Raw genomic sequence first — 72,089 nt, 5'->3', positions numbered from 1 at the left:
CCATAGTACTGGGCAGCAAAGCAATTGATCATTACTATCTTCATAATGAATGCTTCCTTCTTTTATTTGGGGAAAGAAGCACCCTTTTCCACCAGAATTCCTTTACATTCCTATTCACCTACCTAAACCCTACGAATCCTACAGGCCACAGTGATGTGATCTGCATATAACTCCGTTCAAACAAGATTGGGACCTCTCACAGCACGCTAACCTGCCCTGTGCTCCTGACCTTACTATAGGCTCTATTGTCCCCACGGAGCCTGGACAGCCCCTGGGCTCAGTGCCTTCGTCCTCTAGTCTCTGCATTGTGCTGCAGAAACTGTGCAGTAACCCCAAAACAGAGATCAGGACTGAAATGAGACATGATCAAGGCATGCAGTGTCCTACAGTAACCGCTGTCCATTTTCTGAGGTTTTCTATTAGAAAGTTAATTTATTAGGTTTTTAAAAATCAAATATTGAGTAGCAAAGAAATAAATTTTCATGATCAAGATAATCAAGGATAACTTTAACAAAGAATAATCACAGGAGAGAGCCTTTAAATCTATTCTTTTAGAAAAAGAACCTTTGTGAATAAAATTCGGGTACAAACACAAAAGCACACACTCACACATTTATCGAAGTACCACTCCAGGTAAAGAGAACTGTGTAGGAACTAGGGTGAGCGGTAATGCTTCATGAAGAAACTGAGAAACTTGTTAGTAGTATGGAAGTTCTCCCCCAACTCTGACTCTGGTCCCTCTCTCACTCTATACACACATCCACTATACACACACAAACATACACAATCTACACATAAATATACACAACACATACATACATTTTTTTAGTCTGGCAAAATACAGGAAGTCTTTAGTACATGTATATCATCATTTAATGGGAAAACATCAAATTTTCAGTACTTTAAGAATCTGTGGAGAAAATTTGAGTCACATGAATTTTTGTGTGTGTGTGTGGTATGCAGGCATCTCACCGCTGTGGCCTCTCCCGTTGTGGAGCACAGCCTCCGGACACATAGGCCCAGCGACCACAGCCCATGGGACCAGCCGCTCCATGGCATGTGGGACCCTCCTGGACCGGGACACGAACCGCGTCCCCCACATCAGCAGGCGGACTCTCAACCACTGCGCCACCAGGGAAGCCTCTTTCCCTTTTTTTTTTTTTTTTTTAGTATAGTTTTTAGCACTTGTTATCATTGGTGGATTTGTTTTTTGGTTTGGTTGCTCCCTTCTTTCACTCTTTTTCATTTTATTACTTTTCAATTTTTAATAATTTTCTATTTTAATAACTTTTCTCTTTCTTTCTTTCTCCCTCCCTCCCTTCCTTCCTTCCTTCCTTTCTTTCTTGTTTGCTTGTTTGCTTTTTTCTCCCTTTTCTTCTGACCTGTGTCCCTGGCAGGGGCTTGGTGCTCCAGCTGAGTGTCAGGCCTGCGCCTTGGAGGTGGGAGAGCAGAGTTCAGGACATTGGTCCACCAGAGACCTCCCAGCTCCACGTAATATCAAACGGCGAAAGCTCTCCCAGAGATCTCCATCTCAACACTAAGACACAGCTCCACTCAACAAACAGCAAGCAACAGTGCTGCATACCCTATGCCAAACAACGAGCAAGACAGGAACACAACCCCACCCATTAGCAGAGAGGCTGCCTAAAATCATAATAAGGTCACAGACATCCCAAAACACACCACCAGACATGGACCTGCCCACCAGAAAGACAAGATCCAGCCTCATCCACCAGAACACAGGCACCAGTCCCCTCCACTGGGAAGCCTACACAACCCACTGAACCAACCTTAGCCACTGGGGACAGACACCAAAAACAACAGGAACTACGAACCTGCAGCCTGCGCAAAGGAGACCCCAAACACAGTAAGTTAAGCAAAATGAGAAGACAGAGAAACACACAGCAGATGAAGGAGCAAGGCAAAAACCCACCAGACCTAACAAATGAAGAGGAAATAGGCAGTCTACTTGAAAAAGAATTCAGAGTAATGATAGTAAAGATGATCCAAAATCTTGGAAACAGAATAGAGAAAATACAAGAAAAATTTAACAAGGACCTAGAAGAACTAAAGAGCAAGCAAACAATGATGAACAACACAATAAATGAAATTAAAAATTCTCTAGAAGGAATCAATAGCAGAATAACTGAGGCAGAAGAACAGATAAGTGACCTGGAAGATAAAATAGTGGAAATAACTACCGCAGAGCAGAATAAAGAACAAAGAATGAAAAGAATTGAGGACAGTCTCAGAGACTTCTGGGACAATATTGAATGCACAACATTCAAATTATAGGAGTCCCGAAGAAGAAGAGGAAAAGAAAGGGACTGAGAAAATATTTGAAGAGATTATAGTTGAAAATTTCCCTAATATGGGAAAGAAAATAGTCAGTCAAGTCCTGGAACCACAGAGTCCCATACAGGATAAATCCAAGGAGAAACAGACCAAGGCACATATTAATTAAACAACCAAAAATTAAACACAAAGAAAAATTACTAAAAGCAGCAAGGGAAAGACAACAAATAATACACAAGGGAATCCCCATAAGGTTAACAGCTGATCTTTCAGCAGAAACTCTGCAAGCCAGAAAGGTGTGGCAGGACATATTTACAGTGATGAAAGGGAAAAACCTACAACCAAGATTACTCTATCCAGCAAGGATCTCATTCAGATTCAATGGAGAAATGAAAACCTTTACAGACAAGCAACAGCTAAGAGAAATCCGCACCACCAAACCAGCTTTACAACAAATGTTAAAGGAACTTCTCTAGGCAGGAAAAACAAGAGAAGGAAAAGACCTACAGTAACAAACCCAAAACAATTAAGAAAATGGGAATAGGAACATACATACAGATAACTACCTTAAATGTAAATGGATTAAATGTTCCAACCAAAAGACACAGACTGGCTGAATGGATACAAAAACAAGACCCATATATATGCTGTCTACAAGAGACCCACATCAGACCTAGGGACACATACAGACTGAAAGGGATGGGATGGAAAAAGATATTCCGTGCAAAAGGAAATCAAAAAACAGCTGGAGTAGCAATTCTCATATTAGACAAAATAGACTTTAAAATAAAGACTATTACAAGAGACAAAGAAGGCCACTACATAATGATCAAGGGGTCCATCCAGGAAGAAGATATAACAATTGTAAATATATATGCACCCAACATAGGAGCACCTCAATACATAAGGCAAATGCTAACAGCCATAAAAGGGGAAATTGACAGTAACACAAACATAGTAGGGAACTTTAACACCCCACTTTCACCGATGGACAGATCATCCAAAATGAAAATAAATAAGGAAACACAAGCTTTAAATGATACATTAGACAAGATGGACTTAATTGATACTTATAGGACATTCCATCCAAAAACAACAGAATACACTTTCTTCTCAAGTGTTCATGGAACATTCTCCAGGATAGATCATATTTTGGGTAACAAATCAACCCTCAGTAAATTTACGAAAATTGAAATCGTATCAAGTATCTTTTCCAACCACAACGCTATGAGACTAGATATCAATTACAGGAAAAAATCTGTAAAAAATACAAACACATGTAGGCTAAACAATATGCTAGCAAATAACCAAGAGATCCTGAAGAGATCAAAGATCAAAAATACCTAGAAACAAATTACAATGAAATCACCATGACCCAAAACCTATGGGATGCAGCAAAAGCAGTTCTAAGAGGGAAGTTTATAGTAATACAATCCTACCTCAAGAAACAAGAGATATCTCAAATAAACAACCTAACCTTACACCTAAAGCAATTAGAGAAAGAAGAACAAAATAATCCCAAAGAAGGCAGATGGAGAGAAATCATAAAGATCAGATCAGAAATAAAAAGAAATGAAGGAAACAATAGTAAAGATCAATAAAGCTAATAGCTAGTTCTTTGAGAAGATAAACAAAATTGGTAAACCATTAGCCAGACTCATCAAGAAAAAAAGGGAGAAGACTGAAATCAACAGAATTAGAAATGAAAAAGGAAGAGTAACAACTGACACTGCAGAAATACAAAGGATCATGAGAGATCACTACAAGCAACTATATGCCAATAAAATGGACAACCTGGAAGAAATGGACAAATTCTTAGAAAAGCACAACCATCCAAGATTGAACCAGGAAGAAACAGAAAATATGAACAGACCAATCACAGGCACTGACATTGAGACTGTGATTAAAAACCTTCCAACAAACAACAGCCCAGGACCAGATGGCCTCACAGGCGAATTATATCAAACATTTAGAGAAGAGCTAACACCTATCCTTCTCAAAGTCTTCCAAAATATAGCAGAGGGAGGAACACTCCCAAACTCATTCTAGGAGGCCATCATCCCCCTGATACCAAAACCAGACAAAGATGTCACAAAGAAAGAAAACTACAGGCCAATATGACTGATGAACAGAGGTGCAAAAGTCCTCAATAAAATACTAGCAAACAGAATCCAACAGCACATTAAAAGTATGCACCATGATCAAGTGGGGTTTATCCCAGGAATGCAAGGATTATTCAATATACAGAAATCAATCATTGTGGTAAACCATACTAACAAATTGAAGGAGAAAAACCATATGATCATCTCAATAGATGAAAAAAAGCTTTTGACAAAATTCAACACCTACTTATGATAAAAGCTCTCCAGAAAGTAGGCATAGAGGGAACTTACCTCGACATAATAAAGGCCATATATGAAAATCCACAGCCAATATCATTCTCAATGGTGAAAAACTGAAACCATTTCCTCTAAGATGAGGAACAAGACAAGGTTGTCCACTATCACCACTATTATTCAACATAGTTTTGGAAGTTTTAGCCATAGCAATCAGAGAAGATAAAGAAATAAAGGAATCCAAATTGGAAAAGAAGAAGTAAAACTGTCACTCTTTTGCAGATGACACGATACTATATATTGAGAATCCCAAAGATGCTACTAGAAAACTACTAGAGCTAATCAATAAATGTGGTAATGTAGCAGGATACAAAATTAATGCACAGAAATCTCTTGCATTCCTATACACTAATGATGAAAAATCTGAAAGAGAAATTAAGGAAACACTCCCATTTACCACTGCAACTAAAAGAATAAAATACCTAGGAATAAACCTACCTAAGGAGACAAAAGACCTGCATGCAAAGAACTATAAGACACTGATGAGGGCTTCCCTGGTGGCGCAGTGTTTGAGAGTCCAACTGCCGATGCAGGGGACACGGGTTCATGCCCCGGTCCGGGAAGATCTCACATGCCGTGGAGCGGCTGGCCCTGTCAGCCATGGCCGCTGAGCCTGTGCGTCCAAAGCCTGTGCTTCACAACAGGAGAAGCCACTACAGTGAAAGGCCCGCGTACTGCAAAAAAAAAAAAAAAAAAAAGACACTGATGAAAGAAATTAAAGATGATATAAACAAATGGAGAGGTATACCATGTTCTTGGATTGGAAGAATCAACACTGTGAAAATGATTATACTACCCAAAGCAATCTACAGATTCAATGCAATCCCTATCAAACTACCAATGGCAATTTTCACAGAACTAGAACAAAAAATTTCACAATTTGTATGGAAACACAAACGACCCTGAAGAGCCAAAGCAATCTTGAGAAAGAAAAATGGAGCTGGAGGAATCAGGCTCCCAGGCTTAGGACTATACTACAAAGCTACAGTAATCAAGACAGTTGGTACTGGCACAAAAACAGAAATATAGATCGATGGAACAGGATAGAAAACCCAGAGATAAACCCACGGACATATGGTCACCTATCTTTGATAAAGGAAGCAAGGATATACAATAGAGAAAAGACAGCCTCTTCAATAAGTGGTGCCAGAAAAACTGGACAGCTACATGTAAAAGAATGAAATTAGAACACTGCCTAACACCATACACAAAAATAAACTCAAAATGGATTAAAGACCTAAATGTAAGGCCAGACACTATGAAACTCTTAGAGAAAAACATGGGCAGGACACTCTATGACATAAATCACCACAAGATCCTTCTTGACCCACCTCCTAGAGAAATGGAACTAAAAACAAAAATAAACAAATGGGACCTTTTGAAACTTAAAAGCTTTTGCACAGCAAAGGAAACCATAAACAAGACCAAAAGACAACCCTCAGAATGGGAGAAAATATTTGCAAATGAAGCAACTGACAAAACATTAATCTCAAAATTTACAAGCAGCTCATGCAGCTCAATATCAAGAAAACAAACAATCCAATCCAAAAATGGGCAGACGACCTAAATAGACATTTCTCCAAAGAAGATATACAGACGGCCAACAAACACATGAAAGGATGCTCTACATCAGTTATCATTAAAGAAATGCCAATCAAAACTACAATGAGGTATCACTTTACACTGGTCAGAATGGCCATCATCAAAAAATCTACAAACAATAAATGCTGCAGAGGGTGTGGAGAAAAGGGAACCCTCTTGCACTGTTGGTGGGAATGTAAATTGATACAGCCACTATGGGGAACAGTATGGAGGTTCCTTAAAAAACTAAAAATAGAACTACCACACAACCCAGCAATCCCACTACTGGGCATATACCCTGAGAAAACCATAATTCAAAAAGAGTCATGTACCACAATGTTCATTGCAGCTCTATTTACAATAGTCAGGACATGGAAGCAATCTAAGTGTCCATTGACGGATGGATAAAGAAGATGTGGCACATATATAGAATGGAATATTACTCAGCCATAAAAAGAAACGAAATTGAGTTATTTGTAGTGAGGTGGATGGACCTAGAGTCTGTCATACAGAGTGAAGTAAGTCAGAAAGAGAAAAACGAACACCATATGCTAACACACATATATGGAATCTAAAAAAAACAAAAACAAAAAATGGTTCTGAAGAACCTAGGGGCAGGACAGGAATAAAGGCACAGGCATCGAGGATGTACTTGAGGACAAGGTGGGGGGGGGGGTTAAGCTGGGACGAAGTGAGATAGTGACATGGACTTACATCCACTACTAAATGTAAAATAGCTAGTGGGAAGCAGTTGCATAACACAGGGACATCAGCTTGGTGCTTTGTGACCACCTAGCAGGGTGAGATAGGGAGGGTGAGAGGGAGACACAAGACAGAGGGGATATGAGGATATATGTATATGTATAGCTGATTCACTTTGTTATAAAGCAGAAACTAACACACCATTGTAAAGTGGTTATACTCCAATAAAGATGTTTAAAAGGAAAAATAGACATATCCTGTTAGCTTTGTCTTCTACCAGTTTTGGGAGGGTGGCAAATCAGCCTTATATAAAACAAAGAAAGACAAATTCCTCCTTCAGATATTCACCCATAAGTCCCTCTAATTTCATGTCAACATGCACACATTTTTCTGAGCAAAGAATTTGGCCAAAACCAACCAAATGCTAATTTAACGTTCCTGTCAGATTTAACAAATTATGTGTAACTCGGTGCATATGCTCATCAAGTTTTTAGAGATGAAGAGCATATTTACCCTAGTCAATATTCATTTCTTTGCAAAAAGCTCTTTTTTCTTTTTTTTCTTATGTATTGGTGCTTTGACACAAGCTCAAGCGAATCTGCCTATTTATTCTAAGAGGACCGTCTTCTTCAGGCCATCGGAAACTAGCAAAGATTCACCATCTCCTTAGGATGTTTCCTTAATCATACCTGAACTTAGAGCAGCAATCCTGATTGGTTAGCTCTGCATTACAATCTATAACAACCAGAAGATACATACGGGTTGCATGAATTTGAAATCTCATCTGACACCTGAGTAATGTTAATCTTGTTTATATGACAACCTCATTATGGTACATAATTGCTAAGCAATCTCCTAGCAAATACTGGGTTAAAAACGCCTGGAAGATGCTTGCTCTTCTCATTATTAATTAGCATGTGTCCACTTCGCCAGATCCAGTGCCCAAACTTCATTTGTCATGTTCAGCCAAATGCATGAATAGCTTTGGAGTAATTATTTTCCAACATCATCTAATACCTCTCTGCACATCAATTAAAAATCCTCTTAACAAGGAACTGCATTTTGTTTGAGATCAAATGCCTGGTCCAAAGCTATATCAATCATGTAGAGCTAATTAGTGGCTCTGCTTTATATCATTTGTTTTACTTTATTATTTCATTGTACACTTCCTAATGAAACCAATTGAACAATTTAAAAATCTTTGTTCAATTAATGGAAGGCTTAAAGGCCAGCTACCTAGTCAGACTTTCTTCCCTTTGAAAAGAAATACATGTAAGAGTGGGGGGGGGGACCCCAAGATGTGTTATAATACCTATTTACTTTCTGAAGTGCCTGCTCTATAGATACAAGTTTTAAAAGGTTTATCACCATTTTTATACTGCTTGCAAATAATTCATTGCTCGCCATATCTTTACAGCTTTTCTCTACGAGGCCAACCATTTCTGAAGGATGAATTGAAACAAGAGATGTAGGGCATTTCATCTTGAAGACTGTGCATAGAGGCTCTCTAAAGTACTGTGTATTTCTGTCAGCATTTTATAAACTGGTTGACCAGCTTTCTTCCTCAGTGCAAAAAAAAAAAAAAATGCTGAGCTGTGAAGACCGTTGAGTAGCAACTCCTTTGGGGTCTGGATAGAACAGTGGACTCCAATACAAATATGAATGGATTAAATGCATACTAACTACCCAAAATGGGAAACTATAATGAGAGGAAGGACAAATTCCAGCTCTTTAGAATTTCTGCTTGTTCATCAGAACCAGGACTCAGCGCCGGCCCGGCAGGCAACAGGGCTGCCTCGTTTGCCCCAAGCGTACAGCATCCCAGACTGCGCCCTCTGTCACACCCACCCTCCCTTTTAGAATTCATTTTGATTTATGAAAACATCCCCAATTCACCAAATCCGTGAAGTGGTTTCCCCAGTCGCAAAGCGTATCACTATTAATGCAAATTCAGGGGAGTTAATGTTGGTAAAAGTATAACTAATTTTCTCCAGTGCTAGCTCCTCTGAAGGGCCCCTTCCTCACAAACGTAAATCCATTTTAACTAAACAAAACTGACAAATCAGCAGATGTCAGGGCCTTCAACAAATGGGCTGTGGTTCTCTCTTTGGTCTGTGCCAGATGGGGAAAAATTAAGACCAAATTTTCAGAACAGTTAGGCTGGATTAAAAAATGCTACAGAATTGCACCAGTCTATAAACTTACAGCATGTATTTACACATTTATTACTTTTAAAATAAACTGATGGGAGGAATTCTATCCCAGGATAATAAGGATGAGAGTCTTTTTAAAGCTTTTACAAGGTTTGAGAATCTTCTGGAATCACTGGGGGGTGGCGATTAAAAGACTTGGGAATCCCCTAATTTACTTGTTCCTCTGTTCTTTATAACGGTTAAGTTACTAACTTTTATTTGTCAGTAATAATTGAATTTTACACCGAAGTGAATTATCGTAATGCATGAACTGCTCGGCCGCAGTTTTAAATAGCCTTCTTTGCAAATTATCTCTCATGATTTATATTCATCCTTTTGGGAAGGCAGAGAAAAATTGTATGAGGATGGATGATTTGGACTTACTGTGAATGGATAAAAGTATGTGATAGCTTCTCGCGGTTCTGCCAATGAATTGAACGCTTCCTCCTGTCTCCAGTATTCATTTCAAAATCTGGGTAAGCAAGTTAGAGAGAAAGCGAGAGAGAGAGAGAGAGAGAGAGAGAGAGAGAGAGAGAGAGAGAGAGTACTTAAGGTCACATTACTTTCATTACCCAGAAAACCTTGGACTTTGAGGGTTAAGCACCTCTATAAAATACAATTTTGCAACTTACCCAGGGACTCATTTAGTTGTATGTTTCCCTTTTCCTGCCGATATGTTTCCTCCAAGAAGCCTTCCTGAACACTTGTCCTGTGAACTTTCTGCCTAATTTCTGCCCATCTCTTAATGCTTTTCTCATGTTCTGGCAACTCCCAATATCTCCCCTGATCATTCTAGCTCAGAGTTTCCCAAACTTCTGTGATAACAGAAATCAACTAGGAAAGAACGTTTCCCCAGGCCTCTTCTCTAGATTCTGAGTTAATCAATCTGGAATGGGGCCCAGGAATCTGTATGTTTAACAAGCAACCTAGGCAATTTATAACACCAAGGAAGTTCTAAACGCATACTGGGAGAGGGCATGGGCCATGTTCTCTGAATGCCTAAGCAATTATAGCATTTACCACACATTTCTGTCTACAATTTTTACTGCTGTATAATATTCTATAATTATTTCATTTGTCCTCTCTGGGGAGTTATAAATATCTTGAATGTGGAGAATACTTTATTTTGAATACTTCTACTCCATCTGATCCTCCTAGAAAACCAAGAATACCTTGTAGTTTCTTAATAAGAAGTAATTGGATATACTGTAATTTAAATGAAAGTGTTGTCAACACTTCGAAATACTGCAAGAGACACAGCAGGGAAGACAAGTGGCCAGGAAGAGCTAGAGGAAAAGGAAGTGTTTTCTGCCTTTTGAAGGTAAGAAATTTTGTCATACTGTCCTCAAAAGACCAGTGACATTCCCCCACTTTTTCTGATGAAGTAATATTTGCGGAAATATTAGAAAACATGGAAAACACAAAACTTCTTTTTTTTAAAAAGGGGGAGGTGGGAGAAATGGGTGAAGGTGGTCAAAATGTATAAACTTCCAGCTATAAAATAAACAAGTCCTGGGATGAAATGTTTAAAAAACAAGTTACCATGGCAACCACCAGGAAATGATTATTGTTAATATTTTGGTATTTATTTTTCTAATTGCAAATTGTCATTTGCTTCATAGGAAAGTCCCACGTGGAGTTGGTGAATTTGACCTTTGCCTGTGATGGGGACAGTCAGGGGAGCTTATCTCATTTGTGTCTTTGGAGCTTATGATGTTGGGTCCCATAAGCCTGGTACTAAAGACAAGCCCTGGAAAACAAACAAACAAACAAAAACCCCAGCAAAGTAGATCGTCACTAAAACCAGAATGAATAAGAGAATATTCAAACCCAAAACGATTAGAGTCCTGCCACTTTAAAAGACAGAAATGGCCAACCAATAAAATGGTACGAAAGGCAGAAACATGGGAAACGTAGCATTAGTCATACATTAATTTGAGGATGCAAAAGAGGATTTAAAACCTAAAGGGAAAAAAATTCAGAATGCAAATTTCAAAAGTACCTGAAATTAGAAGGCCTTGAAGAGTGTCTACAGTCATTAGTATCTTACTATAAACAGATGAAAGTAAAAATTCTAGTCATAGAGCTACGGATGATAAATTGAACTTTGAGTCATTTATTTAGATGTTTGATATTGGGTAAATCCAGCCACATATTAAAGGAGCTCTTATTCTTCGTCCTGCCTTCTTAATATTACAGTTACACAGATTTTCCAAGAGGAACATTATTTCATCAATATTATACTTACTTTCTATGCAGAGCTCACAATGTCTTCATGATTAATATGTACAGAGACAATGTCAACGTATTTGATTTGTGTCTGTGTTTATTTTTAAAATACATTTAGGCCTAGTTCAAATATGAGAAGTCTCTTCCAACTGGAGGGTCATGGAAAAAAAGCATAGATTCATCTACTTAATAAAGTCTTCCTGAATGTTAGAGGATATTTTGAAACCTAAATCTGCTTATAAATAAAAGTTCCATCTTTGAGAAAGAATTGGAGATAAACAAAAAGAAAAATGTAGCTAAATATTCTGTCTAGTATTTGTATTGTTGAAAGATAATTGTCTTATTTTCTTCACCCTTCAAAATTCATTGAAAAATTAAAATCTTTAAGGGAGTGTTTCCCAGAGTTCTTCTTTTCAGAAGTTCAATGGCTATTTTTGCTCTGTGTCTTTCAAATAAACTTTATAACCAACATGTTTTGCCGAAGGAAAAAAAGTATGGTATTTTTACTGATATTAGATTAAATTTATCTCTGCCGTATTGAATTTTTCTATTCATGAAAAAGGTGGGTCTAAAATGAAGTCTTCCTTTATATCTTCTTCTGGAATATTTGTATAATCTATTCTTTTAAAGGTTTGTTTTATAACATGTTTATAACATTTTTGCAGTTTTCCCATTGACTCTAGTTTCTCCAGATTTATAATCATATCATTCACAAAAAGAGAGAGTATTTACTTCTTGTACACCAGTTCTCTAGCCTTTAGAGCTTTTTTGTATTATTATATGTCAACTAATATTCTAATTAATTATTAGATAATAATGATTATAGTCGGCATCCTTTACTTGTTCCAAGATTTAGCAGACAAGACTTTGGTGTTTCTCTAATTATTAAGAAGCTAGCTTTACCTACCATCATTCTTTAACCAAGTAGCCACCCATTCCTACATTACTGAGTATGTTTTACTGTGAATGGGTATTAAATTTTTCAAATATTTTTCATTTTTCTGTGGAGAGATTATATGAATTTTATTTCTAGCACTATAAATATGATGAATTATAATAATCAATTTTAAAAAAATATTGAACCTTTTTGCAAACAATCTCATTTAGTCATGGTATATTATTATTTTAATGTGCTCTGGATTCTGATTACTAATATTCCCTATATGTTTTCCATTGGTACTCATAAAAGAGATTGTTGTATCGTTTACATTTTGGGTTGTAATATTCCTGGGTATTCCTCCTTGAATCTCCTAAAGTTGTTGATGTATAAAAACTGTTAATGAGTCATTGGGTACATATTAATAACTGTTCTATCTTCACTGCAACTTTAGCTTTTATGTTAAAACTTATTTGTCACTTCTACTGTATTTTGATCTGATTTCAACCTTGTCAGGAAATAAGATTGCAACTCCTGCTTTGACATAGTTTTGTCTATCTTTTTTTTTTTAATCTTTCTGAGTCTCTTGACTTTAGGTATATTTTTGTAGGTAGCATAGGGTTAATTTTTTTTTTTTTTTTTTGGTCAGTGTCTTTCAACTTATTTTATCTAAAGCATGTTTACAAATAAATTCTTTAAGAAATGTTCACGGAAAGAATATTCCTTGGATTCTTTCTTGCATATTCATAACAGTTTGTCCATAGCCTTTATGTTTGGAAGTTCTTTCAGCTGGGTATAAAATCGCTGACTCCTTTTTTCCCTTTAGTCTCTAAATGAAAGTAACTTACTTCATTATCATCTACCATAAGCCATCACAATCAAAAAGTCTAATGAAAATGTGATTTTTTTCCTTTATAAGTAACTTTTTAATTTATATTTGTTTTGTTCTGGTTGTTGGGATGGTGGTTCCTAGATGTCCAAATGATTTTTTTTTCCTTTTTATTCAAGGTCCACTAACTAATTTTACTAGCATACATCTTGGTGTTGGCTGTTCTAAGTTGATGTTCTCAGAACTATGTCCCCTGAGGTGTCCCCTTTCAATATACAGTTTTGAGACTTCTTTCATTTCAGGAATATTTTCTCAAATTATAGTTTTTAGGATCTCTTCTGTCCCGTTGCTTTTTCTGCTATCCTCTCTCTCTCTTTTTTTTTTAAAATAATAACTTTGTATGAGAATCATGGTTGTATTTAATTTTAAAATAAATGTTAAAACCTGGTTTTTGAACACAGTGGTGGTGGTGATATGGGGTGAGGGAATCATGGGGTGAGAGGTTTACGCGGTGAAAGGAGAGGAAGGAAACATAATACTCATTCTGGTGCAAAGAAATAACACTACATTCAAAGCTGGCAAAAGGGTTCGAGTTCTGGCTCTGCCTTATCTTCTCTGAACCTTGATACCTCATGAGTAAAGTGAAAATATAGTTCTACTTATCTCGTGGGGTGGTTGTGAGAATCAAGTAAGATATTGAATTTGAAAGAGCTTTAAGAGTATTAAAAAATGCAGAGGACCACACAACTCTAAGTACAAATAAGAAAATGAAAAGCGGCCCCCACCACAGGAGTTGGCCTGAGGAGAAAATCATTTCCTGAGGGGAGCAGAGGGAAACACACAATTGACTTCTGCTTCTGCTTTTCCTTTCAGCCTTTCTGCTTCTGCTTTTCCTTTCCTTTGCTCGAAACCCTACCCTCTGCTTCTCCCACCTCAGAGAGCTCATGAAGAAAACCACAGGCTCGAATCTTTCGTAGCCTCAACAGACTGAGGACATCTGTTCAAAAAGGGTGATTATAAATGCAACCTTTGCCTCCAGTTTACTTACTAACTCTTTATCTCAGAAACTGAGTGTGAGAAGGTGCCCTGGAAAGTCATCAAATATCCATCTTTTTTCCTTTGGGCAGAATTATGAAAAGATCTTTCTTCAATGGGTACTGAGCAAAATAAGTAGTGAACAAAACTATTCTATGATCCCATTTAGGCTTTATACAAACATGTATTCATACGGTGAGTACTAAATGAAATGATTTTGAAACAAATATTTTGCTCTCAACAAATTGTGACTCTTTATATCATGGTATGTAAAGGAGAAACCATTGCATTTTTCTAAAAACCATATGAGAAAGTAATTCCACACCCTTCTTTATGAGTTTTACGTGTTATTTAGCCTTTCACTTTAGAGTGTTCTGGTATTCTTCTATCATTGGAACATTAGTATTCAGGGTTACTTCTTGTCAGTTTCCCTTAGAGATATCATCAGTGAAAAGTGGAGACTAGTTGATGGATGCTATTTTAGCATCTAAGCCCCAAGCATCTGATATCCGGTCCCTGCCAAATGCAACATTAAGAACTTGATGTTTCTATTCTATATCCTACAACATCCCTGATGCAATATGGGGACTGGGTCTCAATGAAGACTATAATTTTTATCATTATCAACAATAATTGTTATTATAAAGAAGGTATTTTAGGGGATAAAAAAGGGCAAGAACATTTCACTTAAGGCAACTAGAGAGGTTCATAGGAAAGATGACGATTGAAAGCAGATTTTAAAGCAAAGTGATTTAAATGCAAAGTATATCCTGATTGAGAGTACACTATTTACACCAAAATGAATTTGCAAAACATTTTCAAACTATTAAAAAATTTATCTGTAAATATACTAAGAACCACTGAATCGTACACTTCAAAAGGACGAATTTTGTGGTATTATATTGTGGTTGATTATATTTTGATAAAGCTGTCACTTAACCGTAAAAAAAATTTAAGGTTAATTCTGTATGAAAATAAGAGAATAAACATTTGAGTAAGTAAAGAAACTTAGAAATCACCTTGGACAGCTATTTTTTAAATTTAATTTAATTTATTTTCATCTGGGTCTTAGTTTCAGAAGGTTCAGTTCATTATACTTCTCAGTTCATAGCATACAATCATTGTACAAGGCATTTTTCTTGTTTTATTTATTTATTTACTTCCTTTTATCCCCTTTTTGTATTCCCATTCTCCAAACTCTCCTGTGATGGTCACCAGACATCCTCCCTGTCTTGGCATGACAAAGAATGTTTCAAGGAGCATCCTCATACATGGGCCCTTATATGAGAATTTCTCTGGGATTAAGAGCCAGGAGTGGAGTTGGTATCTGTATTTATAATTTGACTAAATACTACTAATTTGCTGTCCAAAATGGTTGGATCAGTCTACAGTCCATTAGAACTGCTTAAAGGTTCCCTGTATCCCATGAACCCTTGGCATCATCCATCTCTCTATTTTTTGTCCACTTTATGTTTTTGGGTTAGTTGTATTTTCCAGACTACCCATTATTCTACTTGGGTTGCTGCCTTATTCTTGTTGCTTTTCAGCAGCTCTCCATATAGTCTAAATATCTATTTCTTGTCTGATTTAGATATTGCAAATATATTCTCCGAGCCTGTCATCAGTCTGTTGACTTTTCATAGTGTTGAAGAGATATCCTTAATATTGATGTAAACACCTTTATTTACAGGGTTTTTTGGGTTTATGCTTTGTTAAAAAAAACCTTTCCTCATTCATCCATTCATTCGACAGATTTTATTGAGTGCTCACTATTTGCCAGGTACTGTTTTAGTAGCTGGTGGCACATCAGTGGATAAACGAACAAAAAGCACTGCCTTTCTGCAACTTACATTCTAACTGGGAAAGACATGTCATAATCAATAGACATAATAAAGAGGTGAATTACATAGTATGTTAGGAGGAGTAGACCTAGGGAGAAAAACATGAAGCAGGGTAATGGAGATCAGGACTGTCAGGGTGCAGAACTGAATTTTTAAATGGGATAGTCTGGGCAAGTGTTATTGATTTAAATATACAAATTTTCCTCTAAATGTTGTTTTAAACTTAGACTTCCTTACCAGCTGCACTGGTGGGCGAGATTCCTCTTGCGTCCCTTGGAGTAAGGTCCTAAGATCCAAAAGGCACACTAAAGCGCTTTTGTTCATGCTTGGATGTCTAATTTGTTGACTAAAAAGGGGGATTAAAAGAAGGAACATCTTACGCCACCATGTTGCTGACGTCACTGAGCCTAAATCATGGTCTGTTTTTGTAAATGTTCCATGTGTACTCAGAAAAAAATGTGTTCTCTCAATTTCTTGAAGATATATACATATACATACACACATGCATATACGTGTCCCTAGATACCCACAGGTACCAAAATCCATGGATGCTCTCAAGTCCCTCACATAAAATGGTGTAGTATATGGATATAACCTCGGCATATCTTCACATATATTTTAAATCATCTTTAAATGAGTATTGTAAATACAATGTAAATGCTATGTAAATAGTTGTCACAGTGAGGCAAAGTCAGGTTTTACTTTTAGAACTTTCTGGAATTCTTTTCGTCCGTATATTTTTGATCTGTGGTTGGTTGAATCCATGGATGTGGCACCTGCGGATATGGAGTGCTGACTGTACATATCTATAGCCTAATCAAAACTTTATTCATTTCATAGTTTATTTCCCTATACCAATTTTCCTTTCTTGATCTTAGTTTCTGAGAGACATTTGATAGAGCCTCCAACTACAATATTTGATTTATCTATTTTCCCTTTCATTTTATAAATTAAAAGCCCAGGTAGGATTCACTGAGTTAAAACATTGATTCACTCTCATCTTCAAGCACTAGCTCAAATTGCAGAAAAATTTTTTTATTACATAAGTTCGTAGAAATGGACTAGCTATTGTGTTAATGAAAAGCAAAGTGATTTTAAAACATCATTCTGGTATTGAATAGGCCCTCAGCGAATGACCTCAGCAGATTTTGAAACTACAATTATATTTGTAGTCATTGGACTATATGGTCCTAAATTACCTCATACAGATTAAAGTGGATATGAGATGCAATACATTTTGTGGCATATATCTATTGTATAAATAGGATGAAATAGAAGAGTCTCAAAATCTGCCACTGTTAATTCAAATTGTAACAGGAAAAATTACTACATTTAAATGATAATGGACTAAAGACCTCTGGATGGGTATATCACTAAAGAATACACTTATTGAAGTTATTGTTTCCATGCAATGAGTTTCAAAACTTATACCACTTGGGTACCAGATTTTCTCTTCCTCCTTGGAACCCTTCCTGACTGATCAGTCCTTTTGCTCTTTCACTTTTCTGAGCTGCTGTTGCCCTTACTTAGAATCAACACCACCTAAAATGACGCTTAGCTCTTTCCTCTTTGACTCCATTTAACAGCATTTTTTTAAAGATCGGTAACAGATTTTTATTAAAATGGAACATTATATTATGTAATATGGATGAAAATAATGAACGTGGTCCTCAACACACTTAAATCATCATTGTTTGTTAGGAAATACTTTCTTGTTTGTAACCTTGAGGCACCTTGGTCCAACTACTGAAATTTACAAATGAAAAAAAAATGGAAAGCCATGCTCATTGGTTATTTGCATGTATTTCTAACAACACTATCTCTCATTACTTTAACAGAATTATTTTGAACTGTCACTCTGTGCAAAACACAGTGCTAGACATTAATGAGTGTGTGGATAGGAGAGGGTCAGGGAAGGCTGGTGCAAAGACAGCTGAGCTCAGAACCTGGCGATGGTGCAGAAGGATATGTCACCCAAACAGTACAGGATGTAAAGAGCAAGGGAGAGGAGGCAGCCTGGTGCTGAGTGTGACCTGAGACTCAAAGCAGTTACCTAAAGAGTAGTGAGAGAAAGGTAGCTTTTCAGTCTCATTCCAGCTGCTCAGGCAACAATAGACAGACCTACCTGGATCTGGGCATTCCCAAGTGGCATGAACATCAAAGAACACAAGAACAGACCAAGTGTGTGGTCTTTCTGGAGAGGAGGGAGCATGCCTAAGGCTGCCTATACTACCTATGCTAAGTACCTAGTAGATTCATAGAAAATTGAAAACCCATGAACTGGTCTGTAAGTCTGTGATGAAGCCCAGGCATCTGCTGGTTTAAAAGCTCCCCAGGAAATTTTGATATAACCTGGTTGCAGGTTATGTGTTTCAGAAGTGCAGGAGCTTTGGAGTTAGACATGTGTGAGTTGAGTTGGGATCTGCCACTTATTAGTTTTGTGGCCTTTGGCAAGTTGCTTAACTTTTCTAAGCTTTGGTTTTCTCATCTACACAATGGGACTAGTTATACCCTCTTCAAACATTTGTTATGAGGATTAAATGAGATATTACATATAAAACACTTAACAGAGTGCCTGGCATGTAGTAAGAGTACAGTAAATAATTTCTATTGACAATATTTCCCATAGGATGGACCTGCCTGTTGCCACAGTTATGAAATTGAATGAGGTAAAGTGTCTCCAAGACATCCTTCTCCATTTCTGTTGCCCTCTGGCAAGGAGCTAGGCCCGCTGCTAAGGATATGGCAAGGAAGGGACCTGACTCATGGTCTAGCCTGGCTAGCACAGTTAGATCTGTTGGAAAATAAGATAAAAAGAATAATGGAAGAAGTAGCTTTTAGACCAGAGTGGTTCAATAGAACTTTCTGCAATGATGGAAGTGGTCTGTATCCCTGTGTCCATTACGGTAGCCAGCAGCCACATGTGGCATGTGGCTAATGCAACCACAGAATTGAATCTTAATATTGTTTAAATTTAATTAATTTAGATTCAAAATTAAATAGCCATATGTGTCCAGTGGCTACCATATTGGACACTGTGTTCTAGAGGAAGCTGTGTACATTGATGAGCTCCTCTGAGGGCTCGGTTCTAGAGAAGGCGACTGAATGAAGAGTCATAACTGGGATGTTTCAATGGGACTACACATCACAAATAAAGGATGTAAGTTTACACTCTGTTGATTACCAAAGGAAATAACCCAGAATACCAAAATTGACATGGGTTCTTGAACTTGAGGCATAGTTACTCTACCTGTATGGATCAATGCCTAGATCAAAACCATCTTCTCTCTGGAACCTTAAACAATTCTCCCAGGCAGAGTTGGCTTCTCCCCCATCTGTGTCTCCACCACTACAGCTCTCCTATTGCACACCACCAGAGTAAACAATGTCCTAACCTACCGTCATGGGAGCTCCTTGAGGACAGGACCTATGTCCTATTTGTTCTTGTGTCCCCAGAGACACAAATGATATAGATGATTAATCAATGTTTGTGAAAGGAAAAGGAGAAGATAAAGGAAAAAAGTAGTTATTAATGGAAAGAGGAAGGAAGGAGGGAAGGAAAGTGTCCGAAGGGACATGGGTATTACTGTGGTATTAAAGACAGAACCTCCAGGTTCCCGGCTATGTTCATTCCTCTGCACCACATTGGAACTTCCTGTTAAAGGTTCTAAAAGGAAACACTCTTCAGACATGGCCACAGTGTTCCTGTTTCACGTTATGAAGCACTATTTGACCACAACATTTTCTTTTCCTTCAGTAGCTCAGAAATTCATTTCTAAGAGCAGAGGAAACGTGTGGTTGGATGATCAGGAAGCTGTGCCTTACAGGGTAAATGTACCTGAAGACCAAAGAGATAAGGGAGGCGATCAGCCAGTGAACAATTGAAATGACATGTCATTGAGATCGAAGCTAGATACATAAGTGAAAATTAAACGGTCCAAAGTCTGGAGGACTCTGTGAGGCTAGTGAACACATCTAATGGTGGTAAAAGACTGAGTTGGGAGGACAGAGAGATATAATTAGAGGTTCCAAAGGTGGAACCATTCTGAGTATGGCCAGAAAAGTACGCTACTGCAACAGATATGGTGTAAAGGTCTTGGGATCTGACAATTTCAAGGGAAAGAATGAGGGGGCCTTAGATGGATTACTTGAACATACACTGACGATGCTTATTATGATGGCTGGCAGAAATTTGAATCACAAGTCAGAAAGCAAAATCATGGTTTGGGGCATAGAGTGGCATGGACTCCACAGATGAGAGAGAAAATAAGCTATACACTAGAGGGTAGTCTGGAGGGGTGCTGCCATAAGTATCCAAATAGATGAAGACTTTCTGCAAGGGTGGAAGAACAATGAGGGCAGAGTGGCCATGGGGGTCAAGGAACATGCCCTAGTCCTCCCTTCCCCTCTCTTGCCCTGGGTCACGTGGAGCATAGAGAATGAACAACCTTTGCTCTTCTGAGCCCCAGGAGACTCTGTGGCCCCAGAGAAAGCCAATTACTGTTAAGGCAAGAAGTCTAGTGAGGATTCCTGGGAGACATCCACTTAGAGGAGGAGGAAATAGAAGAAAGCCCAAGTCAAGGCTGGAATTAAGAATGGGAGAGGTGGGTTCAGGGAACTGGGAGGAGAGAGTTTGGTGAAGTGGAGCTCCCGGGAGCAGGAGATGTGTTTGGACTGATGGGTTGATGATGGTCCCTGCGCAGCCTTGAATCCAAGTTGAGTTTGGACTTCTATTGTCAGCAACGGGCTGTCTTCCACTCAGTGGAGGCCTCTGAGTGGGTGAGCAGTGTGACAAAAGCTGATGTGTCCTTGAATATAGCCATCTATACATTTTGAAAAATGTTTTAATTCTACCCACATATGAGTTTCTGCATAATCTCTGAAGGCTAGTCCACAGAAGCAAAGCATTGTGGCTTTACACTTTTCATAAAATGATCGATCTTTGAAATAAATACCTACAAAATATCTATATATGTGAGCCCAGATAAAAATGAGTGAAGAATTATTGGCAAGGTACTTCTACTTTCATCTGTACAAATAACTGTGCTTTGACTACATGTATTAAAAAGACACTACTAACAATTTACACACACACAAAAAAGCTGATGTTTCCAAGAAATCAATTTGGGGTGTTATTCAAGATGAATGAAATAAAAAAGAAATTGGAACTCTCCCTCCTGGGGGCTGTAGAAACACCATTAGACTTCACACACCAGATTTTTAAAATAAGACCCTATGGAGCTATGACCTATAACATCTTCCATCTTGGTCTTATAAAGATGCCTACATCATTTTAAATACACTGGGTGTGGCTTCAATGGGCATTGATTCAGCTCTACTGAGTAGAATCAGTTGGTTTCAGGCATCTGAGTGGTTCAGAGCAGAGCAGTGGATCATTCAGTGGTGTGGTCTGTCCAACGCAGACAGCTCAGCATCTGAGTTATGATGGGGATAGCCTGACAGGTCTCCACAGTCATTGCCCAGAACACACCCTTCTCATGGACAAGTCAATGCACCACATGGCCAAGGCATCTGCCTTAAAAACCTAGAATAGAGAAAAGGAACACTGGCACAGGTCACTGTCAGGGTGAAACTTCTTTACCTTCAGCCTGTCACATTATTTTTCATTTCCATATGGGCCACTGACAGCTGTCAGTCAAGCAAGACTTAACCCTGCCACTGGCAAGTCTCAAGGCATAAAAAAAAGAGACTAATGCAAGCCTGTCTTAGTTAGGTGATAATTAAACATTCTAGGCAGAAATTTCCAATCAATCTGACAGAACACACCCATTCAAAACAAGGTTTTACAGCAATATTCCAACTGACTGATAAGGTTTTTCTTGTCTGGGAATAACAAAAAAAACTAAAACTTTAAAGTCCGAATCAAGTCTCTGGCAGATTTGAGGTGAGGATGAAGCAGGAAGATACCCAAAGGGAATCGGGAAACTGGGGCATCCCTGGGGAGTTGTGTTCCTCTTCCCCTGCAAGGGAAATTGGGTTACAATGAGCATCGTCAGCAGACTTAAAGGTGGAAAAGGGAAGCACAGCTCAGAGAGAGTGAATTACCATAGAACCTTTGCTCCCCCTTTGCCTCCCTAAAGATGAGGAGAGGTACACAGGCTAATTACCCGTGTACCTGTGAGCCTCATTTCCTTCACAACCACTCACTGGCGGTTACCATTCTCATCCCCACAGAGCATCGCCTGGGTCCAGACCCTGGGCAGCTCAGCTCAGCTCCCACCAAGACATCTAGAGAGATCGCTCCTGTTTCTTAGAACACAAATCAAGGTATAGGTGGTGCTTCTATTAAGAAGGTTTTAAATATTATTAAACTCAGAATTTCCTATCTAGCAAGTTCATGGCATGCAGAGTTAAATATAGAAAGAGTGTTTAAACAAAGCCTGTATTAGTTGAGTTCCCTGCTTAACTGATATAATTCAATATTGAATTGACCCAGAGTGCTAAATATTACTTTCTGGTGGGACCAGTGCCACCAAATATCTAAAAGTCTTTTGTTGTTTCCCTGCTGCAATGGATCGAATTAAGCTGCAGCTCCCCAGGCCTCATTTGACCTAAAATTATTCTGAGGCCGAAATGCTTTTCCAGGTTGTATGTGATCTAAGACTCAATTGGACGATCGCTTGAAGTTCACAGGGCAGCCTGGATGGGGCTGGATGGTTACCGTGTGACACTTCTGAAAGAAATTCCCAAGTTCTAGGTCTATTTTGTAGCTCTCACTAACCTACACACACACACACACACACACACACACACACACACAGAGCAGAGTGGGGCATTATCAGAAGTGTTGGTATTATTCCTTAGAAATCTTACCACATAGGAAACAGACATTTTCTCTTTTCCACTAATCTCTAGAATTAATAAGAGGCAAAATTATAAAGAGGAAAACTAAAGTCTTTGATGGACTAGGGGTTGAGGACATCCAGAAAGGAGACCCATTGGACTAAAAGTTGCCCACATGATTCAGATAGGGCTGTTTCTGAAGAAAGATTTATAAAGATTTAACAATTTCCACTAATATTATGAAAGGTGGCCTAATTCCATTCCTCTCTCTGAATATTCCGTTTTTCACTTTCTTCTCCTTTGTTTCCTCTGAGATAAGAGCCTAATGTCCAATTCTTTCATTTTTTTCATTCACGGACAAAAACAACCACAACACTTTCAGCCAACTTCAAAAGCTTTTATGTTGCTGTGTTGAGTCGGTGTGTTTTTCACAGTTCATGTGATTGAAATCACGTTGTGAAAGCTGAGAAAACTTGATCTGAATTTTTTAAGAGGTTCAGAGTGTCCCACCAGAAAACTCATCCATGGAGAACAGGAAGACGTTCTTACAGCTTCTGTCTTCTAAGAAAAGAGTTTATTGCTGGCTGAAGGAAAGGCTCTGATTGCCAGGGTGCTTTCATTCTCTGAAGACACTGAGAGGTTTCCACTTCTGAATCTAGCATCTTGTGTCCCAAATAAAATGTTTCTACGCTGAGGACCATTTCCTTTAGGGGGTTGTCGTGCTGTCCCCTCCTCCCACCCCAATTAATTTGTGGTTCTGAAGTTCTGTTCTCAGTGTTCTTGCATTTCCACAACCTCACCCAAGAACAATTGATATGACTTTGTGAAGAGATTTGGGGATTAAAGGACACACACCATAAGTATTTGCCAAAAAGTCTTCCAATGACCTCCAATCCCTGTCCCAAATAATTACTCATCTATAGGGGAAGTGGTGTACCTCACTGTAGCCTTGATATATAGACATGTATTTCAGGTTTTATATTTAACCTGGTCATTTGTCTGTAGCTCTTAGGTCCATCTTCCATCCTTCCCCTCTTTGGCTCTCTGGAGAGCTGGTCTCTGTAAGTTACATTTCCCAGGCTCCCTTGCTCATTGACTTCCATTAAGGTTATGTCAATGGCAGCACTGGTGGAAACTAGAGGGTGGAAGGAGGGAAGAAGTCCACTTCATGACACCTCAGGAGGTCCTCCAGCAGCTCCCGTGTCATTCCAGCTCCTGGCATGGTCCCAGCTCCCATAAGACATTCTCCATGGTTCCAGCTCCCACATGTTGGCTATCTGGACCTCCACCTCTTCCCCTTACCCTATCACCCTAAGAGTAGCAGCAACTCACTATTTTTAGCTCTTCCAACTACTCTATAGTGAATCCCCTTTATTAAATTCCCTCCATTTCTATACCTGTCTTGGTCTCTCTTTGGATTCTCACTGATAGAATTTTATTTATTCCAAAATTTAAAAGTGTTTGAATATTGATAATTTAGAAAATAAGTAATGATGATAATATAATAATAAAATAGAAACAGTTCCCCACAAACACATATAGAGAAATATATATCTTTGCAGCAAGTATAAGCCAGTTATGCTGTGAAGGAACGTAGCAACAAGAGTGAGCTCACTACCTTTACTTAGAAGTGAGGAACTTGAGGTCAGGAATGGGCAGGCACATATGGCCTTAGGAGTGGCACCATTGTGAGAACTCAGATCTCCTCTAGTTCTCGTTGATGGGACCTTGTTTATTAAAAGCATGAGCACATAGCACAATGGAGAATTCAGGTAAGTTTCTTGATAGCATGAGCCTTAGAGCCTTTGTTTGTCATTGTTCCACTGACTAAAGGTTACTAAAAAGCTATGGGTTGGCCAAAAAGTGCCTTCGGTTTTTAAGTAAAAATAAGACACATTTTTCATTTTCACGAAGAACTTTATTGAACAACGTATTCACCCTTCTGTTCCACTACCTTCTGCCATTTTCCAGGCAACTTTATAATTCCATCTTCTGAAAACATTTTATCTTTTTGAGCAAAGAACTGTCCCAGGTGACTTTTACAGTCTTCCAGGGAACTGAAATTTTTTCTATTAAGAGAATTTTGTAAAGACCTAAATAAATGGAAATCTGAAGGTGCAATATCTGTTGAATACGGTGGGTGAATCAGAACTTCCCAGCCAAGCTGTAACAGTTTTTGCCTCGTCATCAAAGAGACATGCGGTCTTGCGTTATCCTGATGGAAGGTTATGTGTTTTCTGTTGACTGATTCTGGTCGCTTTTCGTTGAGTGCTGCTTTCAGTTGGTCTAACTGGGAGCAGTACTTGATGGAAGTAATCGTTTCGTTTTCTGGAAGAAGCTCATAATAGAGGACTCCCTTCCAATCCCACCATATACACAATATCACCTTCTTTAGATGAAGACTGGCCTTTGGTGTTGGTTCATTTCACTTGCCCCATGATCTCTTCCAGTCTACATTGTTGTACAGTATCCACTTTTCATCTCCCATCACAATTTCTTTTATAAACGGAATGTTTTCATTACATTTAAGTAGAGAATCACATTCAGAAATACGGTCAAGAAGGTTTTTTTTTGGGGGACTTCCCTGGTGGTCCAGTGGCTAAGACTCCGGGCTCCCAATGCAGGGGGCCCGGGTTCAATCCCTGGTCAGGGAACTAGATCCCACATGCTGCAACTAAAGATCTTGCATGCCCCAACTAAGACCCGGTGCAGCCAAATAAATAAATAAATAAATATTAAAAAAAAAAAAAGAAGGTTTTTTTTGCTTAACTTATGTGGAACCCAAGCATCAAAGCGATTAACATAACCAAGTTGGTGCAAATGATTTTCGACGTTTGATTTGGATATTTTGGGTATGTCTGCTGTCTCCCGTGTGGTATAATGTTGATTGTTCTCAATTAATGTCTCAGTTTGATTGCCATCAACTTCAACTGGCCTACCCGACCGTGGATCACCATGCAGTGAGAAATCTCCAGCACGAAACTTTGCAAACAACTTTTGACACATTCTATCAGTCACAGCACCTTCTCCATACACTGCACAAATCTTTTTTTGCGTTTCAGTTGTGTTTTTACCTTTCTAGAAATAATAAAGCACAATATGCCGAAAATGTTGCTTTTTTTCTTCCATCTTCAATATTAAAATAGCTACACAAAAATTCACCAATTTTGATGTCATTTTTTAAATGCATGCTGATATGACAGCTGTCACATACAATCAAACAAAATTGTTTCAGATGAAGTTAAAGACAACTGAGTGCTACGAGAGCCAACTTACGGAAAAAAATAAACGAAACTTTTGGCCAACCCAATACAATGTTTACAGGCTAGAGTTATCCAGATTCAGCAGTGAACTGCAAGTGTGACTAGTATGTATCCAGAGAGGCTCTTTTCCTAGGAATAGAAAGATTTCTTTTCCTCTCCCTGCTAAAATTAATTTCATATCTGAAACATAAGAAGAAATAAAACTCATCCCCTTAATGTTTTCTTAAGACTTTATTTGTTTAGAGCAGTGCTAAGATCACAGCAAAATTGAGAGGGAAGTACAGAGAGTTCCCATATATCCCATGACCCCAATATACACAGCCTCCCTATTATCAGCATCACTCACTAGAGGGTATATTTGGTACAACTGATGAACCTATGTTGTCAAATCGTAATCACCCAAAGTCCATAGTTTACCTTAGGGTTCACTGTTGGTGTTGTATTTTCTATGGGTTTAGCTAAGTGTATAATGACATATATCCATCATTATAGTATTTTTAAATTTTTATTTATTTTTTATTTATTTATTTTTGGCTGCATTGGGTCTTCGTTGCTGCACGCGGGCTTTCTCTAGTTGCAGCGAGCAGGGGCTACTCTTCTTGCACTGCGGTGGCTTCTCTTGTTGTGGAGCATGGGCCCTAGGCGTGCAGGCTTCAGTATTTGTGGCTTGCGGGCTCTAGAGCACAGGCTCACTAGTTGTGGCTCACAGGTTTAGTTGCTCCGCAGCATGTGGGATCTTCCTGGACCAGGACTAGAACCCGTGTCCCCTGCACTGGCAGGTGGGTTCTTAACCACTGCGCCACCAGGGAAGTCCCATCATTGTAGTATTGTAAGAGTATTTTCATTGCCGTAAAAATCCTCGGAGCTCCCCCTATTCACTTGTCCCCACACCAATCCTTGACAACCACTGATCATTTTACTCGCTCCATAGTTTTGCCTTTTCCAGAATGTCATATAGTAGGAATCACACCTACTAGAAGCCTTTTCAGATTGGCTTCTTTCACTTAGTAATATGCATTTAAGTTTCCTCTATACACTTTCATGGCTTGATAGCTCATTTCTTTTTAGCACTGAATAATATTCCATTGTCTGAATGTACTACAGTTTATTTATCCACTCACCTACTGAAGTACATCTTGGTTGCTTCCAAGTTTAGGCAATTATGAATAAAACTGCTATAAACATCCATGTGCAAATCTTTGTGTGGACATAAGTTTTCAACTCCTTTGGGTAAATACTAAGGAGGGAGATTGCTGGATCGTATGGTAAGAGTATGTTTAATTTTGTAAGAAACCACCAAACTGTGTTCCAAAGTGGCTGTACAAATTTGCATTCCCATTAGCAGTGAATGAGAGTTCCTGTTGCTCCGCATCTTTGCCAGTGTTTGGTGTTGTCGGTGTTCCAGATTTGGTCCACTCTAACAGGAGTGTTGTAGTATCTCACTACTATTTTAATATGCATTTCCCTGATGACATATAATGTGGAGCATCTTTTCATATGCTTATTTGCCATCTGTATTTATTGTCTTAATTTTAAAATTTTTAATTGGGTAAGATACACATAAAATTTATCATTAACCATTTTTAAGTGTACAATTCAATAGTGTTAAGTACATTCACATTGTTGTACAACACATGTCGAGAAGTCTTTTCATCTTACAAAACCGAAACTCTGTACCCATTGAAAAACTACACATTTCCTTCTACCCATGATGCTGGCAATCACCATTCTACTTTCTGTTTCTGAATTTGACTATTCTAAATACCTCATATAAGTGGAAACATACAGTATTTTGTAACTAGCTTATTTCACTTAGCATAAGAGACTCAAGTTTCATCCATGTTGTAGCATGTGTCAGAATTTCTTTCCTTTTTTTTTGTGGTACGTGGGCCTCTCACTGTTGTGGCCTCTCCTGTTGTGGAGCACAGGCTCCGGACGCGCAGGCTCAGCGGCCATGGCTCACGGGCCCAGCCGCTCCGCGGCATGTGGGATCTTCCCAGACCAGGGCACGAACCCGTGTCCCCTGCAATGGCAGGCAGACCCTCAACCACTGCGCCACCAGGGAAGCCCAGAATCTCCTTCCTTTTGAAGGCTGAATAATATTCCATTGTGTGTAGAGACCACATTGTGTTTATCCATTTACTTGTCAATGGACATTTGTGCTGCCCCCAACTCTTGGCTATTGTGAATAATGCTGCTATGAACATAGGTATACAAATATCTCTTCGAGACCATGCTTTTAATTCTTTGGGGGTATATACCCAGAAGTGGAACTGTTCTATCATATAGTAGTTCCATTTTAAATTTTTCCGAGGAAACTCCATATGTTTCCAACAGCAGCTACACCATTTTTCATTCCCACAAACAGTGGAGAAGGGATACAATTTATCCACATTCTTGTCTACACTATTTTCTGTTTTTCATTCTTGAATGGTATCCATCCTAACGGGTGTCATCCTAATGTCATCCTAATGATTTGCATTTCCCTAATGATTAGTGGTGTTAAGCATCTTTTCATGTACTTATTGGCCATTTGTACATCTTTGTTGGAGAAGTGTCTATTCAAATCTTTTGCCCATTTTTTAATGGGTTGCTGTTGTTGTTATGTGTGTGTATGTGTTTTTGTTGTTATTTGTATGAGTTCTTTACGTACTCTGGATATTAACACCTAATCAGACATATGATTTGCAAATGTTTTCTCCCACTTTGTAAGCTGTCCTTTCACTCTGTTGATAGCTTCCTTTGATGTATAGAAGTTTAAAAATTGTTATACAGTCCAATTGATTATTTCCCTTGTTGCCTGTGCTTTTGGTGTCATATCTAAGGAATCATTGCCGAATCCAATGTCATAACACTTTTCTCATATTTTTTCTTCTAAGTTTTATAGTTTTAGCTCTTAACATTTAGGTCTTTGACCCATTTTACATCTATTTTTGTATATGATGCAAGGTAAGGGACTGATTTCATTCTTTTGCATGTGGATATTTACTTTACGTTTGTTGAAAAGACAGTTCTTTCCCCACTGAATCATTGTGGTATCCTTGTCAAAAATCGTTTGAGCACATACGTGAGAGTACATTTGTGGGTTCTCAGTTTTATTCCATTGATATCTATGTCTGTCTTTATGCCGCTACCATACTGTTTTGATTACTCTAGCTTTGAATTAAGTTTTGAAATGAGGAAATGTGAGAAATACAGCTTTGTCCTTCTTTTTAGACTGTTTTGACTATTCAGGGTCCCTTCAGATTCCATATGAAATTTAAGATGGATTTTTTTCTATTTCTCCAAAAAAAAAAAAAAAAAATTGGCTCTTCCTTAGTTTTAGCAATTTTTAAGCACTGAGTAAAGTCCAGCCTTAATCCACCACTTTCAGAAGCCTTCTATGACCTTCCAACCTCCTGAAAATGATATTTTATTAGGATATTTCACTCTAGCTGTCACACAAGCAAATCAATGGCTTAATATAAAGGTTTGTCTCTGGTTCACATCATAGGATGTGGTGGATTGAGTGACTTCACAGGGCACCAGTCCTCCAAGTGGTGACTCAGGGATCCAGGCTGCTTGCATATCATAGCTATGCCATGGTCTCTAAGTTTGCCCCAGCAGAGGAAGAGCAAGATGGAAGGGTCATACTGGCCTCCACCCTGAAGAGCCACACAAAACTGCATTCACATTCCATGGAATGGAGCTAGCACTACTGGCTTGGTCCTGTTAACTATGAGGGGGGATGAAAAATGTGTAGGAGTGTTTCATTTGTTAAACACTGTCTCTGATACAAGCACAGACTGTGGTACCTTTAATTGGATACTTTGTGTGCTTTTGAAAGACATCTCTTGTATTATTGGCTTCTCCTCCTATTTCATTTTGTGTCTGTCATGGCTCCCAGTTCTACTGTAAGTACTTTGAGGATAGAAACAATATGTCACACATCTTTGTGTCTCCCTATCTCCAGCAAAATGTCTTTCCTATAATTGGTTCATTCAACATTCAGTCAATAAATAATTATTGAGCTCCCATTATGGGCACCGTTTTAAACACCAGAATACACAAAATTCTCCATACTGAATTTATACAATAAAACTGACACTATTCACACAAATAAACATAAAGTTGCAAGCATGCTGAATATTAGGTAGTAAAAATACATTGTGTTTAAAAAAATATTCTTGTAACTAAATTTCAAAACAATGATGTTGAGTAAACTGAAAAAAATCATCACGTGGATTGTGGGAACTTTTGCCCCATGGAGATCCCAGGAGGAAGAGGGTGAAGGCAAACGCAGTGGTGTGGGGCGATTAGCAGGTGCTCCTGAACTCCCTGGAGGAATGAAGTTTTCAGATAACATTGCCCAGTCTCCTGTACTCTGCCTGGTGTGATAGGCAACATGTCAGGAGTGATAAAGAAAAAAGGCAGTGTAACTACAAACAGAAGAAACACACCTTTGTTACATTTCCATCCTGTCAGCAGTTTTCTGTCATACTCTAATGGGATCATATGAATAATTTTGTTTTCTCTAATAGGAACCACAAAAATATATAATCTCATCAGGTTGTTTTTATACCATTCTATGAAAAGATGAATACTAACATGATGAAAAGAAAAGATAAGCAATAGAAATACAAATAAAATAGAATATTTGTGGACATGATTATTTTAGACACTCATGTGGCATCTGTGATATGAATGTTGTTTCTGCCCGCTCCTCTGCACTTGATGAACTATGGGTAGTTATCCGGGCATAGCAGGCATCTTTGTCTTCCTATGTTTTTATATGGGGAAAGGAATGTGTCTCCTTGACTTACATATGTTGCTTTATTTATTTATTTAGCTCAATAGTGCTTATAAGCTTTCAGTCTGCTCCCCTGGCAGAGGTTTGTCATTGTTGGCTTTTGAGATGAGAACACGAAGGCACCCTGCAGCCCTAAAAGCTATCAGTTCAAATCCTAGAGATCTTCATTTAAAATTATTTCAGCAAAGCCTCCTCCTTTTCTTCCAGAATTGTCTGGGGAATTTTATTTGGCTTTTGCCTGAGTTATTAGACAAGTTACTAATGGGCTGGGTTGAAATCCAAAACTGGATCAACCATAATTCACATACTACAGTGAATGCATATAATAAGCATTTAATAAACACTGGTTGAAATTAAGTCAGTTGAATTGAACTGAACTGAACTGAAAAATGAAAGACTTGTGTGGTTCAGCAAATGAGAACATTCTGTTAAAAATGGACAATCCAATTGCTTGCCCTACGGCGACATGGTCTGCCTCTACACAGAGTGTAGCTGTATAATCACCACATGCTTAGCTAGTCATGTATTCAAGCACTAAAGGCAGGTTATTTCTGTTGCATAATGTCATTGTGAGTTTCCTGTCTTTGTAACTCAAAAAATATGGGCCTTCACAAGCCAAGGAGGAAGGAATGAATTATTCAACAATGGTGTTGGGAAAATTGGCTCATTATCTGGAAGAACAAAAAAATGTTCAAATAAGGTTTTCACCTCAGACCACACAACAAAATAAATTCCAGCTGATGTTAATTAATGAAACGTAAAAAGTAAAATCATCAAAAATTGGGGGAGCATCCGTGGATCAGGACTGATAGAAAGGAGGGGGTGGGAAACAAAAGCACCTCTGTTTTTATATTATATTTCTCCATTGTCTCTTTAAAAACAGTAAGCAACAAGTTCATCCATAATTTTCAAAATGAGGAGAAAATGTAGGTGAATATTTTATTGATCTTGGAGTGATGACTTTCAAAACTTAAAAGCAATGGAAGAAACACCAAAAGAAAACTCAATAAATTTGGCACAAATTCTGTATGTGAATAAAAGCATCAAAATGTAAAAGATACATGACAAATCGGGGAAACATTTGCAACAAATATTAACCAAATGTTGATATCATAAACGTATAAAGAACAATTACAACATAATAAGAAAAACATACACCCTAAATCAGAAAAAGATAAAATTGATGTTGCACAGAATATATTTTTTTAAAAGTTCAATAAAATAATAAATAAATGTACAACAATTGTTGTACTAGGATGTTCATCATAGCTTTTATTATGGTATAAAAAAATAAGGACTGATCTCAATGTGTAATAAAAGAACATTAAGTGGACTCTTGTTTAAAGAATATGTAAAATGGTATGGGGATATTCTAATATTCTAATTATATTCAAAAAAGACTTCAAAACGAAATACAGAATATTTACTTCTGTGAAACATATATGTGTGTGTTTTTATGTGCACATGCATGCAAGAAAATGCTTAGAAGGAAATATATCAAAATATTAGCAGTTCTTATTTCTTGGTAGTGAGATTATTGTCATTTTAATTTTTTTTATATTGTAATTACTGTTTTTTATAAAACGCATGCATTATTTCATAATTAGAAAAAACAAAAGAAACATTTAACTTAAGCTCAGTCTTTTTTCCTTTCAAAAAATTCCACATATTAAGTTTAACATCTTTAACCAGAAAAAATACTGTGGAAACTTTGAATGAAAGACATTGAACATTATTTCTGTGCATCTAACTTTCATGGATTTCTGGTTTAACATAGAACATAAAGACAGTGAATTAATTTAATTTTAACCTGACCCATTTACTATCTATGCCCACACTCACTCTTTTTTCACTGTCATCTCCTTTCCTACTGGTCTGCTTATTTTTTGCCAAAGTGCTAGCTAATATGGGACGCCTTGGGAGCGTAAATTGCACTTTTTGAAATAGATCATGTCTTTTTTTACATACCTTGGAAGTATTTAAATGAAATAAGTGGTACAAATAGCTGAAAGGTAAGCCCTCAGGGATAAGTTCTGTTAAATTTCTCCTCATCAGGAAAGTGGAGTTAGGCCCACATTATAACTGTTTTTTCATCATCTGGACAAGTCCTATTAATGGGATGCTTTCTGCTCCAGGTGTAAAGCATCCAGATCGTCCCTAAATAAACACAAGTCACCCTCATGCTTTAGCCACTTAATATCTTTCTTCAATAGTTTCACTTCTTGTCTTCCTGGACCCCCTGTACAATTATTGGCTTCCAGTGTGTTTTGTTTTTTGGGGGGGATTTGGGGGGGTTGCTTTTGTTGTTAAGTAGAACAGAAATATGGCTGTGAAGGGTGGATAAAAAGTAGACTTGAAAACAAAATTGGCAGAAGACACTTTCCAGTCCTATGTGCCATATTGGTTTTTAAAAATGGCAGTCGGGCTTCCCTGGTGGTGCAGTGGTTGAGAGGCCGCCTGCCGATGCGGGGGACACGGGTTCGTGCCCCGGTCTGGGAAGATCCCACATGCCGCGGAGCGGCTGGGCCCGTGGGCCATGGCCGCTGAGCCTGCGCGTCTGGAGCCTGTGCTCCGCGACGGGAGAGGCCACGGCAGTGAGAGGCCCGCGTACCGCAAAAAAATAAAAAATTAAAAAATAAAAAAGACAGTCATCCATCTAACATGAGTGGAGTCCATCCCTGAATAAATTTATTTCCTTGGTAATACCCAGAATTTGATTATTACTGAATGATCGTTTGCAATAAGCATTGCCCTTTCCAGGTAGCCTCCTTAAAAATATAAATACTCCTAAAAATGGACTAAAAGTTGGACTAAGTACTCCTGGAGTTGGACTAAAATTTCGACTAAGTATGCCTGAAAATGGACTAAATACTCCTGAAAACGGATGACAATTTGGGCCAAATGCACCTGAAAATGCACTAAATACTCCTGAAAATGAACTATAACTTTCAAAATAAATTCCCCTCCTACTCACACAGGAGATGGGTTTTCTTTAAGATTTCATTTGTTATTAGCAAAACTTTGTGGGCCCAGAGTGAAAGGTTCCACAAAAGGAGAATGGGAGAAACAAAAACAAAACAAACCTTGTAAACTTTATAATACATACTGGGTAAGCCCCATACTCGTCCTGGCAATGTGCTCAGTACACTCACTCCCACCTAAGTGAGTGCCGTCAGTAGGTGGTAAGCGGAGAGCCAATTCAGGGGGACAGCTGCAAGAGGCCAGGGGTAACCCTTGCTGCCCACTGCTTCTGTACCATTAATGTCCAGGGATATAGCAGTGGGAGATGGGCATCAATAGAGTAGTCAGGTATAAGCCTCTGGATCATCAGCCTCTTTATCAGAACAGGAAGGGTAGGACAATGAGACCACTAATGAAAAACTCACATTTTGTCAACCCTGGCCCTGCCTCAGCTAAAACAATAAAATGTAAATTGCAGAACATGCTCAACAACAGGAAACAACACCAGTAATGAGGGTGTTTCTGGTCAACAGTGGCAGTTTTCCCCACGGAGGTCTTGATGAATGCCCTCAGCAAATCAAGAGAAAGGGATGAGGCTTCCATATCGGGAGTGCTGACCACACACTCACGTAATGATGTTCATCCATCTCTGACATCCTTGCCCAAGCCATGCGCTTGAGGCAGAGCCATACACCTTGTCCTAGGACAGGCGATGAAACCTGATGACAGTCTTTTCCTGCTCCCCTTCCAGCTGCATCACAGTGGCTGCTAATAAAGATGCATAGCTTGTATGCTGTCCGTCTGTGTCCCAACAGCAAATATGGAATTGTGTTTTCCTCTTTGGGCGGCTCCCAGCCTAGAAAAATGTCCTAGGAAAGACAAGCCAACCTTCAGCTGACCTCTAACTGCTTTCAGTAGGCTAGACTTCAATACTTCTAACAGTGCTTCCAGATCTTTTGCTTCCATGAAACATATTTGTTTATTTTAAAAGTACAAAAGAACTGTAGTCATCTTGCTAGCAATCCAATAGAATCAAGCCTTGCTCACAGAAAGCACTTGGAGTCCAGTGTGTGGGATTTTACTCTGGGTTATTTTCTGTTTGATCCAAGAGATTCCAGAGGGTGGGTCAAAGCTTTTAAAGCAGGGTTTGAAAAGGACTTGGAGAAGTTTTGCTTTGGAAGCCCAGGAAAAAATTTGAGATTATGATCTACTTTACAATATTATTATTTGAGCATCTATGAGGATTTATTGGTGTCTGAATGTAATCATTCTCTAAGGCTTTTATGTCCTGACAATTTGGCATTAATGTTTTGGGGGACTTTTAAGCTAAACAACAATACTAACACCTAATATTGCCAAAGCAAATAGCACAGATATATTGGCCTTCTCTTCCTTCTGCTCGGAAGCAGATGAATCAAACCTACTGAATTTCTACCAAGAACCTTGAACAGCAGAACGTAGAAGATACAGTTAACTCGGAAATCTCTCCCCTTTCCCCAGTCATGGAAATGGCATTTATGGGAATAATCTTTATGGGAATAATTTATAAGGCAAAAGAATCCACTCACATGTGGCACTGGAAGGGGATCCAGACCCAGGGCTTGCTGGGCTGTGACAACAAGGCCACTGGGCAGACAATGACAGTAAATAAGTACCTAAATATGGGGAGATGGGGGCAGGCAGCTCCAGGACCTGCAAGTAGTCAAGGAGCAGGGGTAGCAAAGGATGCTACTTGGAACACAGTCCACACACAAATTAAAAAGATGTCTCCATATATATAAATACATTGGCAGGTGTCCCATGTAGAAACAGAGGGTAGCCAAAAGTGTAACTTTTTCGGCTTTTCCCATAGTGGGAAAACTATTTCGAGCTCTCCAAAGCCACCAAAGTCATAAAATCTGCTTCAGACAAATAGGGTAAACACATCCTCTGCAGGCAAAGATGGTATATATGCTGTTCTCACTTTTCCTCATAGTTATACATTCACAAAAATGTCAGAGTTAAAGAGACCATAGATACAGCCTGGCTGGCTTAATGGTGGCACAAACCAAGATCTGATGGTTTCTCAAGGCCCGTTAAATGATTCTCATTAGATTTAAACACAAGCCCTTATAATTCTTCATTTGATTCATTAGAGCAAGCCTCCTTTATTTAAGAAATGTTTTATAATCTTTAAAGACTTTCCTATTTTGGGCAAGACTTTTTGGCCCATTCATAATACTGATACATACTTGTAAGTGTATGGTGTTAAAGAACATATACATGTGTGTGTGTGTATGTATCACACATACACACTCATATAAGTTTATGAGCCTCTATCCTCTACAGAAAGAGTTCATAAGAAGAGTTTGTAAACTTCGGCCATGTCTCCTGCCCTGCCCTTTTCACTCCTGCTTCTTCAAACCCACATCTCTCTAGGTACTAGAAAAGAATAATAAAGTTGCTTATGATGAGACACCTATGAGATTTATGCTGAGTTTTTTGTTGTTGAATTACATATTGGTAAGACAGAGGCATTGTCAATGCTACACGATACAGTTAGTTAACCCCCTGTGCCTCAGTTTTCTTGTCTATAAAGGAAGGATAATAATGGTACCTAACCTACCTCATGGGTTTGTCATGAGTATCAAAAGTGATAATACATGTAAAAGACTTGGAGTAGTGTTTGACACATACTTAACACTTGAAATATTGTACTATATTAGTGTACAATGCCATGAATTACAAGATGAGTTACCACTGAATTGGGTTAGAATTCAAATCAAATCAATAAATATGCATTATCTACTCTTTGGAATCACTGTTGCAGAAAATACATATTCATCAGTGGACACTCAGTTTGTACACCATTAAATGTTTATTGGTTATCTGAGTGGACCATGGGAAATCAGGGTTAGGGTATTATTCTGCTTTCACTATCTGGTACTAGGAACATTTAGACAGGAAGAATTCACTCATTGAAATTGGGACCTGTCTAGAATATGAGGTTAAAGAAATCTATTAATAAATGTGACTTCAATAATTAAAGATATACACATAGGCATCATGCATGCTCAAATGACATTTTGTTAATAGTCCGTCCTGGCAGTTTGGGGTGTTCTTTTAAGCGTTTTAGCAGCAACAAGCTGCTTCCTAGTCAGACATCTTAAAATAACTATGTCATTACATAAACATTCTACATCCACCTTATGCCAACCCGTGTTCTGTTTCTTTTGGAAGGGAATGAAATAAGATGAATAGACATGACCCAGAAGCCTGTGTTATAGAATGCTAGCGTTTTTTTAAGAGGGTGGATATTCCTAAATTGGTGAAAGAGGACCAGTGTTAAAGGTATGACTGACCTTTGCAAGATTATTTTACTGCAAAGATTCTTTGGTTTTACAAGCTGACATGCCAGAGTCAACATAAATAAGGTGCTAGGGGAATACTGCCACAGAGGAAGGAGCATAAACATATGTAGCTATCTCAGCATGACCAACTGGGCCCTGGGGAGGGGACCTGGGCACTCTGAAATAAATAAATAGCAAATATGACCTGGCCAACAATTTTATTGTTTTCAGAATTAAACTGCATTAGAAAAAAATCAGATCTAGTGACCACCCTTACATAGGCAGACACAGGTTCTAGGCAACTAAGTTCAGCCTCCAAGCAAAGCTCTTGCATTAGTGGAACTCAGGTAGTAGTGAGTCAGTTCAGACTGATATTTGGATCCAAGTCAAACAGATCCCAGAAGGAGAAATCAGATTTTTCAGTGAATAAGAGGAGGCCCAGCAAGTGGGGAGTTGACATTGAGAGAGACAGGGAAAGGGGAAAATATCTAAGGATGGTTTAGGCAGTTAGCATGGAAGAAGCTGAGGAGCATCTAATTTGTAGTCAACTAGATGCATTAGACAAGAAGGTCAGAGGCCAATGACTGACTCTGATACCTCGGTTGTATTCAGCTACAAAGAGAAAGTCGAGGGACCAGGGATCAAAACTGGAAGCAACAGACAGTCTAACTGGGTCTGAGCCACTAGGGTAATCCCTCCAGAAATTAGGGCTTTATTGCTAGAAGAAAACTTGCTTGATATTTTTACTAACAAGTCCTCAAAGATGGCACCCTAATTGAATTTGGATTGGCCTTGTGACTCACTTTGACCAATAGGATTTGATGGATGTGACACTGTGTATCTTTGGAGCAGGGCCTTAAGAGACTTGCAGCTTTCACTTTTACCTGTTAGGTTGCTCTCTTGAAACGCAGTGGACATGCTGTGAGAAGCCCAAATTGCCTAGAGAGACCACATGGATGAGAACAGAGTCCCTCTGATCAACAGCCCCAGCTGAGTTCCCAGCAAAGCCAGCACCAGCCATGGAAGGAAGTTATCTTGGATGTTCAGCCAAGTCAAGCCCCCAGGATGCAGCCCCCATCACATTACATGGAACAGAAGAACCACACAGGTGAGCCCCGTCAACTCACAAAATCATGAGAGATAGTGAAATGATTATTGTCGTAAGCCACTCAGTTTGGGGACATTTGTTACATAGCAACAGAAAAGTGAGTCTGTGAAGGTTTCAGGGAACATAAAAGCAATAAAAACTAAGCAACAATTATATCAGAGGCATTTGAAATGATGAACTTGAATTTTTAAAAAAAAACTTAAATTTCATTTAACATACCCTCTTTAGGAAGACAGGGCTTTGCGTAATATATGAAAGAAAGGCTTCTATCAAAAAAATACTTAAACAATGTTTTATGATTGAAGAGCAAACTTAATTTATCTAAGTAGTTTACTTGTTGTGCTACTAGGATGCAATGGAAAGTAGGATGTGGTGAAATAGAGAGGTTGAAAGAAAATGTCAGATTTTACAGCTAGTTTCACACACAAAATCGGCACCAACAAATGAATGTGAGTATCATGTCTTCTCGACATTGCTGTTCCTTAATTTGCTGCCATAGCTAGACATATGATTCCCTGCATTGAAATTCACAACCTTAAGAAAGGCCTCTGCTCATCATAGTTATGTGCCATTACCTCTGTGTCTGCTCCAGAGGCCGCCAACTTACAAAGCATCACATCAAGCGTAAGTGCCAGAGGATAGGAGAAGATCAGAAGAACGGGTCAGATTTGGGAACAATTTAGAAAGGAAGCCCAGGTTCTAAATCAGCACCCTGATGGTTAATGTCACAGCCTTTGCCAAAACATCAAAGTGAGTCACAATGGGCCACAGTGAGTCAAGGTGGGACAGGGTGAGAAAAGGTTTCAGGAAATCAGGAAGTCAAGATAGAGGTGAGCATTTCCCTGATTACCTAAGGTCAATAACTATCCAAGGGTCTGGAAACTTTGACATCAAATAAGGAAAAACGTAACTATCAGGTCTTAGAGTCCAAGCTTGCTAAGGTCTAGAATCTAGAAATCATGGCGATCAAAACAATTACCCCAGCAGTTGGAACTCAGAAGTAACCTCAAGGTTCTTTCATACTCTTTCTGAGAATAGCAAATGGTGACCAGAAGAGAACAGAACCATGCCTCCTAGGTACTTATAGAACTGAATTCTTTTCTCTTATAATTAAAATAATCAGGCTGATTCTAAAATGGAGGTTGAAGTCCTATTACTTTTTATTCTCTATGACTTTTAAAGTATGGAAAAAATACTGCTGGAATAATTCCATTACATCTGTTCCCATCACTTGGCATTCACTGCCCATGCAGAGCATGCCTTTGTTGGCACAGAGCACATAACTTTGGAGGGGGAGGGTTCCTCCCTTTGCAGAATGATCATGACTGACGTAGACCTATATGACTACACTGTTGTCCTTGACTGTCTTCACTATAGTGTGACTTCAGGAAGTAGGACAATCTCCTGAAGTCACGAATTAAAACCCCCATTCCTTCATCATCTGTTTCTCAAAGGAACAACTAGATGAAAATGAACAGCCACTTGGAGGGCAACATTTCTGAAGAATCATGACCAAAAAGACACTTTGTCTGAACCAAATACAGACCATGTTTGGAATGGAAGATTTCTCACTGCAGATGCAAATCTTAAGTGACAGCTTCAAAGTCCTCTCAGATGGTATTGGCTTGAAGTCCCCTAGGAGGGGCTGGGAACCCAAGTGGACACACTGGTAATTCATTTCATAAGGGAATTATGACTTAACCCAATGATGAATCAGGAATATTTCTGTAGAATGTGGTGGCAAAACTCTGTCCCTCTCCTTCAGAAAGCTCAGCAAATGAAACTCAGTTCAGTGGCCAGAAGAGCTATTGGGTTTTCATGAGATCCTCATGACTGATTATAGGTCTGGAAATGGCATATCTCCAGGTGGGAATATCTTAAAATCTCTTAAATTTGTACTAATGAGAAGAATAACCAATTTGTAAATGATGGGGTTTTTAAACAAATTAAGCTTACAAATTTCAAATTCATACAGTAACTCTAGGACTGACAAGTGAAATGCATTAGGGACCTGCTTTAATGAATAGAGGGATTAATTTTAATTAGTATATTAGTTGTTTGCTTATAAATGGCAATAACACTCTAACTCATAAATTCCAAATTAACATAATCCAAACACATTTTTATTGTAAAGAATTCTCTAGTATCTAACTCAACAAACTTTTATGGAGAATCAACTCTCTACTAGTCTCCATGGTAGATACTACACTTGCAAAGATTAATCAGATATAGTCTCTGTCTCAGGAGTTGACAGTATAGTGAGGAAGGCTGTAGTTAATTATTATAGCATGTGATAGATGCTATGCTTTTGTGGTAAATAGTATGCTTTCAGAGGATGGAGGGATGAGTTTAAATCTACATGGAGAATGCATAAATATTTCATAGGAGAAATAATATCAGACTTGGGCCTTAAAGACTAAATAAGAGCTCACCAAATGGAGAAGGGTCAGAAATGTACCATAGTGGAGAATAAACATGAACAAAGGGATGATGTTGTGAGGAAGTGAGGCATCTTTGGGAAATGACTGCAGCAAAGGGAGCCTGGGAGGGAGGCAGGATATGAGGCTGGAAAGAAGTGTGATGCAGACCACAAATGCCTTTAAATCTCTTTGGAGTTGGGACTTTATCTTATAGACACTGAGGAGCTAGAAAGAGTTAGAAGACAGAGAGCAATCGGAACAGATTCCTGTGCATGGAAATGATAACTCAATCAGAGGTCCCCTCTGCTTCAGAGAGAATTAGGATTTTTGTAGTAAGAAAGCAACATGAAAGAGTCCATTTCAGCTTTCAACTTCTAAAATATCAGTGAAAGTCACTGCTTTTAATTTTCAAGAACCAAGATTTTGAGAGGAGAAAAAGTTTTTGCATATCAAAAGGCAAAGCCCGGATAGAGCTGGCAGAATGTGTGAGAACACAGTAAAGAATTACTAATTACTGCCTAGTCCCTGAATCACTATCCTCACCGCCCACATGGCTTAAGACCAATAACTCACTAGTCCCATACAACATTCTTTCATCAATCTAGAGTCTCTCTGAAATGATGATAAAATAACAAGGACGAGATGATTGGGTCCAATCCAGAAGTGTTAATACACCCATAGGGCAACTCAAAAGTTTATCCATAAACAAACTGAGAAGAGAATAGAAAAGAAGTAGAAGAGGCTTCCCTGGTGGTGCAGTGGTTAGGAATCTGCTGCCAGTACAGGGGACATGGATTTGAGCCCTGGTCCGGGAAGATCCCACCTGCCTCGGAGAAGTTAGGACTGTGCGCCACAACTACTGAGCCCTCAAGCCACAACTACTGAAGCCCGTGCGACTGGAGCCCCTGCTCCACAACAAGAGAAGCCACCGCAATGAGAAGCCCGTGCGCCACAACAAAGAGTAGCCCCTGCTCACCACAACTAGAGAAAGCCTATGTGCAGCAACAAAGATCCAACGCAGCCAAAAATAAATAAATAAAATAAATAAATTTATTAAAAAAAAAGAAGTATAAGAAAGAACACTGTGTTGCCCAGATAGGCATTCTACAAAATTTCTGGGCGGTGAGGAGACCAATGGGGCTCCCTGAACCTAAAGGACCACTTGGAGAAGTGGGACTCAACCTGGAGAGAGAACCCAGCCTCTGAGTGAGCACCTCCAATGGCCAGAGCCAGGGAACTTGGAGGGAGCTAATCCTGCCTCCTCTGATTGTCCCCAGTTGAGTGAGCATCACCAGTGTTGCTTCCCCAGGGGGGCTGCTCGAGCTGTCCCTCAAGGACATCTCGTGCATAATTGCCTGCACTTGGACAGCGTGGAACATGCCGAGGCCTCCAGACTGCCCCATTCAGCCAAATTCCCCTATGTGGAACAGCCCCCATCTTCAAAAGTCTAGGACACTTGTAAGCCTCAAGGAAGTGAGACCTTGACCCCATAGAGGAGAGTACCTTCACACCTCAACTTAGAGGAGAGGGCAGGGAGTTGGAGGCTGAATGAGACCAGCTTGAGATTTCATCTCAGGTGCAACACTGGAGAAACCCGCTTCTGCATAAAAGCACATGAATAGATTTCAAGATATATCTACCCATATCCCTGCCCTCAGTACATTTTGTAACCCCACAAAGAATTTTTTTTTTTTTTTTTGTGGTACGCAGGCCTCTCACTGCTATGGCCTTTCCCCTCACTGTTGTGGCCTCTCCCATTGCAGAACACAGGCTCCGGACACGCAGGCTCAGCGGCCATGGCTCACGGGCCCAGCCGCTCCGCAGCATGTGGGATCTCCCCGGACCAGGGCACGAACCCATGTCCCCTGCATCGGCAGGCGGACTCCCAACCACTGTGCCACCAGGGAAGCCCCCCCACAAAGAATTTTATTTGTCTCTACCATAAGAGAGCTGGACTTCTGACCTTAAACAATTCCCCCAGAAGGCACCAGTGGATACTGCCACTTCTCAGTTGTCCATGGAAAATGCAGTTGTGTCTTGGGGAGAGCATTATGTCATTCAGGCAGTCACATACCTTTAAGCAATTGATCAAAACACACGGGACATCTAAAGGCAGTTCTTTGCACTCATCAGTTATGAGTATTTGAAAATACTTATTCCTCATGTCAAGTCCTGAAGGCCACCAACTCCCTAACAAAGATTCAAGGCACGAGTACAAAGTCCTAATCTATTTTAATGGATGAATCAGGCCACAAATATACATGTTCATACTTTACCAGATTTCTTTATTCCCACCAAGATGAAGGAATGCATTGAAGGCCAATAGTAGTAATTTTCAATTGAATAAAATGGTTGCCCAGTTCTGTTGCCAGCAGATAGGCATTGAATACCCAGATTTTCTTCCTAGTTGTTTTCCATGTACAAATGCCTGAAAAAAGAGAGAGGAAAAACAAAGACACAGCCATGTCCTCTGCTCTGCTCTCTAGGGCTGTAGAATCCTACAGGATACCCCAAATTAAAATCTAAGGGTGTTGATTTTATGAACTCCCTGATATTAAGGCATAGGAGAGCCTTAGGAGGAAACACCAACCTAAGAGAAAAACTGTTTTGCTTCCATGAATGGGGCATGGATTGTATTTAAGAGAGAAATTTAGGAGAGAATTAACTCTTGACCTTTCTGGAGGATGGCTAAGAAGAATAAAGTGTATAAACTAAAAAAAAAAAAAAAAGGGAATGCTCATGTAGTAAAGAATTACTAATCACTGCACAATCCCTAAATCTGTATCTCCATGGGGTCTAAAACCGACAACTTTTAGTTCTATATACACACCATTATTTTATTAATCTTGAGCCTGAGATGATGACAAAAAACAAAGAAACGAAAACAAACAAAGAAAAAAGAGAAGAGATGGCTGAGTTAAATCTACCACATTGGAGTCCAGAGGAAGAAGGTAAGGTTCTTCTAGGATCCTAGATGAAAATAAAATTTCTTGGGGGCAGCAAAAATGAACTTGGGAGAGAAATTCAAATGTACTATTGAATAATCTCACACCATGAATGGGGTTTGTCACATACCCAGTGGGGAGAAAACCTCAAACTGTCTCTGCTCGTCCCCACTCCAGTAGAGGAATCAGAGATTTTCCACCCACAGCAGCTGCATCTCCTCCAGATGTCCCACTTTTGAAGTTTTGCTTTGTGGGGTTTGCAGATGTCCTAAACATTAACAAGAAGTTTTTCTGTATGGGAATGTAGCAGGGCTGAATCTCTGATATGGGGTCATGACTTCTGCAAGACCAACAAGGGAAGGGCAGACAGGTGTTGATGGGATTAGAAAGCATATAGATATTTCAAGAAAGTTCTTCCTACAGGTGCTTGAGAAAAATGAGTCGTGCACAGAGGAATCAGGGGGCAGATTGGAGGTAGGAGAGGCTAGATGCAGGGCAATGTGAGAAAGAGGACCTTGAACTGGCAATGGCTGTGGGAATGGAGGTGAAGAAGAGGAAGATTAGGACGACTTTCAGGCTTTAGCTTGGGTGACAATAGATTGCAACGTCGTGTTCCAAAATAAGAAACAACTGGGTAAGGAAGAAAATAATTTGCAATTCTGGCGACAAAGCCAGATTGCATTGGGAAGAAGAATAAAGGTAATTTAAGGAAATGGAGATTTGAATTACCGGTTCAAAAGTCAGGACATGAAGGGAAGGTGAGAGGTGTAACATACAACCTACGGCACACTGAGAAAAATCTACTCTGCTGCTCTTCAACTGACTCCCCTTTCCAGCCCCTGGTGGTGGAGAAGCAGGCTAAGATCCAGATCATTCATTAACCTCACAAATTATGGCCCAACCCTCTCTTCTTATTAATGGAAGCAGGTTACACACACACACACACACACACACACACACACACACACACACATTCAGACTCAACAGATACTTTCTACTGCTGCGATTTTTCTTGTTTTATCTCCAGCACAAAAAAAGAAGGAACTGATCAGCATTCTCTGTAGAATTTCCCTCCTTGGAAATCAGAGTTAATTAACATCTACTGAACCCTTCCTGGACACATGGCACAACACCAAATTCCTAAAGGAAAATGAGGATGGATGGGTAGGCGTGGCACTAAAAACACATCAGAGGAAGAGCAAGCCAGTGTAACAGGTTAGAGCCAAGGTAAGCAATTTTTCTTCCCATGGCTGTGAGACTCTGCCCCGTCAATAAACAAACATACTCATAATAGAAAGTATTCGCATGCACAAATGAGTAGTATTTAATTTCTTAAACTCAATTCATAAGCTCGAATACTGAGCCATCTCTAATCACCTCCCTACAAGTAATAAAAATAACTGTGAGTATAACATTTTAAGAATTGTTCACACGAACATCTACAAGCCCCATCAGTCCCTCACACGCCATAGCACTTGGAGATCAGCAGGTTCACCCTAAACTACAACACACATAAACCCCGATCCCATGTTCACTGGCTTCTCTTTGCTTATGACACTGGTTCTCAATGCAGGCTACCATTAGCATGATGGGGTGCTTAAAAAAATACAGATGCCTGGGTTGCCCACCCACAGACTTTGTATCTATGGAAGTTGGAGCCAACTAATGATATCTTTGTTAATCTCCCAAGAGGATTCTAATGTGCAAACCCATGGGATACCCTATATCTCTAGGCGTATCAGTCAAACCTGAATCCCGTCGACTTTTTCAAATCTACCTTCAACTACTTCCTACAAACACTAGTCACTGAGGAAATGGCCTGCTTCCCCCATTGCTCATCTATCTACCTGGGGCATCCCCCCATTTCCCCTCCTTTCCACAGACTTCTCTTCAAGTTCCAGTTCAAGCCAAGCAGAAAGTAAATTTATTTCTAAGCCATATATCCTGGTGCCAGGCTATTTCAGCATTTCAGTATACTGGCAAAGAAAGTTGTCACCAGAGTCATTGTTCAAAGAGATCTTTGTGACAGGGAAAGACCCACAGCTATTCAGTCCCTCCCTGTCTAGGTCTGCGTGTGGGGTGATATTCACTATGCACATTGCATACAATTCAAAGACATCCAGTGTATGTTTATTCCCCCAAATTTAAGTTTCTCTCTCATAGCTTTCAGTTTTAAACTGACTTATCTAACTTGCACTCAAACTCATCCCCCTTGAAAACATGTTTAAGGCTCTTCAAACTGAATACTTCCCCATAGGGCAGCAAGAATCAGTGTACAACCAATAGGAGGTGTCCATCACTGGCCTTTGGACCAGATGAAGTGCCCGTGGAGGAGCCTGGATAGAGAAATTAGGGAAAGCCTCATGGTGGTCTCACCAAATACTTAGATCTGAGAAGACTTTTTAAAATTTTTGACTTAAACAATGAGAACAACAGAATGGTACTCTGATCTGCTCTCTTATCTGAGGAATACACCCCATAGGCACAATTACCCAGTTTCCAGTGGGTAATTACCCAGTTTTCCTCCTAAAGTGTTAGAACCCAAACAGTCTGCTCTCTGCATGGAGACCGCTCTGGGGAAGAATATCTCCCACTGCCTCCTACCAGATGTCCACCTGCATACAACGAGTGGCATCTAAGCCTGGTTTCTGTCCTATATTTCGAGACTCTGGATAAACAAGGATTGTATGGCTGAGAAAGAAACTCAGCTCCTAAGGCAGTTGTGTCCACCTCGCCGGCGCTCCGAATCTCTGTAATTAGCCCAGAGGAGGCGGAGCTGGAATTCTAGGCAGGAGGATCCCTGAGTGGGAAGTGAGTGTGGGGCTTACAAACATGGGGACGTGAAGGGTTCCCCGCCTGCCTCTGTCTCCGGTCCAAATACCAGGCTTGTAAAAGTCAAAACTATCTCAGTGACAGACACTGGAGACAGAAATAGTAGAAGGGAGTTTCCGATGTAAATCCCTCCCTGGATATTTATTTTCCTGTCACTGAAATGGCCAAGTATCTGAATACCTGTAGACTGAGTCTGTCTTTATTTCACAGCAGGAAATAACCATTTTTGTAAGTTCCCTTTCTGTAAGATGCATATAGATAGATAGATAGATAGATAAATAGATAGATTATTCCTCATGCCATCATTACTCCTGAGGACTTCGGTGATACACGGTGACAGCACACGTTCTCAGAGAGCAGACTTGATTTGGGTCTCCCAGTCACTTAAGGAACTTGCTTTGGGGAAGATGAGGAGAAAATGAGAGGCGTACAAGTATCAAGAACTATAATCTGAAAGCTGGAAAGGCCAATTAAAATGCCCTGCATGAAATCTGAAAGGAAACGATTGCAAAGGAATAAAACCTTATTAAGTATCAGACCTTCTGCTTTTGCGCGCTCTCTCTCTCTCTCTCTGTCTCTGTCTCTCTCATATCCATGAGCACACACGTGTACATGAGTGGGCACGCGCGTGCACACACACACGCAATGGAATGGCTTTTATTCACTCTCATTTTCCAGATGATGAAATTAAAGCCAGACAGGCAATGTCAAGGTCATAGCTAATAACTAGCAGAGATAAGTTTCCAACCTACCCATGTGCACATCTGTGCTATCCCTACTTGCCGAATTGCTTATACTTCCTTGATGAGTCTGTTTTCTTTCCCCCGCATCAAACAGCTCATTGGCTCCCATGCCTAAACCAGGAAAAAGTAGAGTGCAGTGGTTAAGAGAGAAGGCTCTAGGGTCAGAGTGCTGAGTTCAATGCCCAGTTCCTCCACTGTCTAGCTGTGCAATCTTGGGCAAATTATTTAATCTCTCCATCCTTCAGTTTCCTCCCCTATAAAATGGGGGTGATGAGGACACCGTCTGCTTCAGAAGCCATTGAAAAGATTAAAGAAGACAATACAGGTAAAACATTGAGAACAGTACCTCGCATTGTAGGCGAGACATCAACTTTTACTGGGTTAAGCCACGGTGATTTTGGAGTTGTCTGTTTCTGTAGCCATTGCCTAGCCTGTCATAACCAATATACTGATAGTTCAATAAATGTCAATTAAATTAATTTTGATTGAGTCATTATGTATTAAAATTTTGTGGCAAGAACTGTTCCTGAAGGGAACTGTGGTTTTTGGCTTCTATTGTATCCCTGAAGTCAACCAACTGTCCTGTAAAGGATAATTTTCAGTTGTGTTCTAAAGATCAGATTTCTTCTGTTGAATAACATTATCTATTCATTATTTGGTCATCAATGTATCAGCACACTACAGAGCACATAGTCAGCTCAATAAATAATTTTTTCTCTTATTTCACTCAAGGATTTTAGCAGCTGTTGCTAATCGATCCCATTAAAAAAAAAAAGCCTGTAGTACTCACAGATCTTCTATTTTAAATCTTCTAAAAAATATTATGCTTCTAGATGAAAGACCATAGAGATATCTGAAACTAAATAAATAATAAATTCCTAAGAAGTCCATTTTCAATGAATGATGAGAATCCAGAAAGTGAGAAAATCTATCTTGGGTATTCCCATCTGAACTGACAGCCTCATTTTAATTTCCACGAATGTGCCTTACTTATAAATTCTAACATTCTCATCTAGAAGAGAGCCTTGCCAGACTTGACCCTGGGTTTCTATTGTTTCCCATTGAATTCAGGGAGTTGAAAGCATAACACTTCCTGTAGCAAGCAATTGGCTTCTGTAGGTTTATTTCCTTCAGTTCCTTGAAGGGGGGGGAAGCCCAAATAAGAAATGTATCGGATGCTAGTCAGAACGAAAAGAGGGACCCTCTGCTGTGTCTGCAACAGGAGATGTGACACAGGTCTACCACTATGGCTCATGACAAACCATAGTAATACTCCGCAGAGATAGAAAACAGTGAACTTTATAAAAATGACCAGCAGTTACCTACCCATCCATAGCACATAAATACATAATTAACTTTCTAAACATGGATATTTTGGGCATTTAAAAATGTGTACTAATTACTTGATATTCTGCTCATTCCAGGCCAGTTACATAAATACTGAGTTGAGAAACTTCTTAAAATGCACAGAATTAACTTGGTCATCTTCAAGAGTAATTGACTAAATACATAATTAGAGTCTTCTTAAACCAGGTATTGTAGACTCAGTAATCTTTAATGAATTTTGCATCATTTTAACCTAAGGTGTCAAGGCTTAAATAGAATTTGAAACGTAGAGGTCATTGACCAAAGCACATAACTGTCTTGGGCAGATGCATGACTGCAGATCACCAGCGAGCTGACTCCTTCGAAACACCGCTCAAAATAACATGATAAACGTGTGTTGATTCATCTACTTGGAATATTTCTCATAAAGAATTTACCATTTTAACATCTTTAAAGGAGAAATTTTAATTTTTTCCCAGTTGTTGTGGGAAAGCTCCTCTTTACAAAAGAATATCAACTAATTACAGTAGAAGGGATGATAGAAATGTTTTAAATCATCATTTTGCAATTGAAGCTCCACCCACGAAAGCATTGATTCCGACGAGGAACATCAACGGTGAGCCAAAACCATTGGATAAAATGTTGTGAGGAGAAAACACTAGTCCCAAGGTGTCGAGTGCCATCCCATTGATTACTTGCTAATTGCAAAGAATAAAAGAGAAATCTTGACGATGGAAAGTTCTGGACATCTTATATTAGCATCATTATTGGTGGGTCCTGCTCAATGATGTTCTGAGATATAATATGCAGTATCCAGCAATACCTATGAGGTCTTCTTGTTAACAATGTTTAACCTTGTGCTAATCAAGCCTTTAGACTTAACCTGCAGTTTTCAGGAAGTAGAACAACATAAATCACTCCAACTGGAAACAATCAGGCTAATCCAGGATGGAGGATAATCTCCTATGCAGGAGAAGGAGGGGAGGGAGAAGAAAAAACGGAAGGATCCATGGATGATAAAAGTGCCCCAGGCTCTGAGAGTAATTTTTTTAGATATGTTCCATAGAAGCCAGTGGGATAATTGCAGAATCTCTCAAAGTAACTATTTTAAAAAGGATAAGGTCCATTTGAACACCCAAATCTTGATATATAAAAGAAAATTAGTCTTTTATATGTATGTATGTATCACTCATACGTACAGCACACAAAATATTAAAAATAGTAAATACGAGTCAAATAGTCCATCCCACATGACACAACAATGAGAATTCACCAGAAAACCTAGATCAGCCATTTTCAAAATTTATTACGCATCGGCCACACTTGTGGTATTTGTTAAAAGTGCCGATTCTTGAAGCCTACTGAGTCAGAAACTCTGTAAATATCCTGATGCTGTGTAGCTTAAGGAAACACAGATGAAATTTCTGGAAGCCCATACTACCTGGGCTCTGGTCCTGGCTCCATCTTACAAAATCTGGTGATCTTCGGAATGCCATCTAACTTCTCTGGCCTCTGGATCTCCTGTAAAGGATGGAAGCTGATTTCTAGATACAAGTTTATGTTTTTGTTTTTGTTTTTTTGACCACACCTTGCAGCATGCGGGATCTTCCCCAACCGGGGATCAAACCCGTGCCCCCTGCACTGGAAGCGCGGAGTCTTAACCGCTGGACTGCCAGGGAAGTCCTGGAAGCTGATTTCTAAATACCTTCTTGTTCTAGAGTTCTTTGCCTATGTCAAACTCTGCTGCTTTTGCTCTCTGAGTAGCCCAGCATACTAAACATTATTCTTAGTCCACGTGTATAGACACTGGACCCCAAATCGTCCTCTGATTGGCTGGACAACCTGAACTCTGACCTCATATTTACTCTCATGACTAAGAGAACCATACCATGACTGGCCTGGCCCAACCGGCAGTCTTACACTTGGTTTCCCAAACCTCCAAACTTGACAATGATTCCACAAAGGGAAGGGTCATGGAAAACGGATCAGATACTTCAAGGAAGCCTCTAAGGGTGGGAAGGGGATAGATTAGTCAAGGGGAAGAAGGGAACTCCAGGCTAGGAGAACAGCGTGAGCACAAGCGTGAGGATAGGAATGGGCAAGGAAGGCTCAGGGTCACTCTACCATGATCAGAGTGTTTGTGCCAAAAAGTGGTTGGATTTAAGAGAAGTATTCTAGAATTCAAATCAAACTTTAGTTTTTCTTACATTCCAGTGTCAGAGCCAGAGTTGAAGAGAAGCCTCAATAAAGAATTTTCCAAATGTGAAACAGGGCTACAATCATGCACGAGAATAAGTTTCTCTCATCAAACAAGACAGTGATGGTGAAGCTCACACTTGGCGTATGCTGTTTAAAATGCATCGATACATCTGCAAATATAAACATCTGCAAATGAACACAGGTAACTAAATGGGGAAGAGACTGCTTGTACTTCCAGAGACCTCACTATCTCAGAAGTGGGTAGAGAATTCGATTGTGAGGGCAGGAGACATTTGGTTGGGAAAGGGTTTCACTGCCAACTCAGCCTCTGCCATGTCATGAGTCACAGAACTGGCAGGCTCTGAGTACACGTGCAGTCTTAAGACCCTCTATGCTTGCCAGTTCTCCTGAGTAGATTGTACCCAAACAATGCCCACTTCTTTGGGGAAGATTCTTCTGAATAAAATTTTTCCTTTGAGGGCAAAAAGACACACACAACTTCCTTTAGAGTAAGTTGATAAAATGTTCCTAAAATTCAAAAGGGGAGGAGAGTCTACTTCATCCATGGCTGGGATTTTCCTTTATCCAATATATTTAGACTGAAGGGGAGTTTCTTGGCTGACAAGCCTCCCAGGACAGGCTGCTGGCAGCAAGTTCTCTGAGAAAAGCAGCAGATGGCCTCTGGGGAGCAGAGAGAGTCAGCCAAGATTTCCCTGGAGAATCACTGGATGGATGTCCCAATTACTTTAGGCACACAAGCCATTAGGCCCTAACCAAGTCCAACCTTCATTTAGAGTTTTAAAGCCTAGGGTATGTGTGAGCTGTATGCCACAGAAGATGTTGGTCCCATCCATGTAAGAAGGACCGATTCTTCTCCCCAGAGCCAGCCTGGTTAATGTGAGGCATCACAATGCCTAACTTCTCCCAGACCAAGCCTTGAATCAAGCGCTAATACTGGTCAGTTGACCTTATGGGTAGTTTAGAGGGCTCGTCTGCCCTAGTCGTATCAAATTGGCTAATTGGTTTATGCACAATATTTGCTAACTTAAAAAAGTGTCATGAGTTTGATTAAATTGGATAATCTTTTCTGGTGGCAGCTTTGTATTTCTGGAGGGGGTTCACAAGAAATAAAAAGAGAGTTCTGTTTTTACCTACAGCAGACTGGACTTAAGGTTAAAGTAGGATTTAGCCTGAGGAAAACAAACACAGAACATCACCAAAAAATGAAGCATGGCCATAGCTCTCTTTTAAAAATCAGCGATAAACGAGTATTGATGAGTACTGATTCTGATCAATATCAGATTTCAAGATGTTGAGTGAATGGGGAGAGTGTGTTCTCAAGGATGCTTTAATTTATCAGGGGAAATAGGACTCACACAGAAAATACTGTACTAGGAAATAACACCAAGCATAGTTGGATAGATTGGTTCTAATGCCGTAAAATAGACAAGGTACCAGTTTGGAAAGTGCCTACTACAGTATGTGTGTTTCATTTCAGGATTTTCAGGTTTGGTGTAGTTGGCTACCTCTTCAAGGAAAGCCTCTCATATCCAATAGACTAAAGAATTTGGATACCTATTGGAGAGGTTGGATGCCATGGAGAGAATCGTTCATCCATCCCTCAAGACAGGAACTGTTAATCATCTTAGCTGAGCATTTTGAGCTCAGTGCAATACTGAGTTATTCCAATCTAGGCTGTCAGTCCCTTCATTTTGGAAAGCTTCAGATGTACTGCTCTTTGCTTGATAAATGCGAATACATTTCGCATTTTAAGTTTTTGTTTTTCTTCTTGCTCTTCTACTTTTAAAAACATCTTTATACTGAAGGCAAAAAGATCACATAACAGAAACAGGATCACATAACAGAAACAGGAAGTAAAGCAGGAAGTAAAGTAGGCCTTGCATGTGTCTGGCTCTATTACTTGGTCATACTGCTCTCTCTGCCTCCATTGCCCAAAAGCTTGTATCTGGATGTCCAAATCCTCTTCATCACTCAAAACCTCCATCAGATACCACATCTAGGGAGTCTTTTCAAATCTGTATCTCACGCAAGTACAATCTTTCCCTAGAACATTCACTAATTCTCTCACAGCATTTAGCACTTCTTCCTATATATAAACTTTTATGTATATTGACTTCTATAATACATAAACCACACATCTTGTCAACATCATAACATAACCTGCTGCATCTAAAATCTATTACAGTGTCTAAAAGCACTCCACATTCAGTAAGTGTTTATTGGAAATATTTACTGGATGAATAAATGAATTAATTAATCAATGCTGGGAGATCTGCTTGATACAGTTTTCTGAGTAAAGTAAGTGGTGAAGTTACAAGTTGACAGAGAGGCAGAGTAGGCGGTAAGATAGTCTGCCGAGAGGGGGAAAGTATGAAGTAGCTGTTTTGGAGACTGGTACAGCAAAAGCACTGCAGAAGCATCATAGGAATGCTGACTGAGTGCCCATCAGAGGCTAATTGCGGTTGGGAATTTTAAATTAGAACTGTCAGCATAGGTGTGGGGTTTTTTTTCTCTAACAATATTCAGTTGTTTGGACTGAGGGGCAGTGTGTGTTGGTAACTGAGCTTAATGAGCATTTGAGTTTGCCAACTAAATACAACAAAGTGAGAAACAGGGCAAGGAGAAGTGTTGGCAAGGGATCCCAACGGACCAGAGTAAATAAGGAGGAAAGTGAGAACACCGTTGGGACGTGGAGTGATGACGGACAAGGACAAAGTAACAGGGTCAAGGATTGAATATCTTGATTAGTAACATGGAAGGCAGAGCCAAGAACTTTGCAAAAATATATCACAAAGTGATAAAGAGAAAGTTGTAAACAGAAAGGGCCCACTGCACGCTGCTCAGAATAAAATGTGACTACCCAATACTTCGAGAAAGGGAGGACACATCTCAGCACATGAGTATAATGAGACATCTTAAAGTGATTCACAATGGGAAAAAAAAAAAAAAAAAGAGCTTCCTTACACAAGGAAAAAGAACAAGAAGCAAAAAAAAAAAAAAAGAATCAACATTTGATTTCTCACCACTTTCCTGGGATTCAGGAGGATGTTTGAGATTTTCAAAATGATTTTCATCATCAGTGTATTTTAAAAAATGCAACCTGACTAATGCAAGCCTAGTGCAACAGTAAGAGCTCATCAAGGGTTCCACTCAACGTGGTGCTGAGAGTTCATGCAGGATTCCCTTCCCAACCCCAAACAGAGAGAAGTAAAGTAGTGAAATATTTATTTAAAAACCACAGCAACAAACTAATACCATGCGTCTCCTGATGTCATGTAGTAAGAAGTAGACGATATCACCTATGTGGTACTCTGACAAAAAAAAAAAAAAATAGACCACCTAACCTGACTCGAATCGTAATAAAACAATCAAAGAAATCCAAATTGAGGACATTCTGCAGACAAACTGTCCTGGCCTCTTCAAAATCTGTCAGTGCCACAAGGGTCCCCTGGTGGCCTCTCCCCACCCCATGAAAAAAGTCTGGAGAGAAAAGACTAACGAGATATGAAAAGAAAGGCAATTCATGACCCATGATGGAATCCTGGCTCAAAACATATTTATAATGGGCTATCATTGCAAAACCCTGTATTTGGTATGGATGACAGATAATAAATTTTCTGAGTGTGATAATTATATTTGAAGTTACGTAGGAGAATATTCTTATGCTTACAAGATACATGACTGGAGTGTTTATGGGTGAAGTTCCAAATAATGATGTTTACAACTAACTCTCAAATGCTTCCAAATAAAAAAAAAAGAGAGAGGGAGGAAGTAAATCTGCCAACACGTTAACATTTGATGAAACTAGGTGAATCTCAGATGTTAATTTTACTACCCTTACCATTTTTCAGTAGATTTAAACTTTCCCCCAAAAAAGTTGGGGATAATAAAAGACATAGCAATGCTCAAAAACAAGGTCAATACTCCATATATCAAAAATGGAAGCACAAAAACAAAACACAGTAATAAGCAGGGAGGAAACAGAAAACCTACTGGCTTCTGGGTCTAGTAATAGGTAAGGTTATCCTGGAGATTATTAATGCCTGTGGGGTAGAGAGGAAGGAATCTGCTTACCAAAGAGGCAGAGAATGGAGCTAGGTGAATGGTATGAAACCTCAGGCTATGGAAGAGGTTCCCCTGTAATGAACAAATTTTTAAAGTAGCAACAATGCTGGGGATGCGGCATCTCTATTGCACTGCCGTCCGAGGCGGAAGGCTTATATAAGGGGCTCACAAGGCACATCAACAGAACGCTAACCATCAGAGACCCTAGTTTAGCGTCTGAACCATCCTGAGGACAGGAGTTTCAGATTCAGTCGCTATTAACTGAGCCATCGCTATGTGCCAGGTGACCTGAGAGAAGCTTTCCCACGTTATCCCCTTGCGTCCTCACAGCAACTCCTACTTAGGGTGGAATCCCCGCTGCATAGGGAACCAGAAGCTCAGAGAGGTCACGTGACTTGCTCGAGGCTATGCAGATAGTTATACAGACAGTAAATGGGGCATTTTGAAAACCAGCTTTTCATTATTATCATTATAACTGTAATACATGATCATTCAATTCACATACTGGGGTAAAGAGGAGGGCAAAGGTCAATAAACGTGGTTGGGGGGAGGAACTGAAATTTGGTGGGACCACGAAAGATGAGTGGAATTTACATGGGAAGAGGGGGGAGGGGAAGCTTTCCGAACGGGGCACAGAGAGAAACAAAAGATGCGAAGGCACCAGATGTGTTCAGAGGATTTAGCAGAGCCCATTCGGCTGCAATGAGGGCTCATTCTACAAGAAGCAGAAGCAAACAATTGACGCCGGGTGCCAAGCAGCGGATGCAGAAGCGTGTGCATTTAGCGGCAGTGGCACAACCCTAAGGAAATGAAAGGGGTTCTTCTCGCTGCTGTCAAGGGCATTCTCCCGGATGATGATTAATTGACAGCTCTGCAGCCAAGCCCCAGTTCCTTCTGGAGGCCGTGACTCCCGGTGTGCACCTACCACCGCAGAGCAAGCAAGAAAATGTATTTTCTTCTTTTTCCTCTGGGTTCTGCAGCTGCTGGACGGCTGTCTTCGTCACCTAGAGTGTAAACCTGCACTTCTTGGGTTTACAGGGTCAAAGCGTCACATTTGGGGCAGATTCGGGGAAGCGGTCCTTCAGAGGCTGATTAGCAAAAGCCCGTTACTCACATGGCAGTGAGTGCTGCCCCCCCCCCCTTGCCTTTTCTCACTTTGCGGCTTTTGGACCACATTCCTCAAAGCCACCCCATGCTTTGTGACAGCTGGAGTGGTTGCCTGGAATCCTAAGGAGGTGGCAGGGCCTCTCGCATTTGGGAGCACAGAGCCATTACCCTAAAGGGAAAGAAAACTGAACCGCTGGTGCATAAATTCATAATTTGTCTCTCCATGCCAGACGGTTCCAGAAAGACCAGGCCAGTACGGTAAGTCTGCCTTGTTTCAAGATGTCTGTGGCTTTCAGAGAACTGAAGTTTTACATTCCAGTCAAAGAAACACTAAAAGTTAAGTTTCTTGGGATTTACTAGCAACATTTGTGATGGCTTCAAATTGGGGCTGAAGGACTTACCATGAAGAATTCTAGAAGCCAGAGACTTTGAGGGGTTAAAAATAAGAGCCACCACCCCATGAGTGCTTACCGTATGCCTCCACGTTGCACATACGTTACCTCAGTTACTTTTATTTAACCCTAACAACAACCCTTTCATTCATTCATCATTTATTTGTTAAGTGCCTGGTATGTCCCAGACACTCTGTTCTAGCAGACGGAGACACAAAATAAATAGAATGAATAAGTAAATCATAGAGTGAGGTAGGAAGTGGTAAGAGCTATGGAAATAATTGATTAGGAGAAAGGGGTTCTGGAATCCTGGAGTGTGACAAGGATGGGGTCCCCAGATCTCACTGAGAAGTTTCCCTTTAAGAAACACAGGGAGAGAAAGAGGGTGACCCATGCCATATAGCAGGGGAAGAATGATACAGGGAAAGGCAACCAGTGCTGATTTGGGTCAACACAAGGAGGGAAAATAAAATAATTTATTGGAAGACTATTAGAGAGTTTATTGAATCTAAGATAAGGTGGAAATTGGGTATTATTTGTGTGGTCAGCAGAATAATGGCCCCCAAGGGTTGTCCTTGTCATAATCCCAGGAAGCTGTGAATAGGTTCATTTACATGGCAAGGGGGGATTAAAATTGCAGGTGGGATTAAGGTTGCTAATCAGCTGATCTTAAAATAGGGAGATTACCTTGGATTACCCAGGTGGGCCCATGTAACTGTCGAGGGTTATTAGAATTATAAGAGGGAGGCAGGGGCTTCCCTGGTGGTGCAGTGGTTGAGAGTCCGCCTGCCGATGCAGGGGACATGGGTTCGTGCCCCAGTCCAGGAAGATCCCACATGCCGCGGAGCGGCTGGGCCCGTGAGCCATGGCCGCTGAGCCTGCGCGTCCGGAGCCTGTGCTCCGCAACGGGAGAGGCCACAACAGTGAGAGGCCCGCGTACCGCAAAAAAAAAAAAAAAAAAAAAAAAGAGGGAGGCAGAGAGATGGCAGTGTGAGAAGGATTTGTCCCAACATTCCTGGATCTGACATGGAGGGAGGGGCCATGAGTCAATGGGTACATTGGCCCCTAGAAGCAAAAAAATGTTAGGAAACAAATTCTCCCCTAGAACCTCCAGAAAGGAACACAATCCAGCCGAAACCTTGATTGTAGCTCAGGGAGACTTCCAACCTACAGAACCATAAGATAATACATTTGTATTGTTTTACGTCACAAAGTTTGTGGCAATTTGTTCAACAGCTATATGAAACTGACACAAGCATATCTACAGAAAACTTCCCGAAGATTCATCACCCTCAGGCTTCAAGACACACAGGCACCAGGGAGTTGGTTGATCTCTTGGGATCACCCAGGATGAACCCGCTTCAGCCATTTTCCTTTCTTGGGTAACTTCTCTCTCCATTCAGATGGTGCCTGGTCTGTTTGAAGAACATCATGGTCAGCGTGGGTGGTGCTGAATGAGAAAAAGGAAAGTGGAGGAAGATTGGGTCCACGCGGTGATGGGACCCTGGGCTTTCCAGGTCTCCCAGGCAACTGAGATACATATGTACTCTACCAGGGAGATACAAAAATCCCCAATTTACAGAGGAGGAAACTGAGAGATTAAATAACTTTCTCAAGTTTAAATAAATGAGATTTGACTCCAAGCCTCTTTGCCTTAAAGTCCTTGATGTTATGAGCTCAGCCAAATGGTTCAGAATAATGGAAGGATGAAGACTGACTCCTAGTGATGTCATTGCAACATCAATGTGACACCAACCCCAATGATGGTATGTTAAGGTGGTCACACTTGTTGAAGTCACTGGTTAGTCAAGAGAATTGCATCATCTATTTAAAAAAAAAAAGTCCTTATTTCAGGATTTTAAGTAGAGCCAGTCCACACCACAGCACAGACCTCCATTCGCTCTCATCCTCTTCCTCTCTCCCTTTCTTTTTGCCCCACCCCCTGCCTTTCTTCCATTACTGAATGACCAAAGGGATCCTTTTGATTTTCCAGCTATAGGTTTTATTCAGTTAAATAAGGAATTTCTACACAATTTAACTAAACTTGCTCATGAAAAGGTCTCTGTGCTTTTTCCCATCCTTTGAGGTTCAAGTTGAGCTCCTCTCCGTGTGTATGTAGGTAGCAGGCCATCTGTTATTTCTGCCTGCTAGTGTTCCTTCACTCTTCTCTTGCTAGGAGTGTCCTAATTTTTCTATGGGAACCACCCCACCCCCAATATATCCGGTCTTGGTAGCTCTGTCAATCAAGTATCACGTCCTCTCCCGGCTCTAGACTCAAGCTTAGCCAATCGGACTTCCTGCAGTGAACCAAGCCTGGGAAATTGTTGAAGTCGGTTCATCCTGGGAGATCTAAAGAGGCCAACATTTTCCACGCTGAGTGTCTTTCCTTGAGGCCATGAATTGTTGGGGAGTTTTCTGCGAATATGATATCCCGTTTTCACTTTTTCTTACATTCAGTAATCTCTCCATAATCTTGCAAAAAATTATTTTTAATTTTCCCTGCTTATGTTAACACAAGTCAATGTTGGCTACTTGAAATTCAAACAAACAAACTTAACTGATAAAATCTTAACTCTTCAATAAGTAGCTTAATTTACTTGGGCTTTAATATTTTGTACTTCAAAGGCTCTTAGCTCTCTGTGTAACTAAATATGACTCTACTCACCATTAAGATGTAGATTTTGCTACATAACGTGGAGTATATTTTTCTCTACATGTGTGTTTTTTTCTAATCATAAACCCCATGGTTGGAATAAAGCAGCTCATCTTGCAATTTATCCAATAACCAAAATCTTACCTCTATGTAGCTTTTTTTTTTTTTTTTTAAGTAAGTGAATTGAGATTTGGTCCAAAATTTCAAGCCAGGATCCAAAAGAGAAAATTTGAAAGTCATAAAGACCTTGACAAGGGAAAATTCTGCCATTGGAGGGGACCTCCAGGGCCCTTGATGGAGACCATCTTTCTAACCATCCCAGAAAACCAAGCTCCTGTTCCACGACATGAAGAAAAGCTATTAGGTACAAAGATATAGATCATCCCCATTACTCATCTTTTTAACTTAAAAATAGTTTTGCACCTAGTAGGTCCAGTTTTCTCCTTAGAGGACAGCGGCAACATCTTCCTGAAAGAAGAGATACTGGGAGTTGAAGATGGCTTATTCATTTCCTTTGCCTCCAATCCATCTGCGCTGGTTCCGCTGCCTGTGTTCACCAACCTCTATCAAGTCCTCAAGCCTAATCAAATATACTAAAAAGATGTCAAAAAGCCCTCTCCCAACTGGCCAGAAGAAATGCTCTCTCTTCTCAGCCTTCAAGGACAACCCTAGACTTCCTGAAATCAGGAGTTTGCCTGCAATGTTTTTGCAGATGGGTAATCTCTTAAAAAAATTATCCTTAAATTATTTTACCACCTTATAGAGTAATCTTCAGGAATTTTTCTTATTAGAGATTTTTTGTGTCCTTTTTAACAAATGACCATCCATAAGACATGGCAAACAATTCTCGGCGAAATTTTTTTTCCTGATTAATATAAAATTATGATGGTGGAGAACTGAGAACTGGAGGGATTTGAGCTGCATGACATTTTTTTCCTTAAGGAAAAAACAATCCAGCCCTCATTTAACAATGTCTCTTCGTAGCTTTGAGCCAGTTCCTTCTCGGCTTTATCCGATGTTGGCAAATTTACTGGGAAGACAAGATTCCAGTGCCCACACTCTTCAATCCTTCTGGAACCTTATTTGTATCTCTATGTCAACATAGTGAAGAAAAGGTAGTGTTTCATTTGGAGCAGCCCACAGCTACTGGCAGGCTCCTTAATTAGTGTCTGTGACCAGTTAGCATTGTCTAGATTTTGTTCAACACACTTACCCAGAAGCGTGCTTCTCAGCTGCTGTGTGGGCACCAGCTGTCTTTAATCTCTCAGGACCCAATTCAGAGACCAAAAATTCTGTTATGAGCACAAATATCTGAGACTGGGTATTTGTTTATTTTCTGCTTAAGAGACAACTTTCATATATCTCTGCCATTAAAAATAAATAAATACCCAAACCAACACAACAGACAAAAAATGGAGCATCTCACTTCCAACTAAAAGTTTGGCTCATGTAGAAATGGCATATGTTTTGGTCAAGAAAATACTCCTCCTCTCTTAGGAATAATAAAGTCATCCCTAAATTCCAGTTTGAATACTAAACGTATCTGTGACAAAGAAGGACAAAGAAGCTTAGGGTTTCAGGCAAAGAGGTCATAATTTCTGTTGGCCAAGCCATGCACATTCCACTTCTTGTAAAAGTATGCTACTGATTGGTACCTTCATCCATCTTCTATTGTCCTAAATGTGTGAACAGAAATGTCTGCAAACAGTGCTTGCGTGAGGCCTGGGATGCATTCCATTCGGTGTAGTACTACTTGGGACAACAGGGCCCGTGTCAATCCTCATCAAGGTTATATGTGCAAGTTGGATGCTGGAAGTGAAGAGATCCCAGGCCCCTTTAGGTGCCTTGACCCTGCATGAGGCACACTGTATCATGACCCCTGTTTCTAGGACTTCATGATTTTATAACCCCAGCACTCCGGACAGTTTCAGGCATACGGTGGGTAGAAGGCTTCTATAAAAATACAATGACTAGAACAGACAAGAAAATCCCAATTGTTCCAATATCATTTCAATGTAAAATTAGGTCACAGGTATCATAAGGATTCCTAGAGCTCCATTCAACTGCTGCACATCCCCAAAGATAGCTGGGGACCTATGACAGCACAAAGGGCCCTTAATGATACTTGAGAGACCAGAAAGTGCAAGGTCAATCCTGAGCCAGCCACCCGGGAAAGCAGAAGGGAGCACTGAGAGGGAAGAGAGGGGGTAAATGTTGTAAATGTGTGTATGTGTTTCTCCCAAGCAACTAGACTACTAAAAAAAAAAAAAAAAAAAAAAGGACAGAAGGTCCATGGCAACAAGTGGAACACAGAGAGGAAGAAATATTTTTTAAGATTTATAAATACATCTGTAGTTTGCAGAGAAGTGACCTGTTGATAGTGAGAGGTGGAAAATGCCGGGATGTGGGATGGGTCACATATAAAATGTGGGTCTGCTCCTGGTTAGAAAGGAGGGGGTAGGATGGAGAAAAATAATTTTCTTGAGAAGGATGGGCACCTTTTCCTTTTACAAAGATAAGTGAGAAATGGTCCCAGGTGACCTCAGCTCATTCACTCCTCAGAATGGAATCTTGGGATAGGGGCTTAGAAAACTGACAACCATCTTTGGGGGCTCCACAAATAACTCCTCCAGGAAAAATAAAGGAAAAGCTTGCTGCAAAATGTTAGTGGCCACCGTTCGATATATTCAAATGCGGTTCCCATTTTATAGCTATTACAGATATTCGCGGATAGAAACATGAAAGTCTGGGGAATGCGATGCTGCCCTCAATCAACCATCTGGGTCCTTAAAGAAAATACGTGCACAGAAAAGAAAGCAAGGCAAATTTTTTAATTCCGTGAATGTGTATTAATTACCCTCTGTGTGTCAGGCACAGGTGCTAGGGATACAGCAATGAACAAAATTAAGTTCTGCTCTCATGGGATTCACATTCTATCTCCAAATTCATCAAGAAATGTCTGGGCTTCCCTGGTGGCGCAGTGGTTGAGTCCGCCTGCCGATGCAGGGAACACGGGTTCGTGTCCCGGTCCGCGAAGATCCCACGTGCCGCGGAGCGGCTGGGCCCGTGAGCCATGGCCGCTGAGCCTGCGCGTCCGGAGCCTGTGCTCCGCAACGGGAGAGGCTACAACAGCGAGAGGCCCGCGTACCGCAAAAAAAAAAAAAAAAAAAAAAAAGAAAGAAAAGTCTGACCTCAGATTATCAGCCCAAGCTGCCTACTCTGGCTACACCTGCCATTCTCAGTGGCAAACTAGAGAAAGTGAAAGACAATGAACGTTTGCCCTCACAATGAAAGCAGAACTGGCGAAGGCCACCTGTCCCAGCAAGGGAGGAGGGGAGGGAGCCGCCCACAGTCTGGCGATGACCTGGGGATGCAGCGCAGGTGATGCTGCTGGGTCTCATCCCCTGTGCAGTCACCCTAGATCTAGTGTCCTCTCTGGCCTCAGGGACCCTAGAGAGATTAGTAAGCGTCCACATTCACGCATGCTAGGACCCTAATTCAGCCAAGCAAGAGAGCTGAAGCCTCCAGGCAGTGACAACTCAAATGTCCTAAAACTGGACCAATCCATAAAAACTCCTCTTTGGGTAGCAGAGAGAAGTTGTAAAGAAAGAAGAGAGGGGCCAGGAATATCCTAGCTCCCCAAAATGAAATTCACTCTCAATTTGTTCTTTGTCCTGTTAACCAATGTGTTTGACAGTCACACCAATGATCCACCAAGTTTGTTGTTGAGGGACTCATGGGGAGAACAATTCTTACCATGATTCTAACATTTTCTCCTGCAGCCAACAAGACGGTCAGTCTGAGCCCTCAGTGCTGTTTAATCACCTATTCAAAGTCTCTCAATTCTCTTACCCAAACTCCAAGGTCAGTATTCACCCAAATAACACAGTAACATAAAATGCTTCAAGGTGAGATAGAAAACAGAAGAGTCCCCGTTATTTTTACCTCATCCTTGGGTTCCCAAATCATCACGTAGAAGAAATTAAATTGGTCATCAACACTGTTCATGACCTTGACTCAGTCATCTTTTTGATCTTGAGCTACAGTTTGTCCACTGTACATTTTGTGCACTGCAATTTTCTTGTTGGTTCCAGTTCCTGGCTTCGCCTGTGTATTCCTTCACTGTGGCTTCAAAAGTATAACTTCCCACCTGGTCTGGCCTCTCTTCTTCCCAACCTATACACATAGTCCCTTCTCGCATCCTACCTTTTCCATGTGGCTTTCCCCATGGCTGAACTCACAGAATGCCCACTATATGTAGCTGTAAGTGTTCTGTACCCAGTTCCAATGGGTGGGTGTGTGAGTTTCCTCACCATCCCCCGACCTGCCCCGCCATCCAACAGGTCAGTTTCCAATACCAGCTGGGTGTTCTACAATTCCACTTAATACTGACACTATCTACATGGAGATGGTATCAGATCCCACAGATTAAGGGCTCAGTCCCATAAGACCATCCCCCCACACTACCACTTCAGCCGCCAGTTGTGAGTCCAGGTTATTACCTGTGCTTCTGATCAACTGACTGTTGATGGGAGGTTTCCACAACCTCCTCAGATTCGATTAATTTGCCAGGGCAGCTCACAGAACTGAGAGAAACATTTTTCTCATTAGATTACTGGTCTATTATAAAAGGATATAACTCAGAAACTACCAGATGAAAGAGCGGCATATGACAAGGTATGGGGAAAGGGCTCAGGGTACCCATGCCCCCTCCAGGCAGGCCATTCTCCCCAAATCTCCATGTGTGCACCAACTGGGAAGCTCTCCAAATCCCATCCTTTTGAGTTTTTCTAGAGGCTTCATTGCACAGACATGATTGATTGATTAAATCATTAGCCATGGGTGATCGATTGGACCTCCAGCCTTTCTCCCCTCCCCCAGAGGTGTGTGTGGGAAGAGGGGAAGGGAGGAGGGGGGACTAAAAGTTCCAACCCTCTAATCACATAGTTGAGTCCCCTGGCAACCAGCCCCCATCCTTATGTTACCTAAGTGCTTTCCAAAAGTCGCCTCATAGCATAACAAAACCTAACTTTAGAACCCTCATCACTTAGGAAATTCCAAGGGTTTTAGGAGCTCTGTGTCAGACATGGTGACAAAGACTAAATGTATATTTCTTATTATAAATCACAATATCACAGTAGCTCTCCCTAACATTTAGCATTGACAGTCATGGTACATATGCCTTGCTTCCCCTGATAAATTACAACTCCATAAAGAAATGCTTGGTGAGCCCCAAACACCTAATTCAGCATCTTGCATATACTTAGTATGCAATAACCATTTTCATTTTTGAAACTACATATACCTTGTTTATCTTATAGAAGGTTTAAACATGTGGCTTCCGTATATCGATTGATTGGCTGATTCATTAAAGGTATCGCTCATCTTTTATTAAAAAATAAAACAACCCTTGGGTTCATACAGTACGAAAAGCTCTCAGAAAATGAGACAGATGACCATTGCCAACCTGCTCAATCATGGGACGCAAAGGTTTTAGGTAAACCTACAGTACAGCATAGAGCTTTCTGCTGCATGAGTGTGAAATCTGAGGTTAAATTTCCTCCTCCACCTATAACATACATAATGAAACAAATATAGAAACAAATAATAGGGAAGTAAGTTATAGATGGTCCTTTAGAAGTCAATTTCATCTGCGCATCTAACCATAAAGGCAGCATCTGCTCTGCTAAATACAGGTGTTTTATATCGTTGTCATTAATTGGAGGGGACATTATGTCATCACACATCAACAGTTAAGGTTGGTTAAAGTGCCACTTATCTCAGGTGCTGTCATTCATCAGGTTCTTTTCAGCTTGGTGACTCCAGAGGCTTGGCTCAAAGCTGCTCTATGGGAATGAGTTTCCCTATGGCTTTAAGGTGACTTTTTATTATCATTTTGAATGAAAAACTTGGGACCCCAACATAAGTGGCCATTAAGGTAACTCTTCTGATGCTTCAGAGAAGAGGAACATTCTCTCCCACCCCGATCATCGTTCCTCCCCGCCGCCTGCCTCCCCCACGCCTCCACCAAATAGCCACGTTGGAGAGAAAGGCACATCAGCACAAGCTGCCACCTCGTCATGCTTTAACCCATTAATGGATCTCAAAACACCAACAGTAGCGTATCTGGTGCTTAAACAGGGCTGGAGGGCAGCAGAATCCCGTGGAAGACAGCACCTCCTCTTTCTGCCTGACACCCACATCACCCAAATGTCTTCCTGACCACTCCAAACCCACAGTGTGATGTCCACTCCAGACAGGCTTCTAGGAGGCAGTCTTCCTCAGTCTGTGCTTTCACTGAAAATGCCTGTCCTTTGTCCTATTCCTTCAGGGCCATTGGAAGTGGCATAATTTGTTTTAGGTTAAGTTATTTAGGGACAATGATGGTAGCTTTTAAAATACTGGCCTTTGTACTTTCATCACCTAAACTCTAAAAGTTAAGGTAAAATGTTCAGGCATTGGGTGATAGTTCAGGCAGGGGACCATTTAGTCCATATCAAATCTTCATGCAAGGAACCCCTACACTGCCCTGAAAATAAAATTCTCTACATATCCCAAATTGGGTCTCTGATTGTCTCAACCTGTGCAAGAGATTAGAAGAGTAAAGGAGAGGGTATGTTTATCATTCATTCATTTATTCATTCATTCAATGGATATTTTATTGCCTATGAGGCACTGTGCTAGAAGTGGAGGATGCAATGATGATAGGAAAACCACACAACCCTTGCTCTCAAGAGTTTACAGTGTGGATGGGATAGAAATGAAGCAAATAGCAACTCAAAAAAAGATGTAAAATTATAACTGTGATTAGTTCTCCGGAAGAAAATGCTAGGTATCCAGGCAATCATACAAACATACGTGATCTCAAGTACGTATAGAGGTTGGCCAGGGAAGGATGAAGAGGGATGAAGAGGGTTCCTGCAGAGGGAGTGACAGGCACAGGTGCTGTGATAGGAGGAAGCAAAACAAATTCCAGACATGGGGCCCCTGTTGTAGGCAGCGCTCTAAGATGGCACCCAAGGTCCTCATGCCTTGGGTGCACAAGCCCTGCATAACTTCTGAGACTGTGAATATGATGGATTTTGCTCCCATGATTAGGTTATATTATATGATATAGTTAACTTCCAGAAAGGAAGACTAAGTGGACCTGATCGAATCACATGAGCCTTTTAAATCTGAATCCAGATGTCAGAGGCAGAGAAAACCAGAGACTTAAAACATGAGGAGGATTCAATGCACCATTTCTGGCTTGAAGGAGGAGGGGGCCACATGACGAGGAATATTGGTGACCTCGTGTAGCTGAGAGCAACCCTGGTTGGCAATCAGCAAGGAAATGGGGCCTCGGTCCTACATTTGCAAGAAACTGATTCTGCCAACAGCAAGACTGAGCTTGTGCATTAGTTTGCTAGGCCTACCATAACGATGTACCATAGACTGGGTTGCTTCCTCGAAAATTTATTGTCTCACAGTTCTAGAGGCTGGAAGTCCAAAATCAAGGTGTTGGCAGCGGTGGTTTTTTCCCTGAGAGCTGTGAGGGAAGGATCTGTTCCCATCCTCTCTTCTTGGTTGGTAGATGGCTTATGTCTTCTATGTTCCTCCACACTGTCTTCCCTCTAAGAGTGTCTATCTCTGTGTTCTAATTTCCCCCTTTCATAAGGACATCACTCACATTGGATTAGGGCTGACCTTATGATTTTTAACTTGATCACCTCTGTAAAGACTCTTTCTCCAAATAGGGTCACATTTTGAGGTACTTGGTTTGGATTTGGATCACCTTCAAGATATTGGGTCACATGCCGAGGTTCTGAATTTGGGAGAGGGAAGAGGGGAGACACGATTCAATCCATAGAGCTTGGAAGTGGATTTTTCTCAGAGCCTCCAGACAAAGTCTAGCCACCATTTTGATTCTGAACAGAGAAGCCAGCCACACATGGCTGGACTCTGACCTACTGATCTGTGAGCCAACACATGGGTGTTTGTTTAAGCTACAAAGTTGGTGGCAATAGTAATGCCAGAGCTCATTGACAGAACGGGGCTGGGGTGGGGTGGAATTTGGTCTTTGTCCTGAGAACAATGGAAAGCCATCGAAGGGGTAAGGATGATAATGACATGATCAGATTTTGTTTCTCTTTTGGGCCTTTCTTTTTGCTCTTTTCCTTTCCTTCCAAATGGAAATTCTAAAGGACTAGGTGGCTGCAGAGAAAGATGGGCAGCTCTTTGTCCATCAATCCTTATAGCCTATTGAAATGGAAGAAGGAGAAAGATAAAGGGGAGAAAGAGATGAAGATAAATATTTTTTTAAGGCTCCTTCTCAGCTCAGTTACTATTCTGAGGTTTTGGGTGCATTTTCAGATTTCATTCTCACAAAAAAACTCTTCACAGCCGTATTTCATCAACGATGAATCAAGACGCCCAGAAATCTAGTAACATCCTCACGATCATCAGCTCAGAGGGAGTGTAACTGAGACTTGAATCCAGGCTTGACTGTCTCCAAGGTTTATTCTTTGTACTCAATGCACTGAAACCACGAGCCCATCCTGCCTCTGCCAGTGCTGTTTAATAGCAAGTATATCCTGTACAAGACTTGGAAGAGTCCTGTGGATTAGGCAGGACAGGTATGAGCACAGAGAAGGAGAATGCCTTGGCATTAAGGGTCAGGTGGGTTTGCGGGGGGGGCGGGATAGATGGGGAGATTGGGATTGACATGTACACACTGCTGTATTTAAAGTAGATAACTGGGCTTCCCTGGTGGCACAGTGGTTGAGAGTCCGCCTGTCAATGCAGGGGACACAGGTTTGTTGCCCGGTCCGGGAGGATCCCACATGCCGCGGAGCAGCTGGGCCCGTGAGCCATGGCCACTGAGCCTGGGCATCCGGAGCCTGTGCTCCGCAACGGAAGAGGCCACAACAGTGAGAGGCCCACGTACCGCAAAAAAAAAAAAAAAAAAGATAACCAACAAGGACCTACTGTATAGCACAGGGAACTCTGCTCGATATTCTGTAAAAACCTAAATGGGAGAAGAATTTGAAAAAGATTAGGTACATGTATATGTATAACTGAATCACTTTGCTCTACACCTGAAACCAACACAACATTGTTAATCAACTATACTCCAATATAAAATTTAAAAAAAGGGTCAGGCGGATTGGCCCAATTGAAGATGAACAGCAGAAATTGTACAAGAGCCGATTCGCCCACCTGGCTGGTCCCCTTCCTTCCCCATCCTTTTCTTGTCTGTATCAACTGTCAGTGCCTGAGGACTGAATGGGTGGATGTGGTAACAGATCCTCTCTTGTGTTAAGGTGAGGTAAAGGGTTTTAAAATCCTTCTCAAGAACATCCAAGCTCTGAATTGTCCTCAGCACCACCTGGAGGCATTGCATCCTCATCTGGTCAGTACTGAGGATTGCTGGATGCAGAACTAGGAATGAATCCTGCTGGTCCGTCCCAGGGCACTTTCAAAGATTTGAAGAAAACATTCAAGTTCACCCATCAATGTAGCCATAATCACTAACCATGAGAAGTGCACATCAAGCCAATCAAGTGCCCTTAAAACAATGGTAAACACTTAATGTATTTCCTTCAGTGAATTACAAGAAGTCACATATCTAATTACGTTCCCTAGAGAATTATTACGTTTTATGTTCTTTACCTTCTTATAAAAAGAACGGTTCACTACTTTTCTAGCTTTCATTTACATGCCTTTGATAAATTACTGTAACCAGATTAGGGAGATAAAATAACCAGTCTATTAATTACAATGATTATTATTTAATGGAAAATGGGATTCTACGCAAAGTGTGTAGTTTGGAGAAAGCTTAGCAATGCATTATACAGATGTGGTATTTTATCTTAAAGAGCAAGATAAGTGTCCAGTCTGTTCCACAATCTAGAGAATATGTTCATTAACTCTCTGCAAGATTTATATGTATAATTGACCATAATATTTTAACACTATTTGCTTGATTTGGCGGTACATGATGAACAAGGAAAAACTGTAACTTCAATTAAATTCAGTAAATCCCTCATTGAACACATTAAAGGCCAGGAAACCTCAGCAATGTGGGAAGCAGAGTGTTGAACAATGGTTAAAAAAAATTTTTTTTAGTGAAACGAGGTATTGTTTAATTTGAATTCATTGGCAATTTATTGGTTTTTTTTTGTTTGTTTTTTTATAAATTTATTTATTTTATTTATATTTGGCTGCGCTGGGTCTTTGTTGCTGCGTGCAGGCCTTCTCTACTTGTGGCTCACGGGCTCCAGAGCGCAGGCTCAGCAGTTGTGGCACACGGGCTCAGCCGCTCCGCGGCACGTGGGATCCTCCCTGACCAGGGCTCGAGCCCGTGCCCCCCCCATTGGCGGGCGGACTCAACCACTGCGCCACCAGGGAAGTCCCCAATTTATTGTTTAAATGATGGGGGTTGGAAGGAGTGCATCCCTCACATCACTTAGCCTCATAATTAACCTCAAAGAACAGCCAAAATTATGATTTTTGGGATAAATGTTGATACTTCCTAAGAGTAGTTTAGCATCATGGTCAAATTCTGACTCAACCACCAGCAGACCTCAGATCTTGCCTCTTTCTTCAGCTATTAAAAATGAGAATAATAGTTGCATGTGCCTTTGTGGAGTTAAATGGATTAAAACGAGCCTGCAAACGATGGTCAAAACCAGCCAGCTGCCTGATTTTGTATGCCTCAATCTATATTTTTAAACGGTTGAGAAAAAATTTTTTAAAAAACAAGACTATTTTGTGACATGTGAAAATTTTATGACACGCAAATTTCAGTGTCCATAAATAAAGTTTTATAGGAACACAGCTACACTTATTCTCTTAACATTTTGTCTATGGCTGTGTGAGTGCTACAATGGCAGGACTGAGTAGTTGTGACAGAGACCCTATGGCTGGCAAAGACTAAAATATTTACTCTGGCCTTTTACAGAAAACGTTTGACAACCACTGGACGAAAGGAGTAACACAGGGGTTCTCAAAGTTTGCTACTTATTAAAATCACTTGAGGAACTTAAAAAAAAACGTTTTGTCCACGTCACACCCCACACCAATTAAATAAGAATCCCTGGAGGTAGACTCCAGGCAACGATCATTTTTAAATTTCCCAGGCGATTCCAACGTGCAGGCAGATTTGAGAACCAGTGGGTTAATGTGCTATGTCAGGTATTTGAATTTAACACATTGTAAGACCTTGATCACTGTTAGCTGAACTGATAAAATAAATCCTTCTTTTTTATTCTTCAAGGCATTTCAGTAAAAAGTTATTAAACAAGCATTGGGTGCAAATATTGTATTTCCCTTCTCTCTCTCTTTCCTGCCTCTGTTCTCACCTGTGTGCAAGAATTAAGACTGGAAGAAAAACAAAGTTTCCTTCCATGTTTTGAACTTCTACACTTTCCCATATTCAGTATTTTATATTTTTATTTATTTATTCCACAAATTTTTGGTGTATAATATCAGTTCTGTACAATACTTATGGCAGGGCTCCAGAGATGTGCTCTCAAATTTCTAAAGAGTGCCCCAGTGTTCTAAAAAATAGCCCCTATGTTTGGGCAGAAACTCTTTGAATCTCCTGGGGTTCTTGTAAACAGTCTTGTAAATATAACCTGACTGGCTCAGTAGTAACTTTCAGGACTAGTAAGTGCATGGCACCTTCAATAGGCAATAATGAAAAAGAACACCAGAATGCACGTGTAATCGAGAAACCAAGTAATTGATTTGGTGGATACATATATTCCACATTAAAATATATCGGAGAATGGTAGAGGAAAAAAACTCAAGGGACAATGATTTCAAGACAGCTGTGATCTTATTAGCAAGACAGTATCAACATACATTAAACCAGCGGATGATTCCACTTCCACAGGGAATAGTTCTCTCCTTTGCCACAACCAATGAACACCCACAAAATCTCCCCAACAGGAAGATGAATCTGTACAGGGATGGGGATAAGACTAGGACAGAGAGATTAAGTTTATGGGTTTTGAATTCATATCCCCAGGGTTCTAATTTCAGCTCCATTGTTCACTAGCTACATGACCGTGGACAAATTACTTACTTCTCAGTGCCCTGATTTCCTCAGCTGTAAAATGGGGATAAGGATTTCTATCTGAATTTTCTCGAAATAATTCATTTTCCTCAGATAATTAACAATAAAAAAAGAATTTCTACCTGATAAAGTTGAAGTAATTATTTCAAAAGTATATATAAAACCTGGGCTGTTTTTTCCCCTCATTCTTTGGCCACAGGGCTGCAAGATGGTCTTTCCAGCCCGGCTCACAGTGATGGACCCCTCCATGCTATGAACCTGGCTCCATGGTCTAAGTGCCTCACTTGTGCACTGTCCTTCATGGCCAAATATGAATTCCTCAAAGGAAAGGATTACAATTATACAGACACTCCCCAAATTATATCACTGTCCTTTTCAAGAAGGCCTTGCAAAGCAAGAAGTTGGTGTACATAGAAAACATATGTACCTAACTATGGTCTTTAAATTACCCATGGATCTTCGCAGTGATAAACAGACAACAGTTTCTATTTGCAGTTTCCCACTACATTAGCCCCAGGCCCCAGTATATCTTTGGAAATGTTCAATCCCGGAGTTGGTTTTAACTCTTAAAACTGTGTGCTCTTGTTGACATGTTTTCTCCAAAGTAATCTAGTTTCATTCATATAATGACTTTCTATGCTATGTAATCTTTCTATATGTATTAATATTTCCACATATATTTCTATTGCTTTTCTATCTATTCTAGTAGTCCCACAACCTATTTTTTTTTTGACATTTAAATTTCTACATGACCCACCCAAAAGTAACCCTATTCTGAATGAGAACACTGGGCTTTTTCTTTCCTTCTTCCAACTTTAAGACTTTGCTCAAATGGTCATTAGGCTAAGTGACATGAATTTTCAACTGATTCAACAGTCTCATTGTGAGTAAATCCTCCATTTCCATAAATAACTTTTCCTCCTGAACCCTATTTTTGTTGCCCCTGTAGGTTTATAGGTGAAAAACATTTTTCATGCTTTTTAGACATCATAATTCAAAATAATTTTCCCTGATAAGTAAGCGAAATAAGATTCATGGACAATAAAGGCAATACGTATTTTCATATTTGATGTTTTCATCTTCAAGTATAGATT

The sequence above is a fragment of the Phocoena phocoena genome, chromosome 13 (genome assembly GCF_963924675.1).
Source record: "Phocoena phocoena chromosome 13, mPhoPho1.1, whole genome shotgun sequence".
NCBI classification, from domain to species: domain Eukaryota; kingdom Metazoa; phylum Chordata; class Mammalia; order Artiodactyla; family Phocoenidae; genus Phocoena; species Phocoena phocoena.
The sequence above is the reverse complement of the archived record's forward strand: the minus strand, read 5'-3'. Positions refer to the sequence as shown.